The following is a 60,948-nucleotide window of genomic DNA, read 5'->3' on the forward strand; positions in this document are numbered from 1 at the left end:
TTATTTGCGATGAGAATGACCATTTGAGACAAAACAGACTCATTTTATCAGGAAATAATCATTTTTATAGAAAATAGCCGCTAACAAATAAGCAATTTTCTTGTAGTGAGAGAAGATCGATGAGTTTAAAGATGATCAGTTTCATATATGAAAGTGTGGAGATCACTCTTGGAATTAGATTAGTAAACAAAAACCATCATTTCAAGTTCTTACTTGAATTTGAAGGTCTCAAATAGGAGAGAGAAAAATATGTAGAATATATGGACTAATTTACACCCTTTTTTTACTGTGTACACAGACAAATTTAGAAGTACTTTTTGAATATTTTTTCTTTCAAAAGAGGAAGTTATCATCCACGTCCCCGTTGCATGTATATGATATCATGTGCGTAATGTATTTGTATTTCTTATAACATATACTTACTACTTGCATTATTTAAAGAATATTATAAGTTTTTTAGTCGAAATAAAAGCTTGACCAGATCATCATATCAATCGGGTCGCATTGGTTGGTTAAAGCAATTCTAATCTATCTATAACCTTTCAGTTTATCTTATCTAATCGCTCTTTATGCTCATTACCCTATCAAATGGATCATATATATTTCATCCATGCCCTAGCTAATTGTGCACAAACAATATTATACTATCGACGTATCATGATCTCAATGTCAGCATCTCCCACTTGGAATAAATGAGAAAAAAACATCGATTCCAATAATAACATAGCATTAAGATCAGGTCGAGACTCAAAAGGGCCCCATCTATTAATTTATAGGACTCTTTTTCTTTATTTTATATTTAATAATGGTCCTTCAAAATCATCCCACTGTGGTTAATTAAGTAGTAGTACTTTTCTCCCCTTTAATTATTAAGTTTGATTTCAAGCAATTAAGAATATATTTTTTTAAGTTTCTATTCGGATTGTGGAACTTTTTTTTTTATATATAGGAAATATAAATCATTTCATTCATGAAATCGAAGTTACAACTGTGAATAGTCAATACAGAGAAAAAACTCAAATTACAAGTCTCTGTATAAAAAAAAAAAATAGAGATAACCATCCCCTCCAAATGAGGAGAATGACACAACCACCGCCATCCTCCAAAGGAAAAGGACAAACCACCCCTATCCTCAATAGGAGGAGAATGACTAGACAATCCTCATCCTCAAAAAGAGATGGAGATTCTCTTGTTATGTACCAAAGTCCAACTGCCTATTTTTTTTATTTCCTAACACAAACAAAGATAAAAACTACAGACACTTAAAAACACTACAAAAAAATGAAAAAACACTGGCCAAGAGGTTGAAGTGGCACGTGTCTTACATGCACCATTCTAGGAGGATGCCAAATAGTCGATCTTGAGGATACCAGAGTCGCTGGCCCCAGAAGAGCCGCGTGTGGCGACATCGCAAGCCTTCTCGCAGTGGCACATGGAAGCCACGCATCCGCGATGACCCGCTCGTGTGTGCTATGTGCCACTCCTTTTTGCGCTGTATTCCATGGTCTGGAAGATCGGCGATTGAGGAAATCCATGGTGGGACGCGTGTAGTACATTGGCCACCAGAAAACCAAGGGTGGGCGTTTCTCCTTCATTTGACCTAAAAAAAAAATAGAGAAAACAAACATGGGAAGAAGAAGGGGTAGGAAACACTGGGCTGGAATGAAGGAGGGGGGAGGAGTCGAAGCTCCCACCCTGCCCCCCTCCCCCAAGCTGATTTTGGTTTGGGGTTAGAGAGATGTCGGAGGTTCTCTCTCTAGAAGAATGCTAGGCCCGGCTATCGTGAGAGAGTGACATATGAACTATATATGTATATATATAATGTATTGGTGTTTTTATTTTTCTTTTTAATAATGAAATCGGATTCTTTTTTTTTTTTTTCCTTAATTTTTTTAGGTGTTGCAGATATGCGCCTTGAAAAAAATGTGTTAAGAGTTTTTTCTATTTATAAATTGGTGTATAAGACATAACATTTAAACCGGCCTATAAATAAAACTTTTCTTTCGCTTAAGTACATTTGGCATAATATATATTGAAAAAGAATACCTATAATCCATCGAACTCTTTATCAGATTCTCCATATCCTACACAAATTCTAGGAGGATCTAGCTCCAAGATTTGTAGATAAGTGGATGTGTAAGACCAGCTTGATGTTGACTAATTGAAAAGTAGGGCATGCATCGAGTTAAATAAACTGATTTCCATATCTAAAACCTTCTTAAAAATCCTGCTTTCCTTTTGCAGAATGATTCGCATAAGATCTCTCCATCTTTATCAACTTAATTTTAATTAATTGCTTTTAATATGTGCTTAGTGTTGAGGAAGAATCTCATATTTTTTGCGGACAAGGTCTTGGGTATATTTATAAGGAATGGGCAATTCTCTCCTGGAGAATCGGTTTTATAAGATGAGTTAAGCACATAAATTTTTCATGGTATCAGAATCTACTGGACGAATGGGGGCCCACACTACTTACCATGTGATAAAAATTAGGAAAAATACTAGCCAACATGTGAGGGAGAATGTTGAGAAATAATTTCACATTGCCTGTGGACAAGGTCTTGGGCGTATTTATAAGGAATGAATAGTCATCTCTTGAAGAACCGATTTTATGAGATGAGTTAGTTCTTGAATTTCTTCACTTAGTTGTTTCAAAGCTCATTCTAAATGTGTTTTTGAGCTTGATTTTCCACCCAAGAATATCTTTAATGCATCCCCCTCTATCTGTAATGTGTGCAGTCCATTTCTCTCAATTTCCTAAGCAATTAAAGCTTGAGAAGATAAAACTAGAAAGGACTTTGTTAAGTTCTTGTTTGAATTTGAATTTCCTAAGTAGAAGAGAGACAATCATATAAAATGGATTTCATATGTTAAATATTTTAACACCAAACTATAATTTTGTAAGGGTTTCTGAAAATCTCTATTTCACAATATTGAATTTGGTAATATAATATGAGAAGTTGAACATACATATTTCTATAGCTATTTGTTAGAAATTTGAAATCTAAAGAAAGAACACACTAACAACTATATCTCAAAGTGTCTCTGAATAGCTAGAGGCACAAATTATGTTATAGGTAAAAATAATTAATTCTCTCATTAGTTAAATAAGTTTTCTAACCATGATGAACATCATAAGGGCATTTTGGTCCCATTCTAATTCATAATTTTAATCTTTTAATCAATTTAGACCTATATAAACTCATAACTTCGATAGCATATATGAGTACGTGTGACACTTAAAAGAATTAAAAATCTAAAATTATTATATTTATTATATATGAATTGTTAGAACATATTAAATATTTGACAAATACTGTTATCTTATGATAAATGCTACAGCCACAAACTAACATAATTTCATATAATACATTAGATTTACTTTACAATAAAAGAAACTTTACAATCTAGCAAATCATATCAAATCAAATCAATTTATAAATTTATTTTTATATAATGGCTAAAATATTTCTCTCATTTTATATAAGATTTTACTATACATCAGTCACTATTCACATTCATACTCCCGCACTTGATAACTTTTCTTTTATAAGGTGTGAGGTGTTTTTTCATAAGATGTAAGGTGTGGGATAGTAAATAGTGACTAATAAGAAAAATTATTTTTTTATATATCCATCAATCTTGCTGCAAAGTTATCACATTTAAATCAGAATTAAAAAGAATATTGATCCAACAAAACCTGCACAACCAAGATAAGTCATTGGAAGAGGTTTCCTTCTGGTTTATTAATGGCTAATTTTTGTGTCTTATTACAGGTATAAAAAGCAGCAAAGGGGTTGTTCCATCACATGGCTTCTCTCTCTGCTGTAGCTCTTAATCTGGCAAAAAAGCAATATAAAAATGTATATTCAGTACCATGGCCTAGATTCTACTGCTGACAATGTTATCTTTGTTTTAAGAAACATTGGCAATGATATGAGCAATCAATACCTTAACTGTAAAAAGGAAAAAGAAAAAGAAAATAGAGATACCATATCCCTTTCAGCTGATAACATTAAACCCGGATCGTGTCTGTACCATTCCATGATAAATAACTTTTGATTGCGTGTACATTTTTTACAAATAAATAAATAAATAATTCGGGTTCCTTAACTTAATTTGAGCATTAATCTTGTATGTTTTACCTTAACTTTACTCAACAACTTTTTTGGATATAATTCTTGCATGTCATATCAATAGTAAGAGCACTCTCATTGGATTAGCTAAAAGCTAAATCCAATGAGTATTTAATTATTAGAGAATAAAATATGCTCACATTGGATAGCTACAGTGACTTTCAAAAGTTTTTCCAAATTTGAAGGTTACTGTACATATATCAAATATATATTTTATTAATTATTTCTCTCTTTCTTTCTTTCTATCACATATTTTTATCACAATTAATATATTAATTTGAGTTAGTGATATATTAATTTAATAAGAATATGATTATTAATTAATATATAATAGGTAAAATAGTAAAATATGATAAAAGAAAATAAATTAATAATTAAAAAAATTAAATATTTTTGAAATTATTAATTATTCATTACTATATAATGAATAAATGTGTAATCTAATGTAGAGATTTAATGTGAATAGCCAAAATCAAATTCATCTTATATTATTTTATTATTATATAATGAAAAAATAGTTATTCCAATGTGGAGATTTATGTGAATGAAATAGTCAAAAGTTAAATTTCTGTTTTATTCATAAAAAATGTCATTTAACTTTGGCTAATCCAATGAGAGTGCTCTAAACACGTCACATTTGATAGGAAGTCATGTTAACTAGAAAATTGATTGCATAAAAATAAATATATAAAATGACGTGATTTTATGTGATCCGTTAGATCTATTTTATTATTAAAATAATTTAGTAATATGATATACCGCATAAAATCACATCATTTTGTAAGTTTACTTTTGTATAATCTCTTTATGACTAAAATATTTCTCATTCAGAAATCTATCATGGGGCTAATTATGTTTAGTGTTATGGTTATCACAATTCATTTGACATATAACATGATAGATGTTATTTTGTTGTGAAATTACTAACATACTAATGCTAGATATAGTCATGAGTTATGCAAACACTGCACATTCCTTTTGAAAAATATGAGTCTAACATTAAAAACTTAGATTTTTCATGTCAATCCTATATTTACCTCTTTTTTTTCAAAATGAGTGTGCACGTTTGCGTACTCTATAACTGTAAATATCATTTCTCTTACTAACTTGGTTTTATTTTAATATTGTGATAAACCTAAGCAGTAGAATGTTACTCAAAGATTGACAATGTCTATACTGTTGTCCCCAAATTAGAAGTACTAAAAAGCTTGATCTTTGATCCTTTGACAAATTATATTGTGCATTTAGGACTGAGATCCTCTTATGATTGTTGTGAAAAAACTTCTAAAATCAATAATTATTAGGAGAAAACTAAACCAAATTCATTCCATAATATTTATAATTATTTGTAAATACCTCTTCAACAGCAATGCAATTTTGTTGTTCACCCATGGTTGTTTTTTTTATGGTAATTCAATATAAATTGAAAAACTTCAAGATTTAGGCTCACATAGGGTTTGAACTAATCTCATTTAATCTCATCCGAACACAAATACAAATATTTTTTAATTTCAAATTTTCAACTTCTTCATCTAATTATCATTGCAACTTTTTCAAACTTTCTAACAAAACATAAAAAATAATTCAACTTTTCAAGATCCTATAAAACATCTCAAATTATTTTATTATTATTTATAAATTATTTCACTACAAATTTTTTATATAGGCCAGTTTGGATACAGAGGTGAGATAAAACCATCTTACTTCATCTCATCCCATCTCATTTAATTTTAACTAATATTCTCACTACTATTTACAAAATATATCAACTAATTCCATATCATCTTACTGTGTAATCCTTGAAAATGATTCGAGTGGTATCATTAGAATCAGAGCTTGACATATTAAATCAACTGACACGGACCAGATCCGAAAAAACCGTCATTTGCCTGCCCCCAAACCTCAATATTCCACAATTGCCAACAGCCCAACGTCACATTATTTTCTCTAAAAAAAACAAAAATAAATAAATAAATACTCTGTTCGAATATTCAGTACCCATCTATACTCACAACACTTGCCAATTATTTAACTTTGGGTTGTGGAGATTTATTTAATCTTGAGAGAAAAATATAAACTTTAATAGTTCATAATCATATTTATAAACTTATTAAGTAACATTAATAGAGTAATAATTCTGTTCATTGAAGATGATTTTTCAAAATCATTTATTTACTTATTTCTGGTTTCGAATAGATATTTCTAAGAATTTAGTCAAAAAACAACTGATTTTCACAAATTTCTTGGAATTAATTGATCACATCATGAGGAGTTATGGCAATGGCCAACACACCCTCAATGAATTAAATTAAAACGGGTACTTGTGCTATATATTTTTAGAAAGAAAATAATTTATACATAATATTTTTTACAACACATTTCATAATAATGTGTTAAATGATGAGTAATTTTGTAAAACTCTTTATAGAAGTAACATTAATTTACAAAAATACTCTTTGTAAAACTCTTTTTAGAACCGGAACAATTATTTACTTCAAATATTTAAATAACATAAATACAACATGGGTATTGAACATTGATTAACGTGAGATCTAGATACTGTATTTAACTCTTCATTTTTTATTTTTTATTTCTTTTTGAAAAATTTTATTATCAAAATGGTGTATAGAACATATGGTAAAATGCTTATATAGCGTAATTTGATATGAAAAATAAATTTTAAAATTTAAATCTTACAAGCTAAATCTTATTATTTAAGCAATTTGATTTGTGTTATGTAGTATACATACCAGACTGATAATAGAATAATTAATAAATTTGAGAATCTATGACACTATTTGGATGTTCATATCATATCAAATAAAAGAATAGAAGAAAATCCACAGAAATATTTTCCTACAATATTAGACTGTTCGTTTCATGGGAAAAATTCAAGAACTGTTTGGAATCTGAATTACAACTAAAAAGAAAAATCATAAAGAAATTACAGACTCTTTGTGAGAGCAAAAATCAATAACAAAAGAAATACTAAATTCTCTAATTTCTTTTATTTTTTTGAATGTTACGTACCATTTTCTCATGCATACATGTATATTTACATTACAGCATGTTCAATTCAATGACCCCCACCGTACAAAAATCCCTCGAACAGGACTGTATCATGACTGTACTCACTGTAAAGATCAGGCACACCGGAAGCAGCCCAAAGCCGTAGATTGAACTCATCCTTCATCTCCTCAGGCACAAACTGGGTCCTACACAGAGGGCAAGTTTTCTGATCATGGTCAAGCCATCGGTCCAGACAAGTCCGGTGGAAAATGTGCCCGCAATTCCTCAACCGTCTGATCTCTTCCCCTCCCTCGAACTCGTACAGACAAACCGCACAGCTTTCCGGCAGGTCCCCGGGACCGGCAGACTCCCCGAGGTCCTGGAACTTCATCACGGGCAGAAATTCCTGGATCAGGAGCGCGGACACAGGTTTGGGTTTGTGTTCGTGTTCGGGCATCCGGGTCGCGTCGTCCGGCCAAATTGCGTCGGTTTCGTGGAAGTCCGAGAGACCCAAGAAGTGAAAGAGCGAGAAAATGAGATTTCTTATGAAACCCAGAAGGGAAAGTGCTTGGAGAAAGATGTTTGGTAAGAAAACCTCACTGTACCCGGCTGGGAAGCCCATGGAGCTAGCTCGGAGGTAGAAGAAAATGGACCTTTTTCTCTACAAAAGAGAACTTTAGCTAACTAGCTTCTGTGAGAGAGATTTTATAGAGTTTTCAGAGAGAGAGAGAGAGAGAGAGAGAGGGGTTGGAACTTGGAAGCTTCTGTTTCAGCTGTGATAATAAGAAGCTACAATTACAGGCTGTGAGTTTCGGGAGGAGAGTGATATGACTGATGATATGCACGTGGCGGAGAATGATTGGTGGAGTGAGTGAAGGAATCCGAAATTGGTTTGGTGAGTGTACGGGTGCTTGAATGAATATTAGTTGAGAAATTAAACTATAACGTAGAAAGCAGCCATTTCTTGTACAAAGAAATAAAAATAAAAAATAGAGGCAGGCGGCCATCATGGTCAGACTGCAGACTGTTTATAAACTCGTGCATCACGTGGTGTAATTGGGAAATTGTGAGGAAGTGGGTACTAATTAATCATAGCTTATCATCTTGGTAATCATCTCTAATTGAGTATTTGAACTTGTACAAAGGATTTGGTTAGGTTTGTGACATAATTTCCAAGTTGTTTCTTTGCTTCAAAGCTACAAATATATACATATGTGTCATCTAGTAATAACTGTCCCGTTTAAATTTAGAGATAAGTTGAGATAATTTATGAATAATATAATAAAATATTGTAAAATATTATTTTTTTAATATTATTATTATTTTGAGATTTAAAAAAATTAAATTATTCATTATATTTTGTATGAAAATTTGAAAAAATTGTAATTATGAGATGAGATGAACTAATGTGAATTTCAAATCCAAACAGGGCATAATGTCTTCCACAATGTTAAAAGTTTTTCTAATAAGTGATTCGGCTTGAGACAATGAGAGTTTAGAGTTTGTTTGGTAAATGAGATAAGACGAGAAATTCTCAAAAATTTTCACAATTTTCTTTTCAAACATCATTCAAATATAAAATACTTTTCAATTTCAAATATTTAATTTTTTTTTATTTAATCATTACCTAATCATTACAACTTTTTAAAATTTTAAAATAAAACATAAAAATCAATACAACTTTATCAAACTTCAAAATAAAAATAATATTAAACCATTTTTCTCTCATTTTCTAAAACTCAATAAAACATTTTAACTCAAACCATTTTATTAACTATTTACAGACTATTTCAATACTGTTTATAGAATATGAGATACTCTAAGTATCCAAATGAGCCCTGACCATGAGAAATCAATTCTTTAATGCGTATTTAAAGATGTACATTAGGAGGATCAATTCAATAAGGTTTTTAATTTACCAACTTTAGAATCCTAATATCCAGTCGAATATAGTCTGATTGCCTCTCTCTCTCTCCATCCAATTGATCTATTGCGAAGGAAAGAATTCGACCAAATTTGATTGATCCGGGTTTTAGAATATTTTGACCTGATGAACAACCCAACTCATATATCATATATGAAAAATTAAGGCCTCGTTTGTTTTCAAGAAATATCTCATCTCATCTCATCTCATTATTACAACTTTTTTAAATTCTCACACAAAATAAAATAAACAATTCAATTTTTTCAAATCTCAAAATAAAAATAATATTAAAAAATATATTCTAACAATATTTTATTCAACTTTTTAACTTTAATCTCAACTTATCTCATCTTATCTTTAAAAACAAACAAGTCCTAAGTTAACTGAGTTACGTTGATGTCTCACATTCATTCAATTTAAAAAGTATAGTAATATTTCAAGCTTTAGAATAAAGATACTATATATCACATTATGAGAAGCTAGCCTTCTTTATTATTATTTAAACTTTATAATCTCAATTAAATTCTTTAATGGGTTTAGGCTTACTCAGCGCATTTGAATAACAACCGCTTAATATCAATATTGATGTGACAGATATATTATATTATATGATTGATTTTTAAATTTTAATATATTTTTAAGACACTTGCATCAATAATATTATATGGATCATGTTACACTAATGCGTTAGAAATAGTGAATAATCTTGTGAGATTGTCTCGTTTATTTTTACAAGTGAGATGAATTGAAATTAAAATTAAAAAGTTAAATAAAATTTTATTAAAATATATTTTTTAATATTATTTTTATTTTAAAATTTGAAAAAATTAAATTATTTATTTTATTTTATATAAAAATTTGAAAAAAAATTATAATAATTAAATAAAATAACAAAATAGGTTTGAATGAATGGCCATGTCTTACTTAGGGCGGTAGACTATATTCAATTGATTACTTCATCAGTTGAGTAATCAATTGAATTGAGGGAAACTGGACAAAGTTTCACCATTTTGCAATTATGATTTCAGATGTTGCATGTCCATTTTCTATTGGCCAAACTACTCTTTCCCAAACATAAAGCAACGATTTGCTCAGAAAACAAGGATTAAAGGGTGCATTTATTAGTGTGTGCAATTATTATTAGTTTCTGTCTATCCCACGCCTAATTATTATTGTTTGTACCACTTGGCATCTTTAGATTCTCTATCATTTCACTTTTAATAAAATATAAAATATAAAATATAAAATATCATTTCTTTCTTTTCATAAGTTTCCACTGTATAATATCAAATCTTTTGAGTGAATATATAGGTTTCTCCTATTAGTAATTTTTTATTTTTAGAACTTTCTCAAAAAATGATATTATACCACTTAAATATATCTTTTTAATTTGATTGTTTATATATTTTTATTTTTATTTAATAGTTAAAGAATTGATTATTAGTATATTGATATATTTTTTAATTTTTTAAAAATATTTAAAGATGTTTAAAAACTATTTAAACTAATAAAAAAAAAATACAATTTACATTAGGGCACACAAGTGAACAAATTTGAATGACATAATAACATTACCATTTATTCTTCTATGCCATTATCCCATTAATCTTATTTTTTTTTTCTTTCTCATCATGGGCAAATTCTTTATAATTGAACAACATATTAAATCGACAAACCCATAGCCTGAATAGTAGCATAACATATGTGTATTCTACAAATTAACGCTTCACAATCATTTAATATGGATAAAGTATTTAATACAATCACAACAAAATTTTACTAAAATAAATTCACAAAATAATATGACTTGATATGATAAATTAGATTTACTTTATAATAAAAGTAATTTTATAGTTTAACGTATCACATTAAGCTATATTAGTTTGTGGATTTATTTTTTTGGCTAAATCATTTTTCACTTAATATTGTTTAATCCATAAAATATCTCGTTTGTTTTCACAACACATCTTAACTCATCTCATCTAATCTAATCATTACAATTTTTTCAAATTTTTACACAAAATAAAATAAACAATTCAATATTTTCAAATCACAAAATAAAAATAATATTAAAAAAATATATTCTAACTATATATTATTCAATTCTTAACTTTAATCTCAACCCATCTTATCTCATCTACAAGAACAAACCAGGATCTCATGTAATCTAGCTAAGTCCTGAATCTTCCTTGACATTTTAGATAATCATATTTTAATTTAGAGTATAATGAGAAAGATCATGTGTAAAGGTTTTTTATTAGTCATTTATTCTTAATTTTTACCATTTTAATAAAACATTTTATTTTCAAAGATACATCCATTATGGAAGAATATATGAAAATTTAACTGGATTAATATTGAAACTATCTTGAATAATGAATATTGCATATATATACGCACGTTCTCAGACTTGCCATTCTGCTACTGGTCTGGTCATTGCCATGCATAAAAAAAACCCACACCAAGGGAAAAATGAAAGGAAAAAGATAAGAAAAATGACCAAGGTAATAGATAACGTCAAGGACCCGAGTGAACAGGGTGGGACATTCCCACTTCAAAGAACATGACGATGGAGGAGGACAGGGCCGAGAATCCAGGGTCCCCCATGAGACTAGGCCGGTGAGAGAAAGAGAAGATTAGACAGAAAGGACAGATATCGTCTGTGCATGTGGTGCCGCTAACTAATCCTGGCCAAAACTAGTGAATTAGCATCATGCACCTGATATTAATATGGCTGGCCAAAACTAGTGAATTAGCATCATGCACCAGATATTAATATGGCTGCAAAGGAGATCCACATAGTCGCCATAATTCATTGTAAATAAAATAATCAAATCTATATCTTCCCGTCGGTATTAGAACAGAAGTTTTGAGTTCAAGCACTAAGTGCAAGCCTGACTGCAGTACCAAAAATTTTGCTGGTGCCGGGCCATGCTAGGCCAAGACACTTCGAACTTTAGTTCAAAGTAGGTGCTGTTGTTTTCTGTACTAGAATTGGTCGAGCAGTTGTATTGATTAAACAAGGACAAAGCGGGGGTCCTTTCTGTTTCATCTCTGTCTTCTCCTCTCTCTCACTCTCGAGTCATGCATCCAGACCCACTGGCTCAAAACATTATCTTATCTGATCTCATCAGTTTTGTGGTTTCTATCTTCTCCATTGACCCTTGATTTGGATCTTCTAGATGGAGCCCTTTGGCTGTCCTCTTTACCTACCCTCAATCTCTATCATAACTCCTCCTTTTCTTTACGAAAGTTGAAGTTGTGATCTTGATGCAGACATGTTTCCGTTTTGTGTCCATTCAAATGTCTATTAATTATATTTGTGGGTTTTATTCTCATGATGTTGCCAAAAAAAATGATAAGATAACTAGCTAATAGTATGTAAACTCATCCATCATGTCAACTCGTATCATGTACATCATCATTTGATCTTCGATCGTTTCAATTCTGTTCCAGATGCATGCATGCAAGTCTTTTTGTTTATGGTTTTTCCTTTTGAGCATATTTATTGAAAAGATGTGACAACTTGCCCTGTTTAGTTGTTAGACTCTACTGAAATTAATTCAATTTAATCTAATTTTAAGTTGAATCTAACATCCAAACACTCAACTTTTAAATTACTAAACTTATCTCAACTCAAAATTTCTTTACACGTGAAATCCATAACATTTTTTAATTAAACACTTCTTTACACGTGAGACCCACAACTTTTTTCAAAATTTCATAAATATATCTAATTTCATTCTAACATTCAAATATATTTAAACTCATCTTAAATAGGCCTTACAAAATTTACTTCTTCATCTCGACATTCAAACGCAGCCTCAGAGTTGGCCGAATGAATTGGGGGTGTGGGGACAGGTTGACTGTTGATGAATGGATTTGGAGTCATTTTATTTCTTATATTTTATATTTTATTGTATTTTTATAAATAAATTGGCTGACTCGTTAGTTTCCTGACGTGGCAGCTGCTGATAGGTCTGCCACGTCATCCGATTAATGAGGTCCAAATCAGCAATCTTCAAAAAATAAAAGAAAACGAAGAGCCATTCGAAGAAACAACGGCTAAAGGAAAGAAAGAAGAGAAGAGTGAAGACGTGAGAGAGTCGTTGTGGTGTAAGTGATCGCAGAGAGAGAGCAAGAGAGAAGACTTTGGAAAAGAAAAAAGAAAAGGGAAATGGGGTGGATAGGTGAGGTGAGACGATGGACTCAATCAAATCCCTTCAGATCCTCACCCAGGCCATCACTCTCGGTTCTCTCCCTTCTCTCTTTTTCTCCCCCTCTACACCCATATCTATACGTATTTCTGTAGCTATACGTCCTTCTATACCTTTATTTAAAAAAAAAACATGTGCTTCAAATCGTGTTGCATGAGCACCTTATTTGACTATGCTCTGTTCGATCAGGTGCTAAGAAAATGTGGGGGAATAAATTAAAAATTGAAGCTTTGAATGATGTTTACTGTGTCTATACATTAACTTACTGAGTTTCTTTAGCCGTTTGAAGCACGTCTAGGTGTTGTATTACGTCTGATAATTCATACTTGGAAAATAAAGTCACGGGCTTGGTCCGCTTTTTGAATGCTAACTCGTAAAACGCTAAATAAAGTAAGGAAAAGCAGAAGAATAGGAAGAGAGACAACGTGGAGTAATGTTACTCATCATTCCAATTCTCATCATTCTATGATGTAGCATTAAATGATTAAAAACTATTTATTATATTTTATTTGTGAACCTATCATTTAATACCATATCATGAGATAATAAGAGGATGATAAGAAAATGAATGATGAATAAATTTTACACACTTAATATGCAAGATAGGACAAGATGCAGCAAGCATGTAAGTAAACAGAACATCTCAATTCTTCAGTCAGATAACCAGTACAAACACAGTCATCACTATCAACGAAATAATAAGCCTGGATGCCATCACAGACATCATGTATCACAGATAAATTAAGAGCAATGGTAAGGATCATTGGGGGGAAAAAAAAAATCCAACCCAAAGAACAAGAATGCACCCAAAGAACATGAAAAATGTCCCGTCTTTAACCCATATAAAAAAACCCATATGAACTCCTAAGGGTTGTGGCTCGATGTTCTTTGGGTTGCTCTCAAATGGTTTGACATTTACTAGATTTTGAGTTCGAAATTAGATATGAATTTACTAATTTAGACTATTTGGCTTTTTTCGCCTAAGGATTCATCTTAGATTGTTAGTATTAATCATTAAATTGTCTTAAGTTATAGTTCAATATCAAAAGAAGTCTGCTTCACTATCATGTTAATATAAAGATTTGCTCCCTGAAGTAAAACAGAACGGAAATGGAGTTGGAGTAGGAGCAGCTATTTGATTTCACTTCTCCTTGAATGCCAGCAAACTGCCAGCACAAGAACCATAACATAAACTGAGATTAATTCAATATCAAAAGAAGCTATCTCTAAACTTCAAAATAAATTAATAAATAAATAAATGCAACGGTCAAATAAGAAATTGCCTACCAAGATTTTAACATGTAGTCGTGGAACCCCAAGAGTCTCTTCATTCTACTATACATGTTTATCCATCAGATTACAGCAAAGCGACGGAGTCTGGAGAGAAATTCCATCAATGGATTCTTTTTCCTTTTCTCAGAATGACTTTGCCACGCCTCCATGTAGAAATTCTCGACTGTTTTTATGGTTCTTTTCTCTTCATCTCTGTTTTTTCTTTTTCCATCATTTTGCGTTCTTCAATATACTCAAAGCTAACATCTATAAGAACAATAAAGCATAGTTCTTTATTAGAAGTGGTTACACTCCCCATAAAATTGCTTCAGTTGAGCATACATTTTCAAGTCATCTATTGGTGGCATTTAGCAAACCAACTATATGCTACAGAACAAAATTTTAAATGTGAGCATTCTGTCCATTCTAAGAAAGACAAGCTCCAGTCGATAAACCAGAAACTCTTTTGAGTATTCAATTGTTCATTTCCTCTAAATGCACCATGTCAGACTCTATGGAACAGCTTATAACCAGCTGGCCTTCTTGCCAAAAAATGCAAACACTTGGACAACCCAATTAGTGATCTGACAAATGTCACTCTACCCAAAGTAATGAGAATTCAGGGTCCAGAACTATGTGATGGATTCACTGTCACTTCACATGTAACTGCAGTTCACAATCAAATGGCCCTCTTAATGCACTCTGGATTAGTAAAGATCCTGCTAAGAGCAGCCGTCACACAGAGAAGCTACAACACCAATTTAGAGAAAAAAAAAATGAAATCAATAAAAGGCACCTATATTAAATTATCTATTACAAGGTTCTACAAGAACTTTTTTTTTTTTTGTATCAGTACATAAGAATTTTATTAAAAATAGGTGAAGCCAAAGTACACAGGACATATACAAGAGCCACACCTATGCATGACTGTCTAAAGATACAAGAACATCATGTACGTTCGTGCCATTAAAGTTTATTACAATCAACCAATAGAATAAAGTATGAAGAAAAAAAATTCTAATCTCATCCATTGTCCGTTCACGATCCTCAAAACTCCGACCTAGTACAACTATTTTCTATTTCCATGACAAGGGCTATCACCCAAGTTCAAAAGGATTTAGCTCTACTTCTGACTCAATCAAAGCAGACAAACTTGCCTAAAATGTTATATACAGCCCAACTATTTTATCAACTTTCCTTTGACTCTCAGGATATGACCACAACATTGCAAAGCTGAATACTTCAAACCCGTTATAACTGTAAGTTATCAAGTCATGGTCAGCTATTATAAAACACCTTAAATTATCAGCCATCACATGACATCCCATTTCCATAAGCATCCTTTGACATATGGCATAACAAGATCCAAAATATAATGACAAAGAGCAAGCTAATTATTTACTGATTTTAGCATCGGATTGAAATCTATAACAAGGAATGAATCTCCTTCTTTCATTGACCACTCCCTTTGTTCACCATTGAAACTGAAAAATTAACAAGAATGGGAATCTTGGGAACTACCACCAGGATTGGGTTAACATCTAACTATGATGAACTATCTTCCTTTCAAATAACATAAAAGATTAAAAAAATGCACGCTAATACATGTACGAAAATGCCAACACAAGTAATATTGGATGAACCTTATTACCAAAGAATTTCATTGCATTACTATTGATACAATATGATGCTACTATTCATGTTTGCTCCGGATTGTGTTCCATATCATATCAGGAGTCAATTCACTACGGTCCACGTTGACAGACATGAACTCATGCAAACTGCCACTCGTGATAAGGAATGGCATTGCATTTGTGGTATAAAAAGGCAGAAACAAAAGACTAAACTTAAAAAATGAATGGCATTTCATGTGACTACAGTCAATGTAGTGCCCATAATACATACACAGGCATATGAGAGAGAGACAGAGAGAGGCAGAGAGGGATTGCATAATGAACTTACAAAGAACATGGGCAACCGACATCCATCAAGAACTCTCCTTTCATCATGAATTTATAGAGGTGTTACAACAAGTTAACTGGAGTAAACAGCAAGTGCCTTTGGTATGAATAAACCCGTTAAGATCCCAAGTCCAATTAGTTTTGCAAATTTACAAATGAATTGTGTAAAAGAATACCAGCTCCGACTAAGCATTCCTCTGCTACATTTTTTTTTTATAAGTAGCATTCCTCTGCTACATTAATCAAACTACTACAGGCTTACCAGTCCATCGTCTTACTTCAATACTTGGACAATGTGGATTTTGAAGCACCCAATTGGCTCGAAGAAAAAGGAGGTACCCTATTCTGAGCCATTGCCAGGATGACCTTTGCCTTACCAAGCTGCTCATTCTTCTTGAGGCCTTCAAGCAAGGAATGAATGGTATCAACATTTGGAAACCAATTCTTTCTCATGCATTCTTTAGACATCCCATACGCCGAATCAAAATCCCCTCCCTTACAGAGATAATGAATCATGGTCTGATAAATTTTAATGTTGGGTTTGTAGCCCTTGGCATGTAAGGCAGAATAGACCCTTTTGGCCATTTCAAGATACCCAGCCTGGCAAAATCCTTTGATCACCAAATTATAGGTAACCTCATCAGGTGTGATCCCAAGCTTCTGCATCGTAACCATTAAACCATTGGCTTGCCATGCTCGTCTCCTATTAACCAAATGTTGGATCCTAACATTAAAAGTTGCAAGATTTGGTAGACACCCCTTTAGCATCATTATATTCCACAGCCCATTACCAATCTCCCACCGGTTATCCTCATAAAATGCAGAAATAAGGGTTGTGTACGTAATCACATCCGGCTTTAATCCCAACTTTTCCATCTCTACCATGATTAAATATGCTTTATCCAAAAAACCCATATCGCAAAAAGCCTTTATAACAATGTTAACTGAATAAATGTCCAATTCAACACAATACCTCACAGGAGCATCGTTAAGGAATTCCTCAATTGCTCTTAAGTCACGTGTTCTCGTCAAAACCTTAAGGGCAGCATTGAAAGATTTAACAGTCCTTCGACATCCATACAAATGCATATCATAAAAGGTCTCGATAGCATGTTTAGTCATTCCAGCCTTACCATACAACATTATGATCCTCACAACGAACCCTTCACGCCGACCCTGCGGAAGAGACTTCTGATGCTCAAGCAAATGCTCAATGTAATCAAAGTGGCCCGCACCAGCTAGCCTAGACACTGTATCCTCAAATGCAAATCGATTTTCAATGACAAGGCGATTGTGTGAATTGGCCTTAAACAAATGGAACAGCTTCTCAGGGTCCCGCTCGTTTTTAAGCTTCACAAGGGCAGGTTCTTCTAGTGGTTTCGAGTCTCGAATGAAATTTGATACGGCTGCAAAACTTTCAGTTGATGCAATGGTGGCAATAGCATGACAGAATCTGCGAACGAATCGCAGAGAGAGCATATTCTAGAAATCTCCTCAGATTGAAACATATTCATCCATCAAAACCCAGATTCGATGCAGCAATGTCATTAAATTTCCCCCCTCTCGCTCTCCTCAGGCCGAAGTGAGGAACCTCGCCCTTCAATCCATCTCCGTCGGCCGAAGTGAGTTAGCACAAGAACCTGTAGTTAGGTTTGAAGCAGTGAGCTTAGGCGAAAGGATGCCCTTTTAATTTTTATAATAATAATTTAGTGTATTCTGAAATTAAAATTAATTTTACAATACAAATACACTATGAAATTAATTTTACAACACATTCTGAGCAAACAAAAAGGACAAGATTTTGAGGTGGGCTTAGGCAAAATCGACGATCACTTACAGAGATTTTGAGGGGAGCAAGCCCAAGATTTTACCAAGTATTAAACTACTTACAGTGAGCTTAAGCGAAATCGACGACCAGGTGGGAGAACACCGATTCACAAGCTGAGAGAGAGAAGATGTTGAGGTGGGCTGGAGATGAGAGAGGGAAAAGGAAACAGAGGAAGAAAACGAAAAGGAATGGGAGGGACTAGGTATTCGAGAGGAGGGTAATATTCTACGTGTCCTCCTACAGAAGTTCCACGCTCTGCGCATGATTTAAAAAACTCATGATTTTTTTTTTTTTATCTTTATATTTCATAAAATATAAAAATAAAAAAATAAAATAATATATTTTTAAATGATACATAGAAATGTAAAACTTATATCTAAAAATTTTTAATATTCTATTGTAAACCGTATTAATTTCTTACATATTCTATTTTTATTACAAGGTGTAAACTTCTAATTTACACCATTACCGATTTGAAGCTTTTTCCTAAGCTCTCCCTAGTCTCGCTGGATTCCGGATTGGGAGTGGTCGGGGGTCAGGGGGCGGGGTACCCCACTCCGCATGTCGGGAGCTAGGGCAGACTCCCAATTTGCCCCGCCCACCGCCCACTTCAATAATGAACTATATTCTATTAGGTTAAAAAATTATTCTAAGTCCAAAAGTGATAAAAAAAAAAAAAAAAAAAAACACATTTGGAGACTCAAATTAAGGATTTTAATTTATAAAAACGACTATAATTTAAAATTTGTAATTTTTAAATTTGCTAGTACATATCTTATATAAGTTGCAGTGTAATACAAGAGTCTCATATTGTTTAAGTGTGAGACTTGTATTATCAATGCACTCTATAAAAGAGTCACTCTATGACATTACAATTTACATAAAGTATTAAGTAAAAGTCCTATTTAATACATATTGTTATATTCATATATAGTAAAAATAATAAATATTTATATATTAAAAAAAAAGAGTCAATGTAAGGAAGCGTGGAGTGCTAAAATGATTGAAAGCGATTGGTCAGGACACATTTTGGCCTCGAATATTTCTCAAAGAGTACTGTTAGGATGCCACCCAGCAATGACCGTTGGGCACGTTCCTAGGCAAAATCAAATGTTTTAATTTTTTTATAATTTTTTAACATTTTTAAATATGTTTAATAAATAATATATATATCAATTTATTAATAATCACTTCTTTAATTAGTAAGCAAAAATAAAATTAAAAAAATTAAATATATGAGTGGTCACAATGAGGAGACATACTGACATTATTCTTTCTCAAATAATTATCCTTTTATTTTTTGTTATTTTTTGTTGCAGTAAACGTGTCGTTCTCGAATTACCAATAATGATAATAAAACGCAATTACAAACAACAATAATAATAAAGGCTTGTTTGGAAATAGATCTCATCATAAAATTATCATCTCATTTCATCCTATCACTTCAAATTATTTTGCTTCTTGCAAAAGTGAAGTTTCCTTAAAATAAAATAATTAAAAGATTTTAAATTGCTGCTCGTGCTACTTGCAAAATATTAATCTTATTGAGATATCCATACTTTAAAACTTGAATGAAAATAATTTTAGGTGTAGAGCAAAACAAATAAGATAAGGAATAATAATACGATTGATGTAACAAAAGGCTTACTTTGAGTACCTTTCCCTTCAAAGTAACAAAAGCACTGTATCCTTATCCAGCCTCTTATCCGGCCTCCCTAAACAGATTATTACGAGTGTTGAAAGGACAAAACACAGGCTCTTAAACAACTATTCTGGTTTACTTTTATCATTAATTAAAACTCGTCCAACATACAAGACAAGGCACATTCAAGAAGAGGATAGCAGCCGCTTATGAACAGTGGTTAATTGGAGATCAACCACGACTTGAAATTGCTTCATTCTTCAATCTTTCGATGTTATGACAAGCAACCCCAATGCACCAATAAGAATATACTGCAACAGAGAAATGGCACATATGACTTCCCATACAAAACCAAATCAGATACCGACCACAAAAAGAGGAAATGACTCTAAATCCACAGTTACAGATTATTGGAAATTACCAAAACTAAGCAAAAAGGGTTTAAATCAAACCTTGATAAGTGGCTTTTCAGTCATGATAATCGTCACCCAGCCAACATAAGGTAGGAACCTGCCAGCAACATAAATGTAATCTAAGCAGTATGAAGATCTATTTTTCAAATTTGAGGGAAAAAAAGGTGCATGATCTTTTTATTTGTTTATTTTGGATTCACCCTTTCAGCATGCTATTTTATCAAGATATTTTATTGGGTTTTGGAAAGAGAAAAAAAGTATGAATAGATGAAAAAATTGAAGATTTGCAATTGAAAAATGTTTGTGTTTGAGTGATGTTTAGGAAGGAGATGAGATGAGATAGGTTGAAATGGGTTCCCAAATGAAGCCTAAATGATAATTTCAAAACCATGATACATCCAAATTGCCCTAGAAATATACCGTCTGGGGAGGATGGTGGTGTGTATATGCGTGCTGGTGCATTACAATGAACTTCATGCATCACATGGTGTACATGGCAACACTGCATGGTTCTCCACGCTAACATGGTGCAAGTATAAGCCAAAAACATTCAAAAGATGAAGAGTATTGCCAGAGTTTTTACCCTACAGCTCTGCCCATTATATGGTGCCGTTGAAGCCAGAGTTGGCGATGAGCATACAAAACCCTGTCGTCATCATCATTATTATCTCCTGGGATGGACAATAATTCATAACAATGGAAGAACATTAGCATTATGGCAGATGATTCACAAAAAATACACCAGGCAATGTTATAATACAATTAACGTGTTCAAGTACAGAGAGAGAGAGAGAGAGAGAGAGAGAGAATGAATTATGTGCTATGAAAAACCCTTGAACAATGACACAAGACCACCGCCACATGTAACCCCCATCTAAGACCCTGGGAGATTATATGGACCAGCTCACTAAATTCCAAACAAAATTGTTTAATGTTCCAAAATCTGGCACCTTTTGTAAGGACATCAACCCCGCCAGTATCTTGCCTTTGATGGACCTGTAAGAACAATCAACGATTTAGACTCACTAAACAACACTGATCATAACTCATTCATCTCACTAAAGAAAAGGCAAAAGCTCAGTAATAATGGAATGTGCAAAATGTCACTTTCAATTAACTCCTAACAATTCTTTCTGCCTGAATGCCAAAAAAAAAATGTCTCAATTGCACACTTAGAAATTAATTGCAGTCCAGTTTTCTCCTGTCATGCAACATATCTTGTTTCACAATCCCAAAATCTCCTGACAAGAAATCTTTTTAAAACTAATTTCATAAGCAATTATAATGCCACAGACTGTATCATTTGTTTGGTGCATTATGGCTTTTTTTGGATAGGTATGTTTGGAGCAATATAGTTACAATAATTAAACTTTGGATGTTTGTAATGCTGTCGATGATAAATTTCTAGAAATCCCCAAGCCATTTATAGATAATGGGTATCAGTCATATTGGAGTAACAAACGAAGGCATGCAGCTGCATAAAGAGAAGACTGGGTCTTCAGAACAAACAGCACTGTACTTAAGTGACTGTGCTATACAAGGACAGAGTTAACTTACCACAAACTGACTCCACATACCAACCCAAGTCAATTTGGCCTTCTTCCAAGTATCTCCCAACCCCAATTATTTAAGAAAATTAGGTTCAGTTACGACAATATAGTTACTTACCAAAAAAAAAAAAATGAACCCATAAACCAACCCAAGTAAATTGGAATTAAGGCTTAGTTAAGTTGAATTGAGCATCTGCTAAACAAGAAAAAAAGGGGCTGGGATGAGGGGAGTTTTTCCATAATCGAGAGAAGTTACCAAGTAAGTCAAAATTGACAGGAGCAAAAAAAAATGGGATTATCTTCATTTGAACTGAGGGCTAGTGGTGGTAACAAAAGACATTTTACAGGGAACAAGAACTACAGAGTCAACCCTATGAGCAACAACAAACATTCTATGGGTGTTACTCTATACCAAGAATGCAGATCAAAACATCTCATGTTTTCATACATTCATCAAGCCCAATATTTTTGCCAAATCAAGCAGAACATTCATGCCGCTAAGCACCATCATCTATATGGGTCAGGTGTTGACAGATGAATTAAAGCATCCAATTGAGCACTTCTGTTGGCTAATTTCGGATACACAGGATCTAATAGACTTACAAGTCAATAAGAATACTTACAAGCCTACTTATACTCAATAAGAATACACTAAGGTGGAGATCTCAGTGAGCATTACAATAACATTTAATCACGGTATTTCATCGAAATCAATCATATAAGGTCTGCATAAAGTGTTTACCTTAATTACACGATGGACAATTGGAATGTCGCGACCCTGAAAAATTATATAAATGAAACAGGAAAATTATATTTTATCATAGAGAAGAAAGAGGGAGAGAAGGTGAAAGAAAGCATCACATCTCAAGAACAAAAATAATTACATAGACATCCATGCATGCTAAAACTGTGACCCCCACAGATTCCGCTTGGGATCGAACGGACATCCGAGGCGTCGGGACATGCAATACAAGGTCACCTGCTCCCATTCATGACATATAAGATGCAATGTTCCTAACATGCATCTAACATTATGCAATATTCGCAGCGGATAATTTTTTTTTTTTTTAGTAATACTATGCACCAAACTTATAATATCTCAAATACTTAAAACATACTTCATACATAAAGACATACTAAACAACTGAGATCACAACACTAGTCCAAAATAGTTGTGAACAAAAGAGTACTGGAGATTGAACTCCACAAAATACAAGTAGTAATCTAGGGCAACTACATCTATGTCTCACCGTTGCTTAGTCGACCGTTTCTAGTTGGTCGATTCTCGGTTCTCCTTCAGATCCTGTAACAAGATCTACCATTCGGGGAGAATGGTAGTTGGAACTACCACAATGAGATTTGATTACAAATCTCAGCAAGTTAACAAAAGACATTCACACAGGTAAATGATGTATGCATGGCAATATAGGCATGAATGCACAATCAAGTCAATAGTAAACATAACATAACCTGACATGACATGGCATTAAATAATAAGCATAACATGACTTGAAATAACATGGCATGAACTGACATAACTCAAACTGGAACTGAAACTTAGCTTGACGTAACATAAACTTGAAACTTGACATGAACGTCGGCTTGAACATAACATAATGTGAAACATGACTTGAATGTGAAATACATAAACTTAGAATCTTGCTCAGTAGACTTAATTAATAAAGTGACCATACAGGTGCTACACGGGTCCCCTTGAGCTGTATGTTCCTGCCGATTACCGCATCACAACACAGGTGTGTCTATACTAGTTGTGAGTGCGTTAATAAGTATTTCACAGTTGTTGTGGCCCCACGTATTCTACGTGTCACAATTGTTGTGTCTCACGTAGTGTATGCTCCACAGTTGTTGTGGCCCCATGAATTGTTTGTGCCACACTTGCTGTGGACACACGTAACATAAAGTGTGGCTCCATCGGCGTTAGTGCCTGGCGCGCTCCGGTGACCAGCTAGTTAGGCCCCATTCGCAACCTGTTGACTGTAATTCGTCAACCTAGGGAATTTCACACCTATTTAGACACTCCAACATGAACAAAGGAGTTCCACTAGGATATTATCACATCCTAGCGCTTAGGGTCGTGATTGACATGAATAACTTAACTGGCATACATGACATCTCGTAATGTGACGTGACATGAACGTGACATAAAAGACAACTCTTGGCATAGCGTAACGTGACATGAACGTAAGACGACAGACATGACATATTTTGAGACATAAATGTAATAGAAAATATTTCATAACATGACATACATGTAACAGACAATATTTCGTGACATAGCATAACATGTAACAGACAATATTTTGTAACATGGCATAACATCTGACATGATATACATATAACAGATGGCATACGTAATGTGACATACTTGTAACAGACAGTAACATGTGACAGAATATATTGTGTAACAAATAACATTTTCGTGACAGAATAATTCATGTAATAGATAAACATGTGATGACATGGCATATATGACAACATATGAACATAAACTGTAGTTCCCTTACCCATCACACATACACAGTAATCTGATAGTAAGTGAAGAGCTAACTTACCTCGATAGTCGCATTCTACGAGAAAAAGTGCGAAACACGAGAAACTGAAAGAGGGTATTCTAAAAGTTAGAAATTAATTACTAACGATTAGAAATATGAAAAAGAGACAACTTAGAGTAAAATTACCATTTTATCCTCTAGATGTGGGAAAACAACAATTTTACCTCTAACTTAAGGATTTCACATCCTAACTCCAAAAATTACTAAAATTTACATTACTCATGTAAATTTTGTCCTGAACTCAAATATCAACTCAGAAAAATTTAAAATCATTCACAACTATGGAAAACTCACTATGGCCGAAACCTACATAGGTCATTTCTCTTGATTTTGGTTGCAATTCTTTCGAATTTCAAAACTCATGATTAAACCAAAATTTTGTAACAACGATCTTCATATCCTAAGTTTAAAAACACACTTAAAATATCCATTAAGAAAAGCTAATCATCAACACCAAACTTTTTGTAAAAAGACCCAAACTTTTTAACAAAAAGTAAACCCTTAAAAACACAAGTTTTGACCTTAATAAAAACATCTCCAATAATTCCAAAAAAAATCAAATATTATTTCTAACATATTCATAACATCATCCTAAGATCAACCATGTTTTAAATTATCAAACCAAAGTTACCAAAAATCATAAAACGACACTTGGAGTTTTTGGTTTTAAACTTAGTCCAAAACAGAAACTTTTCTCTCCACTAACTTTGATCAATCTCTTGATCCATGGATTAAAGAAATGTGATCTTCAAACTAAAACATCTCATAGTTTAAAAAATGTGTCCTAAAGAAGATCCAACCATCAAACTTAAATCACAATGAATAAATTCATCAAAACATGGATCTAACCCAAAAAATCAAATCTTAGGCCAAACCAAAATCCTCTTGCATAGAAAATCATACATTTAAAACTAATACTAAATATTTTTGAAATAACATCCTAACATGTATATAAGAGGCTTAAGATCATCATATAAAAATATCAAGACCTTTGGAATAAGATTAAACCACGAAATATTTAAACTTTCATAAAAAAAAGACTGTTTTTCCACTTCCAGTTTTCAAGTTTCTAAAGCTAAGGATATCTATCATCAAAAGCTTTATTCATGCAACACTCCATAGAAAATCACATTCATAAACACGTGATAACAACACTCCATAAAATTTTCGAACCAAAACATGTCCATTAGCTTGGTCAAAAACTCCAAAACATAACATACTCTCCAATTTCACGCCTAGAATGACTTTTCCATAGTTAAAAATATTTTTGACCAATCAAATGAGCATGGAATGAGACTAATAAGATATCCACGGAAATTAGACTAAAAAACGAACAACTTTTATAAGGAGTCAACGTGAGAAAATACTTATAAATGGTCAAAAATGTCCATGCAAAAAGACACAGAAATCTACCTGAGAGAGCGCTTTTGGGTTTCTCTCTAAGAACGGAGGAAAGAAGTGATAAAATGGAGAGAAGTGTGTCTTACACGACTTTAGACTCCTGGAGGGGGAAGTTATGGGCTTTAAAGACCTTTGATTGGAGTTGGCTATGTAACATAAAGTGGAGGGTAATGAGGGCAAAGGACTGCCTGTAGCAGCTGTGAGAGATGGAGGTTGATGGAGTGGATTTCTCCTTCACATCAAGGCACTATTGAGTGCAACCAATGGCAGTGGATGGTCTGCCATGTAGGGGAGGAAACTTCTTCAAGAAACTTTGCAAGGTGGCCAATTTCGTAGGCCTTGGTGGGCCCCAACTAAGTGGGCTTCAATTTGGGGTTTAAAGGGGGTTTGGTTAGGGTTTGAGATGCTATCAAGCCCAAAATCAATTTTTCTTGACCCAATCAAATTTTCAAAGTTTAAAAGGTTGGATAATGATGTCATAACAAAGATTTGATTAATTAATAGCATGTGGAAGTGATTTAATCAAGTGATTAAACACAATGCTAGAAATCGGGTTAGAAATGGTTGAAGGCCAACTTTAGGGTTTGGGAAACTGTTTAGGGTTTCGGTTTCAACCAAGCTTTTGGGGTTTCAATTGGATTCCAACCATTTAGGTTTTGCTAGGATTGAAATCTTCTTTGGTCTGTCACAATTTGGTTGAACTGATGAAACAAAGTTTTGCTTAGGTGGCATAATCTCACACCTTGGTTTCCTTCACAAATCTAATGGTTTCTCTTTGTGCCAAGTGTCTAATACCATTCACTATGTGTGACTAAGATCTTGCTAAGTGTCCAAATAAAACTTCTCTAACCTAATTTGGACATTCCATACTGTAATTTTGAAAATACTACACTGGGTGCGCTTATCAAGGTTACTATTCACTCCAAAAAAAATGCATAAAAACTTAGTATTAAAAAATTATAAATATTCATATTAATCTATAGTGAAAATCGTTTACCGAAATTCAACCCTAAAGTGCCCCTAAAAAATAATTTCACAATTTTGAACAGTTATTTCGTCCTAAATTATGAAAATTGGTTATTGCGCCATAAAATCCTAAATAATCAACTAAGTCTGATGTCTTAGACCATAATGCATTTTAACACTTCTAACTACTTCAAATAATTAAACTCATATTCCTAGCACCATAGTGAGTGATAACACTAATCATGTTGACAGAATAAAACCTAAGCAATTGGTCGATTCGAAAAAACTTATGGGTTTTCCCGAGGTTCCTAAAGTTAATAGAAATTTCACTAGTGAATTTCTAGTGGGTTGTTATAAAAACACTACAAAATAGGAGAGAAATATTATCTTCATTAAAATAGAGATTTAATTGGCCTGCAAACCTGAAATTTTGCAGGTCGAAGTTGGTATTTACACAATGAACCAACTATAATGCATGAAAACTAAATAGTGCTTTATCTGGCCAAGAAAGAGTAGAAAAGCAAATGCCACTTCCCCGTCAAAGAGAATCTCCCAGATCTTGTGTAAAAATATATAATTTATTCTTTGAGCAAGGCACATGGCTCAACAAGAATCAGTACTTTAATATATACTAGGGCTGGGCTCCGACTCCGACGGAGTCGGAGTTGTCATTTCCGACCTCCGACTCCGACAAAAGTCAGAGCCGAATTTCCCCTCCGACTCCGACTCCGAACGTAGTCGAAGTCCGATTCTGATCGGAGGTCGGAGCTCCGACTTCGGATCGAAACTCCGACTGAAGTTCGGAGGGAGTTCCGAACGGAGGTCGGAGCTCCGACTCCGAACAAAATTTCCGAACTCAATTTCGGAAATTTTGTTCTTTTTATTATTATTATTTAAATTTTATTGTTCAATTTCGTTTCAAATAGTGAGCAACATATATATATTTTTTTAAAAGTGAACGATCTACAAATATTTGGTTTATTCAAGAGTTTTCAATAATTTAAATATTCGTTCTGATTTTGTTACTGAATTTTGATTATATCTTTAATTTGTTTTATGTCCGCCTGAAATTTAGCATTAAAAGTGCTCATGACTCATGAGTTGAAAATTACATAAATTTAAAATTTTATAAAAAAGAATGATGGTACGAATTTCTATAATTCGATTAATTTCAGTTGGATAATAAATTCTAAACGTTTGAGAGAGGATGGATAAGTACTAATAAAAATTATAGAATAAAGAGTACTTATCTCACGTCTTTGCTCGGGATATAACTACATAAATATAACTATATAAATAGTTTAAAAAGTAAATAACATGTATGATGTAGCCATAAGTTATAACAGTCTCATTTATAACGTAATAACAATATGACTCAATCTTGAAATATAACTACATAAAAATTAAACACGGATTTCACTCAAATACTTTTTGTTCCATTGGTCATGCCTGAAATGAAGATAGAAAGTAGTAATCAATAGATGAAAAAAAATTGATAATAAAAAATTGAATACGGTAAAAGAATAATTTGATTCTTACCAAGAAAGGAGGTTCTCTCAACTCCATCCCAACTCTCAAGTAGCGTCCGTTCCAGACTCTCAATCATCGGTAATTATGTTAGGGTTCACAATTAGATCTATAAAATCATAAAAAGTAGAAGTTAGAAACATTAAAAATAATTAAATCATCATTTAAAAGCATATAGACTTACCCGATTCAAGCCTATAGCTCTCGACATCAACGCCAACGGTATCTAGTCCAATAGGCGTTTCACTTATCCAATTCTGTGTGCAAACGCGGGCCTCTACGGTTGACGGTGACAATGAACTCCGATAAGCATCCAACACGCGACCTCCAGTGCTAAATGCCGACTCTGAGGCAACCGTAGTGACAGGAATGACTAGCACACCTCGGGCCACACGGGAAAGGACTGGATACTTGGTGGAATTAACTTTCCACCAAGTTAATAACTGAAATACATCACTAGGTGCCTCGACAGCTTTCATAAAATATCGTTCAACCTCATATATACAATGCATAATATTCCTTGTTGACATGAGTTAATGATACTGCTGTATAATACGATTGCCTCTAACCCCTACAAATGGGTCAGTATCACCTGAGGAAACTGTCAATCCTGTCGGCCTCGAATGTGAGGAGCTACCAACTGCGGATGAAGGCTGAGCACTAGTACTGTAGTGATGATATAAGTCATCAACATCACTTTTTAGCAATTTAATAAACTCTGCAGCCTTCACTGCCCCGAGGACGGAATTTACCCAAAATTCTAGAACGGCCAACTTAACTCGGGGGTCAAGGATTACAGCCACAAATAGCAATCTATTTATCTTCTCAATATTCCCCCAATATTTATCATATTTGATCTTCATCCTCGTAGCCATAGCAGATAACAATCCAGCAGAGTCAGTACAACTATTTTCCAACTGGAAGTGAAGCTTCGAGAGCTCGCTGAAAAATGAGTTCGCAGTCATATATTTGGATCCAGATAGCCGCATGGTTATCTCATAAAAAGTTCTTAAAAATTCAACAAAATAACTCACACTAGTCCAATCATGTGCATCCGGCGCACCGAACCCCTGTCCTGCTGGCTCCAACAAAGCATACCTCAGGCCCCCATCCTCGACCTCCATCCGCTCGAATGTTTTTGGGTACTTCTGTGCCACATCCAACATCATGTATGTAGAATTCCATTGAGTCGAAACGTCCAAGCACAGCATACTAGAACATTCAATCTTCAGATCTTTTGCTATTACCTTAAACTTGGCAAGCCTTTGAGGGGAACCCCTCACATATCGTACAATGTTGCGGACTCGGGTTATGGAATCATGAACCTCTTTTAATCCCTCAACAACTATGGGGTTAATGATATGAGCACAGTATCGAACGTGAATAAACTCGTGGGCCCGAATGACATTATCTCTCACCGTCGCGTTCCTCTTAAACCAATCAATTACTGTTTCATTCTGGTATTGTCAAATGTAATACACAGCACTTTTCAAATTCCCCAGTCCTTTAAACAATCATCCATCTTCGCCTCAATGGATGCACCTTTATGATCCACAATTTCTTTAAAACCAATAATTTTTTTATGGAAAATCCACTCACTGTCAATGTAGTGTGCTGTGATACACATGTAGCAGACGTTCTGTATGGAAGTCCATGTGTCAGTCGTAAAAGACACTCTCTGGCCAGTGGTAATAAACATCTTCCTCATCTCCTCATTGTCCTTCGCATGCCTCTTCATACAATCTCGCATCACTGTATATCATGATGGAATGAGAAATCATGGCTCAACAAAATTTAGAAACTTTTGAAAGCCTCTTTTCTCGACTGTGGTAAATGGCATCTCATCAGTAATTATCATCTCTGCAAGCATGTCCCTCAACATCTTCTCACTGTATTGAGGGATGACCAATTTCTTAGTCTGTGTACCATCAGTGGCTGTAGAAGTTTGGTAACTGAGGTTGGTCTGATCAGTGGCTTGCAATCCCTTCGCTATCTTATATCGTTGACAACCATTTAGATGTGCTATTAACACACTGGTACCTTGCTTCTTCGAATGGCATCCACAAAGTGATCCACAGTAATAGCATCTTGCTACTGGGTTCGCAATTTCACAGGGAATTTTGGTGAAATGCTCCCATGTCCACGACCTCTTTTTAAAAGGTCGTGGTGGTTGATCTTGCTCAATGGGCATCTCCTCCTCTTCGTTGAACATATCCTCATCCTCTATATCAACTGGGAGTGGGAGTCGACTACTCGCACAAGATGTAGCTGCCCTAAATGTGGCTCTAGGGGTGGAAGTACCCACCGATGTAGGAGTTGTAGCATTGGCATCCGCCACATCCCTTGTGGACAATCATCTCCACTATGTCTAGAATCCATATCACAATCAATGAAGCTGAAAAAATTAAATTAGAAGCAAAAAATTAGTTTAAAAATAAACTAGGCTATTGTATTATACAATAGGACATGTATTATTGTATCATAATATATTACTGTATCGATGTATTATTACATCGAGGTTCGGTTGACTTGCGCTCGACTCAACGGAACCCATCCAGAGAGGTTCGCTCGACGTGCGCTCGATGTTCGCTCGAGCAGAACCCATCCAGAGAGGTTCGCTCGACGTGCGCTCGATGTGCGCTCGAGCAGAATCCATAAAGAGAGGTTCGCTCGACGTGCGCTCGACGTGGCGCTCGAGCAGAATCCATCCAGAGAGGTTCGCTCGACGTGGCGCTCGAGCCAATGTTCAATACAACATGCGCTCGACTTCCGCTCGACACCTCGCTCGAGCACAAGTCTGCAATACAATGTAAAATTCAGGGTTTTGAGCGCCGTGTTGGGACTATATTGAATATTCAATACAACCAATTCACAAGAATCACAATTGCTGGCTCCAATTCAATAGAGACGTGCTTGAATTAAATTTAGGACTCACCGTAGGTGGAAGCTGAACAGAGGAGCAACGAGGAACGGTGGCACGAAGGAGCAACGATGAACGGCGGCACGCTGGCACTAGGAAGGAAGACGCGAGAGAGAAGGGATGGTTCAGTCACTGGGACGGGAGACGCGAGAGAGAAGGGAGAAGGAAGAAGAAGAACCGAAGAACTGAAGAAGAAGGGGGGGAACGTATGAAGGAAGTCTTCCTTAGGAAGACATATGAAACGACGCCGTTCCATATTAAGTGGAACGGTGTCGTTCAATAATTTTTTTTTAAACCCAACTGTAAAACGACGTCGTTTTACAGCTGGGTTTAAAAAAAAATCGGAGTCGGAGTCGGAGCTACAAGGAGCTCCGACTCCGACTCTGACTCCGACTCCGACTCCGAATGACTATTCGGAGCTACTCCGAATTCCGACAACTCCGACTCCGTCAGAGTCGGCATCAGAGCGGAGCTCGGACGGAGTCGGAATTCTCAGAATTTTGCACACCACTAATATATACTCAAAAGACAACTCAGGTAAGACATGCCTGATAAAAAGCAATACGAGTAAAAATTGATCAAAACTTAAGAAATTCTTCTGCTAGCACCCATTCCCAACCTTATAACACCATATCTTACAAAAATTGCCCAGGGGATGCTTTAAAGTTAGCTTCATTTTATAGTAATATCATTAGTTACATGATTTCTTCTCAGTTGGAGAAAAGGCATACCCATTCAGCTGCTCTATCTAATCCTTTTATTTATTGGATGTCTATACTGCGATCAACATGACTAGGCAGACAACAAATGTGTAACGCTCCAATGGAAGGCCTAAACTACATGGCCTATACTTTAAAAGGACTAGTCAATAATATAATTGGAGCTTCATTGGAACCTTATAAAGTGCAAGAACTTCTCTTTTCCAAATAATGTGAGATCTCATACACCACCTATCATTGTCCTTATCATATAGGATATCACAAAATGAAGACCCAACCACACCATAACTATTCACTTCCTAAATGAAGCAATTATGCTAGTCCTCCATGTTCTGTAGATTAAAAATGGAGACGGTTCTACCGAGTGTGTTCGCTACTTGTTTAGAACCCTATCAACACTCTACAAACAAAGCAAAAATCATAACGAACTAAACTGTGCAAAATAAAGGAAAAAAATTTAAAACAATCTTACATCAACATTGAAAACAACAATCTCCCCTGCACGAATAGGATCTTTGCTCATGTGTAAGAACAAGATGTCTCCCTGCATGAGGTTATAGTTTGTTAAGCAATGCAAGAAGCCAAGAACAGGATTGAACATGTTAATAGATACGTTTAAGATGGTACATTGCATGCATTTATGCAATGGCTTTCTTCCCCATTGCCTTCTCATCGTAGAAAACAATTTTATGTGAATATACTTTGATAAAGAAAGAACCAATCATTACCCCTTGTAAATTTTGAAAAAAGAAATAAGAAATGAGAATAGAAGAGATTTTTCTTCTCTTCCTTCTTTAATAATAGGATAGGGTATTACGCAATTATTGCAGAAGTAGTTTTACGAGAAAAAAGTAAAAATTCTAGATTCCAAGACACAACAAAACTACTTGATAAACACCATACTTGGATAAAAATAATTGAAACCTCCACACATTTGATTCACTTACCCTCTTGAAGCCAGGTTCCATGCTTTCAGAAAGTACAACAACAACAGGGGACTCACTGCCAGTGATACACATCAATGCCTTCCAAATTATTAATGCAGAAGTAACAATCATGCCTGTTGCAAAAGCATAACAACTATGTCAAGGAATTTTATGCAGAGAGGTTAGGAAACAACATCGACACCATGACGCTGTATTTTGTTCTGGGAAAGCAATGAAATAATGAGGAAAATGCTTAGAACTATCAAAAATTGAACGAGGTAATCATTTTATATTGCCTTTGCACATAGTTCAAAACACTAACTCGATCGGCACTTATCAAGTTATTGCCAAGCTTTAATATAAAAGCTTAACATTACTGATAAGTAAATAAAAAATCTAAAAGCTACACATATCACGCAAAATATAAAACCAGTACGCTGTCTCTCTTCCTATTCTTCTACTTTTCCTTATTTTATTTAGCGTTTTATGAGTTAGCATTCAAAAAGCGGACCAAGCCCGTGACTTTATTTTCCAAGTATGAATTATCAGACGTAATACAACACCTAGACGTGCTTCAAAAGGCTAAAGAAACTCAATAAGTTAAATGCATAGACACAGTATACATCATTCAAAGCTTCAATTTTTAATTTGTTCCCCACATTTTCTTAGCACCTGAACAGAGCATAGTCAAATAAGTTGCTCATGCAACACGATTTGAAGCACATATTTTTTAAAATAAAGGTATAGAAGAACGTATAGCTACAGAAATACGTATAGATATGGGTGTAGAGGGGGAGAAAAAGAGAGAAGGGAGAGAACCGAGAGTGATGGCCTGTGTGAGGATCTGAAGGGATTTGATAGAGTCCATCGTCTCACCTATCCACCCCATTTCCCTTTTCTTTTTTCTTTTCCAAAGTCTTCTCTCTTGCTCTCTCTCTCTCTCTGCGATCACTTACACCACAACGACTCTCTCACGTCTTCACTCTTCTGAGTCTTCTCTTCTTTCTTTTCTTTAGCCCAAAGAGTTACTTGACCGCTGCTTCGCTTCTTCCTCGTTTTCCTTTTTTTTTTTTTTTTGAAGATCGCTGATTTGGACCTCGTTAATCCGATGATGTGGCAGACCTATCAGCAGCTGCCACGTCGGGAAGCTACCGAGTCAGCCAATTTATTTATAAAAATAAAATGCAATAAAATATAAAATATAAGAAATAAAATGACTCCAAATCCATGAAGCAACACTAGTCAACCTGTCCCCACACCCCCACCCATACCCCCAATTCATTCTGCCAACCTTTACAGAAACAATTTTCGATGACCCTACGATTAGAAAATAAAGTTGTCACTTCTCTTCAATAAATATGCTCAAAAGGAAAAACCAAAAACAGAGAGGGCGGTTTAATTACTAGCATGCATCTGGAACAGAAACGAAGATCAAATGATGATGTACATACAAGTTTACATGATGAGTTTACATACTAGCAAGTGATAATCTTCATCTTTCATGGTCTTGTATAAATATATATGACCTTTATTTTGGAGTATCACTCATTTCAAAGTCTAAAGTTCAACGTCTCATAAGTGTAAACAATTATTTGGAATCATACTCCTAGTGAAAAGTCAACGATTTAATCAGTTCTATATAATGAAACTTTCAAGGATACAGTGTACAAAACTGAGATTTACTCTATAAGGATGGGTCCGAATGACTCTGCCTCGGAGAGATTCTCCGATATCGGAAAAGGAAAAAAAAATATATATATATATATATGACTGACACAATAAAAATAGAATAGCAACACGAATAATAATAATATTGAACATTATTACAATTTTTTCCATTCAACAAAAAAGGGACAACAATAATACAATTATACAATTACTGTATAATACTCAAACACGAGGTATAAAAGTTAAAAAAAAAAAAAACAAACAAACAAAAAGAAGTTGAACATCTAATTAAGAATATCAATGGCCTACATTTATAAATCACTAAAACAAAATTGGATGCTAAAAACCGTCGCCACGGTCATCGTCCTAATTATTGCATAAAGGTTTGTTCTCGACCCAAAACCCAATCCTTCACGATGGCACAGCAGAGAAAAGAAGAGGCTTAAAATTCAGAAACCAAAACATAAGGGATCAAACTAACAGCTGCAGATGGTCTTGTGACATGCATCCAATCTAACTACCTTATTCAACATAAATTTTTCTTTTAAATCCAATCTTAACAGTATTTTTGGTTGAGTGCTAAAGATTATCTTACTTGAGTTGCTTGGGAAGCTCCTTTATGTCCACTCAAACCTTGATTGAACCAGAAAAACAAAATGGTAAACTCTGAAATCAACATAAAAGCGTAACTGAAAGGAAAACAAAAAGATAATAATTTGAAATGACTAAACCCCGGTTTAGATTGGAAACTCATCTCAAACATTGGTCAAGAACATATATCTATATTTTGGTGAGAGGTGAGTTTTCTTGAAAGCTCCAAGAAAGTTCCAAGAAACTGAGAGGTGAGTTAAATGAGAGTTTGTTATTCCTCGGGTTCTCTTCACGTAGAGGGGCCATGGTAGCCAAGAACATCGAGGCAGGTCGACGTTCTTACGTTGAACTTATTTCGATGGTTCTGCAACCTCTACCTAAAATGTATGTGCCCCATCGTGGGCCAAAGTACGTGGATGGGGAAATTTGTTTTCAGTTTACTAAGGAGGTTGCTTTTCCATTTGTGCTGAAGTTCCTAAGGCAAAGGCCCTCGTTGGACGCGATTTGGTCGTTTATTCATCTCCACTGGGGATTATCATGCATGCCGGTGGTTTCAGCTATGAAAAGACCAAGAAACGCTTTCAAGCGAATGTCAAATGAACAAGATTTCTTGAAAGCTCTCTCTCGTGAAACTTGTGAGGTTAATGGGGTTCAATATCGAGCTTTTCGTTAGAAACTAGATTTTAATGAAGATGAAGAACCATTGCTGGTTCTAGTATGGATAGTTCTGCCAGGTCTTCCACCAAATTTTTTTCATGAATCTTTTCTAAAGATTTTAACTACTCCGATTGGACGGTACATTAAAAGAGACAACCCAATGAAATGTGCTACTCGCACGGATGGGGCACGTTTATGCTTGGAGATGGATGCAGCAAAAGAACCGATTTCTCTTTTCTGGATTGGGATGCTAAGGTCGGGACGAAAAGAGGAAGTACTTTATGAGACTCTCCCAGTGTTCTGTTCAAGATGTAAGGTACAAGGGCACAACGTACGTACGTGTAGATTGAAGACTCAGATAGATGGAGAAAATGTTTGGGTATGTAAAAATACAAAGGACATAGAAGCTGCAAAAACAGATCAACAAGTTGTTCCAAAAGATGATATAGATAAAGGCAAGGGATTGATGATGATGGGATCAGGAACGGAACAAGGAAATACAAGTGAAAATTTGGCTACGCTAATACAGAAGCCTTCAGATCAAATCTTAATGCAATATGATGATGGTGCAAAGGAGGGACAGTTTCAAGAAAAACTGAAGGGAAACAGAACTGATGTTCGGTCGAGCGAAGAAAATGTTTTATCAGGTAAGGAGTATCATGTAGAGGAAATAGAAGAAGAGGAAATAGAGGGAATTGAAATAAATGGTACTTTAAGTTTGGAATTTGAGGGGTTGCCGGAAGCGAAGGCTGATGAAAACGTTAATTGGGGGACTATGTTTCTGAAATTGAGAGGGATTTGAACTTTGAAAATGTAGCAAACCAGAGAGATTCTGATTCGGAACTGGAAATTATACCTGAGGATAATGCTGAGGAACACTTGTATGGAGGACTCTGTTTCTGAATCGGATACAAAATTAAATGTTGAAAATTTTTCAAAGCATAGAGATTATGCGACGGAAAATGAGGGTGCTGATATTAAGAAAAAAGGAGCTCGAAAAACATTTGAAAAGGTTTGTAGTTCGAACCGGGTGATAGCCCGGCCAAAATAAATTTTCTCTATGATTGGTCCAATTTTATCATGGAATATTAGAGGTATTGGCACCTTTAGAGGTAAATTAAAAATTTTGGTTAAGAAATTAAAACCAAAAATTGTTACTTTAATGGAACCTTTTGCCTTGTCTGATAAGGTGCAGGATGTATTACACTTATTACACATGGATAAGTTTATTACTAATGAAGGGCAGGCTGGTAAAATTTGGGTGCTTTGGCAAAATGATATTTCAGTTCAGCTGGTTTTATGTAAAGAACAATTTATTTTAACTCGTGTTGGAGATGGGGTTACAAATGTACTTTGCTGCTTTGTATATGCCAAATGTAATATGGTGGAAAGGAGAGATGTATGGGAGTCTCTCAATGGTCAAGTTCTAGGAAATGAACCCTGTATTATTGTAAGTGATTTCAATATTATAAGAGATGACTCGGAACGTCGGGGTGGCAGAACTCGTCCGAGAATGGCAATGGAGGATTTTAATTCTTGGATTGATAATTGTGGATTAATGGATATGAAGTCTTTGGGAAGAAGGTTCTCTTGGTGTAATGGGCAAAGAGGTCTATCAAGAAGCTGGGCAAAATTGGACAGATGTTTATTGAATGCTAGTTGCTTAACAAGATTTCCAAATGTGAGTAACTGCTATTTACCAAGATCAACTTCAGATCATTCACCAATGTTCATGAAATTTCAGTCAGACCCTTTCTCTTATAGACCTTCTCCATTTCGGTTTCAACAAATGTGGATAGAACATCCAGAATTTCATGATTTTGTAGGGAGAGTCTGGAAGGAGGATGTAGGGGGAATGGACCTTTTGAAATTGGCTTTCAAGCTGAAAAAATTAAGAGGGGCTTTGCGAGAGTGAAATAAGAGAATTTTTGGAATAACTGAAGCACATATACAAGGGTTAGAAGCTCAACAGGAATGGGATCCAGGGATCGAATAGGAAATTATGCTTAAACATATGGAATTAGCTAATTAGAGACGCTCGGAAGAAACTAGATTGGCTCAAATGGCGAAAGTTAAATGGCATGCGGAAGGGGATCAAAATTCACATTTCTTTCATGCGTATTTATCTTACAAAAAAAAAAAAAAGCGAGTCACAGAAATGAGGATCCAAGATGGCACGTATTTGAGATCACCCGAGGAAATTCATTTAGAGCAGTAAATTATTTCTCTAATTTTCTGCAAAATGAGAGTCAGGAAAGTTTGTCGGATTTATCTCAGCTTATATCGCCCGTTATAACATTGGAGGAGAGTGAGGCAATTGGTGCAATTCCTTTGATCAATGAAGTGAAAAATGCTTTGGATTTCATTCCTTTTAATAGTGCTCCGAGGCCAGATGGTTTTGGATCGGGTTTTTTTAAAAGCGTTTGGGACATTATTAAGATGGATATCATGATAGCAATGGAAGAATTTTTTAGAGAGGGTAAATGGTTGAGATTTTATAATTCTTCTTATGTGGTATTAATTACAAAAATGGATACATTAATGGGGTTTGATAAATTTAGGCCTATAAGTCTTTGTTCAATGTTTTATAAAATTTGTTCAAATGTGATTGTGAACCGTTTGGCAATTCTACTTCCAAAAATAATTTCTTTTGAACAAAGTGCGTTTATTCCTAGAAGAACTATATTTGAAAATATCAGTCTGACTCAGGAAATGGTCCATTCTATTAATAAAAAAATACATGGGGGAAATGTGGTGTTGAAACTTGACATGGCCAAAGCATATGTCTGTGTTGATTGGGAGTTCCTCCTGAAGGTGCTCCGATTCTTTGGGTTTTCTACTACAGTTTGTGGCATGATTAGCGAGTGTATCACTATGCCTTGGTACTCTATACTGATAAATGGTACTATAAAAGGCTTTTTGAACGGTGGTAGAGGATTGAGACAAGGGGATCCATTGTCCCCTTATTTGTTTATTATTTTACAGGAAGTCTTTTCTCGTCTAATAAAACAAAGTGTGGAAGAGAAAAGTTTTGGCCAATTCACACAAGCTCGATGTACTACTTTAGTCTCTCATCTAATGTATGCGGACGATGTGGTCATCTTCACTAATGGAGGCCATAGATCAATTCGGTGCATTCTAAATATCTTGGCTACATATGAGAAGTGGTCTAGTCAATTGATAAATAAAGAGAAAACAGCTATGTTTTTCTCAAAAAAAATTCCAATAGCTGGAAGAAGAAATCTCAAAAGATTGACGGGTTTTTTAGAAGGAAAATTTCATTTTAAATATTTGAGAGTTCCTATTGTTTCCGAAAGACTTAAAATTGGAGATTTGGAGGAGTTGGTGAGTAAGGTTAAAAGAAAAATAAGTGGATGGAAAATGAGATTGTTATTGGTGGGGGGAAGAGTGATTTTATTGAGACATATCCTTGCTAGCATGGCTTTACATCTACTGACAGTTTTGCAAGTTCCCAAACTAATTATCTCTTCTTTAAATCGGTTAATGAGCTCCTTTTTTTGGGGAGAAAGTGATGAAAATGAAAAGAAAAAATGGGTTGCTTGGAGAAAAATATGTAGGCCAATAGCAGAAGGAGGTTTGGGTATTAGATCTTTGAGTAAAATGCAAAATGCTCTTCATTTAAAATTCGCCTGGAAACTGATGCATGAAAACTCTCTTTAGGCAAACTTTTTTCGTTCAAAATATGTGGGGAATAAACCTTTGATGCTTCTAGCTCAAAAGGGTACAAGGTTTTGGCGTATGATCGTTAGAAGTATCCCTACTGTCTTGAGCAATTCTAAATGGAAACTCAGAGAAGAAAATGTATTTTTCTAGTATGATAAGTGTTGGATCAGGGGCCTTTTGCTGATAATTTTCTTGTGAGTGAGCAACTTCTATTGAAAGTTAAAGATTGCCTACTGGCTAGGGGATGAGATATGGAGCTGTTAGATAGGCTAGTGGGGACTAAAAATGCAGAGAGGGCACTAAACGTCCTTGCTAATTGTAAAGAGGGAGAGGATATGCTAATTTGGACTAAAATTGAAAGTGGTAATTTTACCACCAAATCAGCCTGGGAATGTGTTTGGGTAAGAGGCCAGAGTTTTTAGGGGCATAAATGGATTCGGAATGATATGCTCCCAAAAAAATTTTCTGTTCTAATGTGGAAGGCATGGCATGGTGCTTTAGCAATGGATGATAGAATTAGGAGAATTGGAATTCCTTTGATCTCGAAGTGTAACTGCTGTAGTCAAGAAAAACATGAAGATCTAAATCAAGTTTTATTTGAGGGAGAGGTTGTAGCTGAGGTTTGGAAAAAATTTGGAGCTATTCTTAGTCTGTCAATTGGAAGAAATTGGCATGAAACTTGTCTTAATTGGTTTCGGAGAGCTTCAAATGTCTCTCAAATAGGTGTCATCTTGGGTGTACTCCATACTATCATTTCGTGGAGGTTATGGGCTAAAAGGTGTAATGCCCGTATGAAAGGTAAGGCTAAATCTGCCCAAGTGGTGTGGCAATATATCAAACAGTGAATAGGCGTGATCTATCAAGGTTTTTCAAAACCAAAGAAGCTTACTCAAACTGACTCTTACATTCTTAATAGTCTAAATATATCTCAAATTTCAATCCAACAACAACCAATAAAACTTATATCATGGTCTAAGCCCTCACAGAGACGTGTGAAACTGAATACGGATGGAAGTAGTCTAGGGAATCCAGGAGCTTCAGGGGCTAAAGGAGTTATTCGGGACATGCAGGGAGCTTTGTTGTTGGCGTTCTCAATGAATCTAGGTTATGGAAACAGTACTTATGCGGAAATACGAGCACTGGTGGAGGGAGTTAAACAATGTAAAAAGATGAATTTAGTAGCAGTAGATATTAAAATGGATTCAAGGGTGATACTGTCATGGTTGAAGAATAATAGATGTGATATCTGGTATTTGGAGGAATTTTGAAAGGAACTTCAAGATTTGCTCTCAACTATGGATCTAAAGTTTATGCATATTCACAGGGAAGGAAATGTCGTTGTGGATTGGTTAGCTAGAAGGGGCACAAGAGAAGGTAAAGTGGAATGGAAAACCATGAGTGAGCTCCCTCCTCTGCTGCGGGGCTTGATCAGAGTTGAAAAATGGGGTCTTCCAGCATTAAGGCGTAAGAGCTAGGGTGCAAAGTTTAATTGGTGCAGGACTGTGTTAGAAAAGTTTAGTATGAGAAGAGTTGAGTAAGTTCACATTGGTGGAAAAGTTTCATGCAGCAAATGCACAGAACTGCAATAAAGTTACGAGCAGCAAGAGTGTCGTAAATTCACATACAATTCACCTACGGAAAACTTGTAGTTTTCGTATCACAGGTTATGTCACTCTGCACTGATCTGGGACGATAGCTTATTGGTTTTCGTTTTGTTTTCGTGTTTCGCTTTTATATACATGTCTAGGTTATCTGGTCTTATTTTTATAGGTTTGTTTAGATGATCTTTTATAGGCTTGTTTTAGTAGTTTTGTTGGTTTGGTTTTGGTTGGATACAAGGGATGGTGTTAGTGCTTTATTTGTAAATCCCTAGTGTCAATTTTGTTATCACAGTATTCCTCCACCATAAATGAGGGCTATTAATAAAATTGGGACGAGGTCACTATTGGACATGTGGGTTTCGACTCTTCTATAAAAATAAAAAATAAAAAAAAAAAACTCATCTCATCCCATCATTACAACTTTCTCAAATTCTCACACAAAATATAATAAACAATTCAATTTTTTCAAATTTCAAAACAATAATAATATTAAAAAATAATATTCTAACAATATTTTATTCAATTCATCTAAAACCATCTCAGCTCATCTCTGAATCCAAACGGGACCTAAATTGCAAGACATCAAAGTCGCCAGCAGATGAGACAAATGTAATTGCAAGCCCCTTGGTCCCAAACCTACCAGCCCTTCCCACCTATGGAGATGAAGTTATGGCAACCCCGGGTGACAGAAGGGAGCAAATTCAGTTACAAACTAGTGACAATACCGACAAAAAAACACAGATCATTGGAAGTATGAAAGTACCCTGTGTAAGGTATGTATCAGTAGAATCTGGCATGTCATAGTTGATAACAATGTTAACACGCTCAATATCAATCCCCCTTCCAACTAAGTCTGTTGCAACGAGAAATCTTGATTGCCCCACCTTGAAATTCTTGTAACGTTTCAACCTGAAGAAAATCAATACAGAATCAACCACCAATTAAACCACTCACTACACTGAGCAAAAAAAGATAAAAGTGGATTTCAATATCCCTTACTGTCATTTCTATCAACCACCAAGAAAACTACTCTCTGCCAAGTAAAAAGATAAGAGTCTCTTTCATTATCTAAAATTTTGATGCTAGCAATCTGATCATTAAAAAATGCTAGATAAAATTATGATCGAAAAGGAGTATAATAAACAAGGAAATAAAACATTTATGGAGGAATACATTAGATGGGACCGAGAATACTTACAACATAGGGTTGGGGATCAATGGTGGGTGTAAAAAATCCAACCAAATACAGTTTCGACCAACACCCTCCCGATAAGTACCCTTTCTTTCCCTCCTCAACTCCTACACTTGCGCCGATTCTAACCTGAACCAAAACAAAACCCAAAACACCCTCTCTCTTCACTGCTCCCTTTTGGAAACCTCTCCCACGTGTCCACCAGATTAGCTACTTCTCACAAGTTAGCACTAGTGATCTACCGGCTTTCATAAAAGTAATCACATTGGCAAAACCCAATGTGCCCATTTGCCTCCCTCTCACCCCCTTTCTTTTCCCTCAATATGGTGGGGCCAAAGGAAGGTTTTACAAACCTTTCCTCCTGAGCCATTCCTGAATGAGTGCAGATAGAGGGGAAGTTACACTCCTCAAGCAACTTGTTCAGCTCAGCAGCTCTGTGGACACTTTCGACAAAAATGACAAATTGATTGAAGTCCAATGCATCAAGAAGATCATTCAATTTGCGGTTTTTCTCTGCTTCTTTCAATAAAATGTAGTGCTGCGCAGACAGAAAGAGGACAGGCATTAGTTGATGAGCAACAAGCAGTCAACTGATGAAAGAAATATTGCAACAATGAGTTGAAGATACCTGTACAAGACCATGAAGAGTCAACTTGGCCCCATCATCAACATAAATCTCCATTGGCTGTAACATTAGAATGAACCAATATCCTCACTTAGGCCCACAAACACTATCGCTAAATTAAATAGCCAAAAGTGTCAAGGATAGGATTGCACCCACAGAAAGAAGTGAAAACAAGGAGAAAGAAGTGAAAACAAGGAGAAATGAAGTGCTAAAATCATTGCACGTACTGCAAGTTCTGGGCATGATTACCTTGCCAATGGCAAGGGAAAATAAGAACCAAGCCACAACAGAACGATTGATATATAACCAGCAAAGCAAACACATTACAGGGAAAAGATATCAAGACTTCGTATTTTTATTACCACCAAAGAAAAGATGATGGTACTACCTCTTGCAAAAATTTTTTGCACACAGGACGAATCTCCTTAGTTGCTGAAAACATCATTACTTGCTTGTCATGAGAAGTCATCTTGAAGATTTCCTGCACATCTCTCCTCATGTCTGTAAAAGATACAAGCATGTGGAGAACAAAAAAAAAAAAAAAAAAAATACATAAGAAAACCATTTACAGTTAACTAAATAATAGATAGAGTAACTGAAACAAGATAATTAAAAAAAGATTCAGATTTCAGAATACATGAACAAGGGGCTAAGAGATGAAGAAGAATAAGAAGATGATCATACCAAGTGATTCTAGCATCTTATCACACTCATCAAGAATGAAATGCCTCAGATTCTTTAACCCAAGATCTTTAGCCCTGGCTAGAGCCAAGATTCTTCCAGGTGTCCCAACAACAATGTGAGGGCATTCATTTTTCAACATATCCTTGTGAATCTTAATATTGACACCACCATAGAAGACAACAACCCTGATGTCGGGCAAATAGGTACCCAAACCTCTCAAATATATGACAGATCTGTAGAAGTATAAGAAAAAGAGAAGATATTATTACTAGGTAAAACTACAACACTGAAAATCTCTCTAAAAATTCCAACATTGAGATACATGCACATGCAAAAATCATTTTTTGGATTCCATAGCACCGCCAAGGGGCACTTATCAACTAAAAGAATCAGTTGACCTACCTGGTAAGCTAGTTCTCTTGTGTGGCAAAGAACAAGAGCTGCAACTTGACCAGCAACAGGTTCGATCTGCTGAAGAGTGGAAAGAACAAAGAGCAGTTTTCCCCATCCCAGATTTTGCTTGACAGATGACATCCATTCCTCTGATAGCTTGGGGGATACACGCATGTTGCACTATTGAAGAATTCTTCAAATAAAATTGCACCAGACGAATCCTCAGCAAGTATTAATGACTGTCCAGGTCCTTTTAATGGAAATCTTTAGCAAACCAGTTTTCGGGCCCAAATCATGAACATGGTAGTAGTAATTACCTGCAAGACATCAAGTACATAGAAAAAAACCATGTCAGCACACGTAATATGCAAGATAGGACAAGATGCAGCAAGCATGTAAGTAAACAGAACATCTCAATTCTTCAGTCAGATAACCAGTACAAACACAGTCACCACTATCAACGAAATAATAAGCCTGGCTGCCATCACAGACATCATATATCACAGATAAATTAAAAGCAGTAGTAAGGACCATTGGGGAAAAAAATAAACAAGCAGGCAAAATGCACCCAAGAAGATAAATTAACAGCAATTAGATGTTCGCTCAAATTTCAGCAATTTGGCATGATATTAAGGTTCCCCGGTGAGATATTATGAAAAGATAGATTAGAACTTTGCCTTCTGATGGATGTTCAAATCCAGAATCCACAATGGCTTGAAGAAGCTCTGGTTTCAACAGGAAGTCTCTGAATCCCGAACTGTGAATCCCAACATAGCCCCTATGACAAATAATGCAGTGCCATTTGATTTAATTCCAGCTCCTGAAAAATGTCCCGTCTTTAACCCATATCAAAAAACAAATATGAACTACTAAGGGTTGTGGCTCAATAGTCTTTGGATTGCTCTCAAATGGTTTGACATTTACTAGATTTTGAGTTCGAAATTATATATAAATTTACTTTAGACTATTTGGCTTTTTCCACCTAAGGATTCATCTTAGATTGTTAGAATTAATCATTACATTGTCTAAGTTATAGTTCAAACTTGGTTTAAGAGTGTTTGTGGCTTCCAGTTGTTTAGATGACTCTTGTCCAATTCCTAGCAAGTCGAGCACTGCTGTGGTTGCTCCCTCCTATCTTTTTGCCCAGGAAAAAAAAGAAAACCAACAACAAACAAACAAACATGAAACCAAATGAAAATTTCCTCCATAGATGAAGAACGACATCTGAGTACATTGCTGTTTCCAACGATGTCACATTTTAAAGTATCAAGTGATATCATTTTCCAGAACACTATCTATTTAAATGCATTTCTTTTTTCAAAAGCACTGACTGCTTCACCTTTTATTTCATCTCAAAAAAGAAACATTTTGAAGAAAATATAAACATACCGACAGCCATTAAAGAACTCTCTTTGTCAATCTGCATTGTATGTCACATAATTATGATTCAGGGTATCTTGAAGAATCGAGTACATGAAATAAATTAATCTATTCAATAATCCTATACCTCGAATGTCTAGACATTCAACTTATTTGGCATACAAGCGAGATGAAATTAAAAAAAAAAAAGGGGTGCATACCTCAAAATTTGAAAGTCGAAGTCTGCTTCACTATCATGTTAATATAAAGATTTGCTCCGATTTCGTGAAGTTGCCTTTGTAAAACAAGACAGTTAACGTACAGTAAAACAGAACAGAAATGGAGTATGAGCAGCTATTTGATTTCACTTCTCCTTGAATGGCAGCAAACTGCCTGCACAAGAACCATAAACTGAGATTAATTCAATATCAAAAGAAGCTATCTCTAAACTTCAAAATAAATTAATCAACAAATAAATGCAACGGTCCAATAAGAAATTGCCTACCAAGATTTTACCATGTAGCCGTGGAACCCCAAGAGTCTCCTCATACTACATGTTTATCCATCACATTACCGCAGAAAGTGTGTTTGAAACTCACACTGATGAAGGAGAGAGTAAAGATTTCGAGACTATCATATAAGTGGCTCATTAATATCTAAATGTAGTTCCAGACAATTGTGAGGCAAGATCCCCAGATTTTGACAGACCAAGATGAGGTCTTTCAGGTTTTACCACCTCACTGAGGCTTCGGATCTTCCACTCGTGGATCATTAGACTTCTTGTCTTCAATCAATGTCTGTACAATAAGTGGAGCCTCAGACGTCCTTCCTTGACTTGCGTATTGGTTTAATTTAAGTGAGTATTTGACAGCGGTTTGGAGCTCCTTTTCGTTCAAATTGCAGGCGATAATCTCCTTCCATTCCTCTGATCTTCCTTCCAAGCAAATACCATGCAGCAGGGCAGTAAAAGAAACAGAATCTACAAGGAAGCCCTTACTGATCATCTTATCTCGCAACTGTAAAGCAGTTTTAACCATTCCATGTTGGCAAAGGCAAACAATAATAGAATTATATGCCGCAGTCATTTGCATCCATCCATCAGACATCATCATTCCGAAAAAGTCTAGAAACATAGACTTACTACTCTCCTGAAGCTCATTGCTTTCCTTGGGAATTAAACTGGGTGGAGTATTTGCAAACCCATTTACAAGATAATGAAACGTAACGTCATTGGGAACGCACTTGTTCATCAACATCAGTTCAAAAAAGGAGGCTGCTTTTGCAAGTTTACACTCCTTGCAAAACCTCCCAATAAGTATGCTGTATGTGACAACATTAGGTTCCAAACCACAAGATTGCATGTCTCTAAAAGTTTTTTCAGCTCTATTGGAATCTCCGGTACTGCAAAACCCCTTAATGAGGGAGGTGTATGTGACCACATTTGGCTTCCATCTCTGTTTCAGCATCAGCCCAAACATCCTCAGTGCACCATCCAAGTCATTCTGCTTTATGTATCCGTCAATAAGTGTGGTATAAGTAAAGACATCTGGAGCATGACGCCCTTTCCTCATTCTACTGAGGCATGAGAATGCATCCTTTATCATTCCAAATTTGCAGAAGCCTTTTATCATGGCATTGTACCCCACAACACCAGGGTCTATTCCTTTTTCAATGGCGAGCTCAAATAGTTGCTTTGCTTCCTCAATGTCACCATTTCGGATTAATCCATCCACCAAAGTAGTATAAACGAATTCATCAGGTTGTATGTTTTGGTCAAGCATCTCAGCAAGTAGCCGCTTTGCAGCAGGAAGCCTCCCTTTCCTGCAGAGTCCACTCATCAAAACATTGTAAATACCAGCATCAGGCAATACTCCCCTTTCCATCATATTGTCTCGGATTGTCAACGCAGCATCAACTTGCCCTGTAACCACAAGTCCATGCATGAGAGCTCCATAAGACACCAAATCGGGTTTGTCCCCTTCTTCCATCATCTTAATAAGCAAATCTGAGGCCCTTAAGTATTCCCCTTGTCTGCAATAGCCATGTATAAGAGGAGTATAAGTAAACTTATTCGGCTTTAATCCCCTTTGCAATGCCTGCTCCACAAGTTTTTCAGCTTCCTTAACCTTTCTCTCCCTACATGAACCATTTATCAGCGTATTGTAGGTTATAATATCCGGCTCACAACCACTCTCAATCATTCTCCCCATCATCGTCACGGCTTCAACTGTATGGTGATGCTTATTTTGAGCATCGATTATATTATTATAAACTTGAACATTAATATTCAAACCCCTATCTTTCATTTCCACCAAAAAGCGATCAATCACCTCAAAGTTCCCTTCTTTGCAAAACCCATATATCATAGCCCCATAAGTCTCCGATGTAGGCAAAAATCCCTTCAATTTCAACTCCTTGAAAAGTCTGCTAGCACTCTCAATATCACCTCTCTTGCAATACCCGTCGATAAGTGTATTGTAAAACACTACATTCGGGACACAATCCTCCCCCCACATATTTTCAATCAACTTCTTACCTTCATTGGCCTTCCCTTCCTTAGACAAACACCTAACCATGATACAAGTGCTATAATTATCCACACAGGATTTCTTAAGCATTTCATCATACACCTGACATGCGATTTCAGTTCTCCGATGTTTCACAAGAACATCAAGCAACGAATTACATGCGTAAACACTCGGAACACATTCATGCATTTCACCAGCCATAAAATAATACTCAAGAGCCTTATCTACCAATCCAGAATCCGCATAAGCACGAATTACAGCACTTAATGCTTCAGGGGTCAGCTTTAGTTCATTAAGGTTCATACTCTTCAACACCAATTCAATTTCCGAAAACACTTTAAACCTCGCTAAAAGCCTCAAAAGCGAAGAATAAGCATATCCATCAAGCGAACAACTATACGGTCGCTTCGAAGCCCAATCGAAGAACTTCAAACCCAGTTCTACATCGTGTATTCTGTCTAAAACGTGATGGGCAATGTCCGAAACAAGGACTTGGGATTCGGCGAAGTGGATTTCGAGGGACTTCTCCCATTGTTCATGGTTTTTGAGGATTTGGACACAGTCTTGAACTAGTTTGACGTAGGGCCTGAAGGGAAATGGAGAAGAAGAAAAAGAAATGGGTTTGGGTCTGTGAAGGGGTTTGATGCGAGAAAGAAGGGTTTTAGACATGATAGAGTTGGGGGCTGTTTGAGTTCCCCCTCTCTCTCTCTCTCTCTCTCCGCTGCAGCTAAAGAAACCTAAGTCCCTGCCTCCTGCCTCCATCATTGTGACCAGTGGCGGACCCATATTGTACTTTTTTGGAATAAAAGTGATCATGATCTATTTATGAATAATGTTATACAACATACCTAGATTTTATACATAATTATATAGATATGAAAAATTTATAATCTCTGTAAGCTTTTTAAAATTTTAATATACTTAAAAATGTCTCTCGTTTTTTTTTATAATCCCAAAATTTTATTTAATTTCTATATATTATTTATTTTGAAAGATGTGACCTCTCCAATATTAAAATTAAAATTAAGTTAAAGAGAAATAATAAACTTGTTAATATAAATGTTAAAGTTTATTGATATACAATATTAGAATTCTTAATATGGAATCTAAAGTAAAAATACATGAAAAATTATTTAAGATCGATAATCTATATGAAAAATGGTTGAGAGATTTTATCCTCTAGACTTCATTAAGCAAAATGATATTGGTTGTTCTAGGATGTGCAAGCTCCGCCCACTCTTTTTGAAAAAAGTAGATAAATTTAAGATTTATATGAAAAAAATTATTTTTTAATGGTGGACACTATTTTTTTTTCAAATGGAGTGCGTAGAACTTGCACACCCTACAACTATATTTAACATTACTCTTTACATAAATGTGTCACACAATAAAAAATTTGGCCACCCCTCAACACAATTACTGATTACGCCACTGATTGTGACCACGTGAGTTGTGACCCCATCGTTGTCGCCGCATCTTTGTCGCTGCATCTCCGTCACTATTGACCTTCCCCCTCTAGGTCGTTGTTCACTTGTTCAGATACTCTCTCTCTCTCTCTCTCTCTCTCCCCTGTAATTATGATTCTGTGCATGATGAATAGATGAGGTAATCAATTGGTTGGTAATGGTTTGGGTTATTTATAAATTCTGTATTGGTTGATAATCGGAGTTAATAGGTGTTGGTTTTCCTGGTTTGTGGGTTCTAAGCCTCTACTTTTCCTTTTGAGTTTGTGTTGTTTTGTATATCTTGTATTTGTTGTTGAGAAGAGTATTGGACCTCCATTGGCTGGGAGCAAGGACTCAAAGATGAAGCCTGTGTTTTGAGTACCCGAACCTGTAAATTAAGCTTCCTGATATCCCCACAAGTTGTGAGCACCAAAGCTGACCAAATGCATTAATCAAATCATGTAATGAAAATTGCTACTACGAAGAACAAGTAAAACTAGAAAGCTAAGATTGAAAAACAAAAGGATGAACCAGAAGAAAGGAGAAAGAAATTCTTTGAATTGGTGACAGCTAGATATATAAATATATATTGTAAACAACTATAATAATAGCCAAAGTTTTTCTGTATACATATTAATGCAGATATCAAACCATGAATTCTTTCCATTTATTAATGCAGATAGCAAACCATGCTGGGTGGAAGGAATTATCTTATATACTATTCTTATCTTATTGTATTATTATTAGTATTGTTCATCAATCATTAGATTAGTTTTTGTTTTTAAGAATTAATAGATAATATCCGATCAACAGCACAATACGATAGAAGTGGAGGAAGGCGCACTATATATATATATAACATTTTCATCTGAATAAAAAAATAGCACAACATTAAATACTCATGATATGAAGTCTATACTGTTTAAAAGTCTTATATTGACAACATTAAATTACTCGCATTATGTAGTAACTTATTATTAAATTAGACCATTTAATTCGATCCGGTAATTAAAAAAATATCTCTATTCTTTCTCCAACGTGTCTCTCATGAATCAAAACTTACTCATTGCATCTTTTAATAAAATTGTTCTAATGTCTGAATCTTTGATCTTCATCTAATTTTTATCACAGTTGGTAGGTTCCCACCCAGCATGGTTTGCTATCTGCATTAATAAATGGAAAAGAATTCATGTTGTGATACATTATTTTTTTTTTTATAAGTACATGTTGTGATACACGGAATGAATTTGAATTTCCGTGCTTGGATGATATAGATATCTCTTGCTGAATGTATTTCACTTAAAATTTAGGTTGATTATTTATTTTGTTATATTCGATTATTTATTATATTGTGTTTGGTGATCTTTATTATTCAATAACAGATGGAAGAGATTTTGTGAGTTGTAATGTCGGTACAATCCAATGGGTTGGTGGTGACTCCTCTTTTATTCCAGTGGATATGGAGGAGCATGGGAGTCTTCCAAGCCCTTCATCCATATATACACAACACCCCACCCATTTCATCTCACATTTATCCAATAAATCCAAAAAAAAAAAAAAATACCTAGTAACCAATCGATGGTTTGAGAACATTTTACTAAAGTACCACCTATTGACCATGATAACCCAAAAGCTCAGTACAACTATTGCGCTAAGCTATACAGTTGTCACTACAAGAATGACACTTCATCTATAATACACTACCTCCAGAATGTATGTGAAACTTCCCCTCTGAGTTAAAGGAGTTGGAAAAAGTCAATTTTCTAGTGTTAAGAGGGATGCGGAGGAAAGATTTTGTAGCCCACAAGGTTTACTAAAGTATGATACAGATAAACTTAGGGTGTCAACCGCTAAGTTTTTTATTAGGTGTGAATTGTCTTTTAGGCTAGTAGAGCACGAAGGGTTTGTTGTGTTCATGACTGATTTAGAGTCTTGATTTACTTTATCATCCTAAATCACTTTAAAAATGGATTGTATTAACCTGTATAACGAATAGAAGATACATCTAAAAAAATTGTTGGATGATCAAAGAATCTGTCTAATTACCGATACATGGACATTGGTGCAAAATATGAACAAAATGTGCATTACTGCACATTTTATTGATTGCAACTGGATACTGCATAAAAATAATAATAAAATTTTACCAAATTCCCAACCATAGGGGCAAAATTATTAGGAGTGTATTAGATTTGGGGTTGCATGATTGAGAGATAAATAAGATTTTGACCATCACAATTGATAGCGCCTCCTCTAATGATGTTGTTGTTGATTCCATGAGGAGGAAGATAAAAGATGGTGATTGTATCATATGGGTGGTGAGTTTCTTCACATGCGGTGTGTTGCCCATATATTGAATTTGATTATTTTGGATGGTTTGAAAGTTTTTTATGAGGTAGTAACAAGGATTAAAGATGCCATTAGATATGTGAAGTCTTCACCGTCAAGGTTTGCCAAGTTTAAGGCTTGCGCAATAAAAGAAAATATTAGTGGGAAAATGATTTGTTTGGTTGTTCCTACTAGATGGAGCTTCACATATTTGATGTTGAGTACCGCTCAAAAACACAAACAAGCCTTTGAACACTATTATATGTATGTGGATAATGAATTCGTGAACTCCACTAGTGATGATTGGAAAAAACACATATTTTTATAGAGTTGCTCAAAATATTTTATGATGTTACATTGAACATTTTTAATTCTTTTTATGTGACGACTAATGTATATTTTCAGAAACTCTACACAGTTGAAGATATATTAAATGATATTATCATTAGGACCATTGGTATAAATATGAAAAATAAGTATGAGAAGTATTGGGGTAGCACATATAAGTTTAACTTGATGATATACGTCGCTTTTGTGCTTGATCCACGATACAAAATGATGTCAATGGAGTTTTGGTTGAAATAGTGCAAAGGGAATGAGTTGGCGAATAGGATAGAGGGCAACGTTAAACTCTTGTTAAGCCGCTTGATTGAGCAGTATAACAATTTTCGTGTGGCTAGTAAGGGGAGTTCTAATGTGGCTCAAGGGAGGCCAAACACTACTTCAACTTCTGTTACTACCTCAACTAAATTTGATATCAAGTTAGAGAAATACCTTCAAGAGCTAGGGTTTATGAAGTTTAGATGAGAACTAGATAGGTATTTGTCGGAGGGGTGTGCACAAAAATACTCAGTTTTGATATTTTGGATTGGTGGAGAGTTAATGCCACCAATTATCATGTCTTTGCTGAGGTAGCACGTGATGTGTTAGCCACCCTCATTTCCACTGTTGTCTTGGAGTCCGCATTAGATACTAGAGGACGCATGTTGGATTATTTTAGGAGTTTATTGTCTCCAGAGACTGTTGAAGCCCTCATTTGCACCCAAAATTGGTTAAGGACCAAATCTGTCGACATTCGGGAGTTGGAAGAATACATACAGTCGATGGACATTGAAAGTAAGTTTGAAACTTAAAATATTTTTTTAATATCTATCTAACTCAGTTTATTATCTATCTAACTCAATTTTTAATATTGTTTTAGATGATCATCTAGTTTCATCTCCAACAGAGACTGCTGTGAGTCTCTCTTCCCATTCATGCTGAAAAAATCTAGAGTAAGTGCTTTCTTCTTGCATAATCAGCCAGCTCTTTTATTGGTATAATCAACATATATGTGAGTGCATTAAAAGATATATGTGGACTGCTGTCTATTTAAAGTTTGTTTCTTTGTTCAGGTCATACAAATCTTATATATACCTCTTGAGGAGTAAATGTTGTCGTCCTTCATAAAGGGATTGCCTTACATATACATACAGAATCAATTGAGGTTTTCTACAAATTGTTGTCACATATATATATATATTTTTTTTTTATAGAGATAGGCACATCAATTTTATTATAATCAATGTTGTCAATGCAATGAGGATCATATAATAATTTATCTACTTCTTTTCTAGTTGTGAAATCTGTTTGGATAAAAAATTGAGCATAATTTCTACAGAGACTAAGCATGCATCATCTTTTAAGAAGATTCGACCCTTTGGATTTTCTATTTAAAAGGAACTGCGTACCAATGGCTTTGGCATTTGACTAGTTAATTAAATTATCATTCTTTTTAAGAGATTTTTTTTTGTAATGTAATGTAATTTAATATGTAGTGAATTGCATCATTGTATGCATTTTACATGATAAATAATGATTTTTTTTTTAAAATGCATTTAGTTAAAAAGGTAATAATTGTTTTAAATATAAAAATATGCTTTTGAATGATTTTTCTTAAAATAATGGTTTTTAGATTAAAAAAAAAAGAAAGCTTTTCAGAATTATTTTTTTCCTGAAAAAAATTTAATACTATAGGATTTTATTAAAAAAAAAACCCAACTTGAAGACCCAGATTCTTTCCGAGTTGTAAAAATCCAGATTCATCTGAGTTCTGTCTGGGTCATAACCTGAGTATACCCAGGTTGAAACCAAGTTCAGGGCCAGATATACCTGAGTACCCGGTCTGGAACCCAAATGAACACTCTTAAAAATTATACTTGTCGAGTAAGCTAGATACAATTATATAATGTATAAATTCTACGTGTTCTTTTTGAAAAAAATAGATTCTACCATACAAAAAAATAAAATCCCGAATTTAACCATCTTTTTTTAAAAAAAAAAATGTACAAAATGCCTTAAATAACACATTTATAAATCCCATCATGAATAATCCATGTAATTGAAGCAATGATAAAGGCACTAGCTTTTTTTTTATAATATTTTTATAAAGTAACTTATGATATAGAAAAGAAAATTGTGTTGGCATTTTCCAAAATTTGAATCCAATTCTTTTACTTTTGCTCCTCATATTTGCCACTTTGTCCTTGGTTATTATACCATCATATCATGATTGCCAATTTTCTTCCCCCAGCCAAAATATTAATATACACATTATTTACTGTATATGCCTTAAATCTCCCACTCCTAGTGGAAGCTGCATTTTTACCTTCAATTAAATTAAAAGTAATGTTAGGTACAAGTTCTAAATCGATAAGTTTCATACAAGTCTTTTGTAAAAAGTGGGTCCCACTAATAAATAATAGTTTGTTTTACACCTTTAAGGTGATGTTCACTTTTTTACAAGGATTTGCATTTGGTTTGTCTATTTGAGACTTGTACAAATCATTTCTCTTAAATTAAATGAATATAATTACTTGTGGAGCATGCAGCCTACACCGCCCAGCAGTATGCAGGTATTAAGTCTCATGGTTGCGTTTGTTACAAAAGATAAATGCTACACCATACACCAACATGTAATTTCTCATTTTTATCCTTTTATTTAAACACACATATTGATGTGTGGTATAGGGGATGATAAGTATAATTTTTCGTTACAAATTTGTTAGAACTACCTAAGCTAGTCGTATAGTGAGCTTAGGTAAAGGTGAAGAGGTCGAAAGTCCTTCAATTCATGGATAAGGTAGTTGTCTCAAACTAGCTTAAAACTTACAAATTAGGCTATGTTTGGTTAGTGAGGTGATCTAAGATCATCTCAAATTACCTCACTACTATTAACTATTTTTTACTGTTATTCATTATTTTTCTCTAATTTTCTATTATTATTCACAAATTATTTGAGATCACCTCAACATCTAAATGTAAGACTTAATTGCAATGAGAGGTTTTGTAGGTGGTCGATCGGAAAAATACGAGGCATCCTTCTTTTTATTATTGTATTTTTAAACAAGTTTTCTATTTTCTTTAAGGCGATGGATGGAAAGTTAAGGTGGTTGATTATCCATACTGGTTGAGCGGATTTGACAAATGGACCAAGTTATGGGCTTGCGTTGCCCAATCCATTATTAGAGAAATTAGAGTTTCATGCAACTTCAATTAATCCGCTTTGAACAGGCATGCATAATGAGAGAAGAAAGCAACACAAACAATACACCAAAATTTATGTGGAAAACCCTCCAATGTAGAGGGAAAAACCAAAGGGCAAATTCTGATCAAATCCACTATGATCATGAAAATATGTTACATTGACTCAAGTCTTTGCCCAAAACTTGAGTACTGATCATATACAAATTGGGCTATAAATAATAACATCAATAATAATTCACTCTTAGAGGAGCCGCCCGACCGTTGTCATGACCGGAATCACCCTGACAATATCATCCCAATTTGTTTTTTGCCATAAAAACTAGATGTATCGCTCGCAGGCTACCCTTTGTCCATTTGAACTTTGATCAGCACTTTTTCTTTTTTTCATTTCTTAAATTCCACGGTAGCCTCCTTGTCGCCGGCACAATCGATCATCTTGCTCTGATATTGGGACCTAACACACAAATGATGCATGCACGTACAATACAATCAATCATCTTATAACGAAAATCATTGTATATATTAATTCCACATATAAAGAGTTGAGAAAATCAATTACTTTCGAGGCCGATTAAAATCCATCACTCCAAAATTTTCAATCAAAATTTTGCGTATCAATAGAAGTTTACCTCGATAGACTTATGGTACTCAAATTGTTAGCTTTACGTTTAAATATTACATTTCCGCATGCCTCATGATGAACATGGTTTCTTGGCTAGCCTTCAAGAAGACAATTTACTTCGATTAGGTTTCTCTCGACACTACTGATTTGGCTTGGCAGAGTTTGGAAGTCAATCACCAAAATTTTCTTTTTCTTATTTTCAATGTCTTTGTAAGATTGATGGAGCTTTCTTGTTGTTGACTCAAGCTTCAACTCTAAATCCACATCATCCAACATGCTCTTTGACTCATCGGTGGACTTGGTACAGCTTCTGAAATAATATTCTCACATTTTGAAGCATCTTCCTTCAAAACTACTTCTTTGAGCAGCTGAGGTTTCTGATGATCTAGACATGACTTATCAGGCTTAGGTGCTGTTTGGAAGTCAGTGCTTTGAATTGACTTCTCTTTCTTCGCATCTTTAATGTTTTTATTATCATGATGGACTTGATGGAGCATTTCTTTTAATGACTTAGTTTTTAACTCTGGATGATTCGAATAATTAGTACTGAAAGTGTTCTTTGACTTATCATTGACCTTAAATTCTGAAAATATCTTTTGGTTTGGCTTCGCAACTACTTTTTTGAGCCGCTTTTGCATGTCGTTCCTGTGAAGTACTGAAGGCTAATATCTTGGAAGTGCACACAACTCCTAGTTGGGCTTCAAAACTTCTATGATCCTCCACATTTGCTTGCCAATCCTACATGGCTCGGGTTTGTTCATTTTATTTCCACCTTCATCAATATTGTCAAAAAACTTAAGGATATCGATCCTGGTCGGGCCGAAGAGATCAGCCTCTTCATTGAGTGGTGGACACGGAAGTGCACAATTCATATTCATGCTGTAAAAAACATATATAGCGAATTAACAATATTGATTGAACATATTAATAATCCACTGGGAGCAGTCCAAATCAAATATAACTCTCTTCTAAGAAGATTCAAAACTCAAAATCCAAACATACTAAGGATTTTTAAAATCTACAACATGAAGTCCATAGAAATCCAAGAATCTTGATTTTGAATTCTCAATTTCAAAAGAGTTAATGATTCTTGATCAAATCGGCCTAGATCATGCAGCATAATAATGATATTGATATTCTTTAAGAACAAGGACTTAAGAAATCCAAGAATCTTAATATATAGTCTTTGAAATATAAAGAAAATATACATACATTCTACATCTAAAGTCTAAAGAAATCCAAGAATATTGATATCTCTCTATTATATTAAGTGGCTATAAAACAAAGGAAACAAAAATTCTTGTTTTCCTTTAAATCAGCATTAAGTTACTATGATAGCTTTGAAAACAGTAATTTTTTTGTCCTTTAGTCCGTGTTAGTTATCTTTTCTTTTCTCTTTCAATCTTGTTCGGTGTTGTTTCTATTATTGTCTCTTTACATTTTCAATCTTATCACTTCCTCTGACAGATTGAAACCGACTCAAATATGAAACTTAATATTTTCCTCTATTTATGCTTTCTCCCTCCCGAGTTCTCTCTCAATTGAGATTCTCTCTTTTCTCTCTCTTCGTCTTCTCTATTCTTTTGGCTCTTCAAGTTTGTTTTTTAGTGTTGGGTTTTTTTTTTTCCTTTTATTTCATTGAAGTTGATTTTTTTTGCTTGTCTAATGTGCATGTTTTCATCTTTAGGTTTGTAGTGTTGGATTTGTGTTGATTGATTACATCTTCAGTTTCATGGGCATCCAGATCTGACTTGTTTTGTCAACCCAGAGTGTTTTTCCTTTCATTTCGTTGAAGCTGATTTTTTTTTGCTTGTCTAATGTGCATGTTTTCATCTTCAGGTTTGTGGTGTTCAATTTGTATCGATCGACTGCATCTTCAGTTTCGTGGGGGTCCAGATCTGGCTAGTTTTGACAACCTCGTCTTCTCTCTTCTTTTGGCTCTTCAAGTTTGCTTTTTAGAGTTGAGTTTTTTTTTTTTTTTTTCCTAGGCCTTCAGGGTAAGACAATCTTTCTGACCTTTGACTGTGAATTTAAATGCATATGTAGTTCTCAAACCTTCTTTAATATTGAAAGTTCTTCACTTTCCTGCTATGGTTACTGGATTTAGGAAGTTTTTTAAATTATGATATAAACGAACTGTTTTAAAGAACTGAGTTTCGATTAAAAGACTCGGTTGTTTTTTATGAGTTCGACGAACTCCCTTCAAGGAAATTGGGTCTTTAGAGACTTGGGCTCTGATTATTACGGATTTTGATCTGAAATGTTATCTTTGCTAATGGTGGTGATTTTTGCAGAATGGGCATAATTCGTTGGAGATTTCAAGTTTATTTGTTAGGTTGAAATGAATTCTAATTGAAATTTGGTGGAACTTGTTGGATCATGGTGACAGGCTTAGTCAGTGGGAAACATTTTCTATGGTTTTCTTGATAATCCAGATTTATGTTGCCAAGTTAGCCGCACACATTTTTCCTATAGTTGATTTTTTCTTATTGGGTAGATTCGTAGTTAACTCCTCAAGAGACAATAATGGAGAAATTAGAGTTTCCGAGAAGAGGTGATTCGAATGCTACGGAGAACTCAGAGAATAATTTCCTATTCATCATTCTATTTAGACAAATCATTGTATTACTATTACTAGTTCAACTCCAGATCTGGGTGAGCACCATATGTTTTCAATTTTGTTAGAACCCATGATTACTCGTCATCAGTGATGTTAAGCAAATCTTTGTCATTCGTTTCACCTTGGATCATTATTGGGTGTCATCAAGGTTTTTGGAATTACTTCAATCCTTATTTTGAGGACATTTGTTTGATAGGGGAAAATATGGAAACATGGGTGGTATTCTAGCTCATATAGCAATGGATGTGTTACAAATTGTTTGGTCAGCAACACAATTAGTGTATTGCCTTTGCATGTTAAGAAGTTAATCTCCAAAATTGGAAGTACTTTGGTTTGTAATTCTGCAATGGGATTATGATGTTTTGGTTGTTCATTTTATATTATGAGTTTATTGTTTTTGTATTTGTGACAGTTCATCAATATATGTATTAAAACATATGTTTATACCATTGCACTTGGAGGTTTTGCCATCTAACTTTTACTTTTCATGCTTAATAATCAATTTTCACTAGTAGGATTTTTGATCTCTTGCAGTTGTGTATATTGCCTTTGTATGTTAAGAAGTTAATCTCCAAAATGGGAAGTACTTTGTGTGTTTGATTGATACATAAAAAAAAATGATACATAAATTTTTGAATTGTTAAGTTTGGAACTAGAGAATCTGAGATACATTGTCAATTGATAGGGACTTTTTGTTTTGTCTTAAATGTTGTGATAAGGATTTTAGACTTCGATAATGCATGCATGGACCCCAAAGCAACCAGAAAGAAAAAGATAAAAAAGAAGAAGAAGAAAAACTTGACATACGACATCTGGATTTATATAAATTAATATAGTGGAGTAGGCCAGCTGGCCTAGGTCTGAGGAGAAGATACAGTAGGATTCTCAAGATCGTGATGATCATTTTGTGTGCTCTGGGATTGAAATCATACGATCATTATTCACGAATGTAGCCAGACTAGTCGAGTATCCTCATCTTCTACACTGTAGCTTTACTTATAAGGAGATATTTTTCTTATGTTGCGAGCAAATTTGCTGGCCATAAAGTATAGTATATCTGCGAGACAGAGGAACACTGTTAGCTTGATTTTATTTTTTTTCTTCAAGACCACCCTTATCAAACACATACAAGAACTTGCTCTAAGCCTCTAATGGCCAAGAAAACAGTACGGGTCAAGGAAAAAAAAGAGAATATTTTTAAGGCAATTAACTGCTTTACCAATTCTTCTTCTTTACCAATATTTTAAGGCAATTGGACTTTTAACTTCTTTATTACCAATATATATATATATATATATATAATAAATAAATTATCAATTAATAAGGAGAATATGATTTCATAAAAGTCTCTATCCAATAGAAAGGCTCATGCATTACCTGGGAATACATAAATAAAATTAGTTAGTTATTATAAAATTCTGAAATGCCACCTAATCAAATATTATAATAAGTATTGTTATTGTTTTTGCTAAACCATATCATTTTATTAAACCATATCATTTTTGTAGATAAAAAGTGTTTTCACTCAACTAGGCAACTTGCAAAGCACATTGCTCCCTACCTAGTATATATATATGTTTGATCAGATCAACAAAGAAGGGAACTATATATAAATATAATCAGAGAAGCCAACCAAGGTTGAAGGACTTCGATCAAAGTCATAAGGGGAAACTTGCTGTGTTCATTGATCATTCTTGCATTCTCTTTTCCGAAAATCTCATTGACTAAAAAATTTTAATATATATTATTTAAAACAAATATTCTATAATACAGAAGATAAAGAAGTCATACAAAAATCTCATTATTTTTTGAACGACGATGAACATGATTTCTTGAAGAGCAAAAATGCTAACATTGATCAAAACTATGTTAGAAACTGTTGTGAATTTGCTGGAATGTAACTAGGAAAGGGAAGGAGATGTAACGATAGGTGTTGTAATGGAAATCAAAGATGCTATGAGGTGTCTGTGAAAATGCTAAAAAGAGTCACAAATTCTATTGATAAAAAGGAATGCTTCGAGGGATTTCCAACCTCTTTACAAATTTCAAAACCTTGACAATATTCCAAATTCCCTCCACTCAATGCCATCTTTTTCTTATATCCTCGCAGGGATAACAGACTAGACAAATAACTAAACAACATATGTAAAGTAAAATAACAGATTATAAAAATAGACTACTACAAGAACCCAAACGACAAGTAAATAAAGACCCCAAAATGCTGCGTTGCATTCCCACACAACCTCTAGCAAACGACATCGCATCACGACGGGATCATAACAATCCCCTTCCCTTAAAGAACCTTTTTCTCGAGGTTAAGAGTATTAATACAACTTGAGGAACTTGGGTACGCCTGTTGACATCTGAGAAGAATGGTGGTAGCAAACCTTCTCTAGCCATAGCCATCAAAAGTTGTGGCTGAGGAAGAATGCCACCCAATAA

The 60,948-nt window shown here is 34.7% G+C and overlaps 4 protein-coding genes and 1 pseudogene across 7 annotated transcripts; all 5 read right to left on the minus strand.

The window, feature by feature from the left end:
- Positions 1 to 7,012: 7,012 nt before the first annotated feature.
- LOC121241198 (brassinosteroid-responsive RING protein 1-like) lies at positions 7,013 to 7,895 on the minus strand. Its single transcript, XM_041138877.1, has one exon. The coding sequence runs from the start codon at positions 7,765 to 7,767 to the stop codon at positions 7,213 to 7,215; it is 555 nt and encodes a 184-aa protein (XP_040994811.1). The 5' UTR covers positions 7,768 to 7,895; the 3' UTR covers positions 7,013 to 7,212.
- A 6,371-nt stretch (positions 7,896 to 14,266) lies between these two features.
- On the minus strand, positions 14,267 to 18,583 carry LOC121235322 (pentatricopeptide repeat-containing protein At1g80150, mitochondrial). Of its 3 annotated transcripts, none has more exons than XM_041131673.1 (4): positions 18,410 to 18,583; positions 16,521 to 18,159; positions 14,574 to 14,825; positions 14,267 to 14,452 (listed from the first exon to the last, which is right to left on the minus strand). In XM_041131673.1, exon 2 carries the CDS (start codon positions 17,996 to 17,998, stop codon positions 16,799 to 16,801), a length of 1,200 nt encoding a protein of 399 aa, XP_040987607.1. In that variant the 5' UTR covers positions 17,999 to 18,159; positions 18,410 to 18,583; the 3' UTR covers positions 14,267 to 14,452; positions 14,574 to 14,825; positions 16,521 to 16,798. The 3 variants fall into 3 exon arrangements, with proteins under 3 accessions (XP_040987607.1, XP_040987616.1, XP_040987598.1); XM_041131682.1 differs by having other exon boundaries at positions 14,574 to 15,224; XM_041131664.1 differs by having other exon boundaries at positions 14,574 to 18,159.
- A 1,376-nt stretch (positions 18,584 to 19,959) lies between these two features.
- On the minus strand, positions 19,960 to 33,984 carry LOC121235336 (signal peptidase complex catalytic subunit SEC11C-like). 2 transcript variants are annotated; one of them, XM_041131688.1, is made up of 8 exons: positions 33,804 to 33,984; positions 33,006 to 33,118; positions 32,531 to 32,602; positions 22,695 to 22,730; positions 21,353 to 21,398; positions 20,986 to 21,073; positions 20,442 to 20,499; positions 19,960 to 20,300 (listed from the first exon to the last, which is right to left on the minus strand). In XM_041131688.1, exons 1-8 carry the CDS (start codon positions 33,871 to 33,873, stop codon positions 20,250 to 20,252), a joined length of 534 nt encoding a protein of 177 aa, XP_040987622.1. In that variant the 5' UTR covers positions 33,874 to 33,984; the 3' UTR covers positions 19,960 to 20,249. The 2 variants fall into 2 exon arrangements, 1 of the variants encoding a protein (XP_040987622.1); XR_005934569.1 differs by lacking the exons at positions 19,960 to 20,300; positions 20,442 to 20,499; positions 20,986 to 21,073; ... (2 more) ...; positions 33,006 to 33,118; positions 33,804 to 33,984 and adding exons at positions 27,315 to 27,511; positions 31,848 to 31,999 and having other exon boundaries at positions 22,610 to 22,730.
- Positions 33,985 to 41,686: 7,702 nt separating this feature from the next.
- Positions 41,687 to 46,175, minus strand: LOC121265800 (annotated as a pseudogene).
- Positions 46,176 to 48,635, minus strand: LOC121260370 (pentatricopeptide repeat-containing protein At1g52620-like). Its single transcript, XM_041162251.1, has one exon. It carries the CDS (start codon positions 48,633 to 48,635, stop codon positions 46,176 to 46,178), a length of 2,460 nt encoding a protein of 819 aa, XP_041018185.1.
- Positions 48,636 to 60,948: the final 12,313 nt, after the last annotated feature.

This window comes from Juglans microcarpa x Juglans regia, chromosome 1D, assembly GCF_004785595.1.
Source record: "Juglans microcarpa x Juglans regia isolate MS1-56 chromosome 1D, Jm3101_v1.0, whole genome shotgun sequence".
Classification (NCBI taxonomy): domain Eukaryota; kingdom Viridiplantae; phylum Streptophyta; class Magnoliopsida; order Fagales; family Juglandaceae; genus Juglans; species Juglans microcarpa x Juglans regia.

Coding starts and splice junctions, on each gene's coding strand:
- LOC121241198 (XM_041138877.1), bottom strand. CDS start 7,767: ATGGGCTTCCCAGCCGGGTACAGTGAGGTTTTCTTACCAAACATCTTT.
- LOC121260370 (XM_041162251.1), bottom strand. CDS start 48,635: ATGTCTAAAACCCTTCTTTCTCGCATCAAACCCCTTCACAGACCCAAA.
- LOC121235322 (XM_041131673.1), bottom strand. CDS start 17,998: ATGCTCTCTCTGCGATTCGTTCGCAGATTCTGTCATGCTATTGCCACC.
- LOC121235336 (XM_041131688.1), bottom strand. CDS start 33,873: ATGGGGTGGATAGGTGAGACGATGGACTCTATCAAATCCCTTCAGATC. Junction 22,731..32,530: donor TTGTTGTTTTCAATGTTGAT/GTAAGATTGTTT, acceptor ATAATTTTTCAG/GGTCGCGACATTCCAATTGT. Junction 20,500..20,985: donor ATAATGGGCAGAGCTGTAGG/GTAAAAACTCTG, acceptor TGTTGCTGGCAG/GTTCCTACCTTATGTTGGCT.